Consider the following 72089-nt stretch of genomic DNA (forward strand, 5'->3'; position numbering starts at 1 on the left):
TTTTTAAGAATATACCAAGTTAATACTAAAAATATGCTAAGTTAATACTGGACGATAAGAATCAAGATAAAGATGACTACAAATCAATTTTCCCTATCAAAGTCTTTTTAATGTTTAGGTAATGCGATTTAGATAAAACTCGATTTAAGTTTGATAGATAAACCAAATGATGTGACCTTTTTTAAGGTAACAAGGTCTGTTATGCACCTAAAATCTAGCCTGGATATTTACTTTGTTTTGTTTGTGGACAAAAATTGATCTTTTACTATGCAATTATAAATAAAATATTTTAAATTTAAAAATAAAAAATAATTGGATTCCTCTAGGATTGACTAAAGTGCAAAGTTGTCATTATTGTGCTAAAAAAACACAAATTCTTCGTTATGATGCAAATGGATTTGTGGCATGCTTAAGCCCTTCTGATAAATTACTCAAACCAACTAAATATTCTTTATTTTCATATTTTCTGATTCTTCACTGACCAAAACAATTGACTTTCTCTCTTTCTTCATCTGCTTCTAAGAATTGGTAATTTTCTCTCTATGTTTCTGAATTATGAATCCTTTATGGCATTCTTTGAAAATATTTCATAGCCATTTTCAACAATTGTTGGTTGAGCTAACCACATGATGTGTATATATGACTTCAAAAAGGTATTCATAATTGTTACTTTTCGTTCGCGGAATATGGTGGGATATTTCAGAATTTAGTTTGGAATAAAATTTATATGATGTTTAGTTCTATGTTGCTCGAATTCTTCAAAAATGTCAATAGTTGCGCGTCAGGTTTCCCAAAAGTCGTGTATTTTGGAGAATTTGACTCAGGAGTGACATTAAAGTAAAGAGTTCGCGCAACTTAGGTTTAGTTGACATATAAATTTATACCACAGCCGATCTCAGGCTTAATCTTGGGATAAGCAGCCTAGTCCCATCTAATTTTGGAATCATTTTAATTCCATCTTTATAAATTAGTCTAAAGATTATAATTTGATTAACAAATGAGATGAAATTTATACTGTTTTCCTTTTTGGGGGTTAATTTCTCTGTTTATATCTTGTCTTGATTGGTAAGGTTAATTGAAATTTTGCTATATATTTGACTTTTAACTTCTTGGTTCTGCAATGTTTTTGTTGAAGTGAAAACAATACTTATAATCATGATTTTTCCTGTTTACTAGATATCAAATTTTGTAAAAACATATCTGTGTGCTAAACATGAGTTTCTCTTTTCACTACATCAAAAATGAGATCGTTAGAGGCATTTAATTCTTAATTGCCGCTAAATACAGCGGCAATTAACACTCTTTGTATATGTGCCTAAAGTCTTTAGCAACATTAGTTCTAATCAGACTTAACTAATGCCAGTAAAGACTTTAGCAATCTTTATTAATATCAATATTAATTGCTGCTAAAAGTTGTTTTTGTTGTAGTGTTTGTGTAATAGAGCTTCGACAGTAAGTGGTTAGATGATGGAAGAAAAAGATGGAGAAGTAATTAAAGTGGAAGGCTTAACTGCTCTGCCTTTATTAAACTCTTCAACCATTGCAGTAGCTATCAATGGTAAGAAAAAGAGCAAATATGTAGTCAAGTGGGCTTTGGACAAATTTGTTACTGAAGGAAAGGTTTGCTTCAAGCTGTTACATGTCCGTCCGCGCATAACGTGTGTGCCAACCCCCAGTAAGTTATTTATCTACACTCTGTTGTGTTTGATTATTGACTTATTCGAAAGCTTTTTGAAGTAAAAGATTTGTTTGCAGAGGGCTTCCATAATCGTGATTAATGTAAGATGACTTCACTAAATTGATGAACTACTAGAGTATGATAACAGTTGATCTTGCAACTGATGTGTTATGTAGTCCATTTGTTCGTCTTACTGTTCTTTTTAGTTTGTTTAAAAAAGAACGTCTCTTTCTTAATTTGACAACTCATTAATTTCAACATCCATATTATACATATCTTTAGCTTAAGACCACAAGATTCAAATATCTTTTTTCACTTTCTTGAACTCTGTGCAAGTCAAACTAAGACAAACAAATTGAAACGGAAGGAGTAGTACATGAATATCTGATGCTGTGGTTTAGTGGAGAAGGAACATCATTGCAGTTTTGTAGCTTAACAATCCTTCACACCCCCACCCGAAAAGGAAAAGAACTTTGGTTGGACATCCTTTGCCAGAGCATGACATGTAACCTTTCTTATCTACGTGCACTCTAACTTTGTGACGATATAAGCGATATAATCTTCAACAAGACCTTCTTTAGAAAGAAAAGGCAAGGAGAAGGAAAACTAGAAAAGATGATATCTAACAATTTCTTGGAGATGCAAAACCTTCCTTCTCATATATTATGTCACACGACCCCTTCATTTGCCTTAACGTACCCGTGCCAAATATATGTGAAGTATTTTCTGCAAATAGTCGAAAATACCTAAATATTGTGTCATAAAGCTGTAGATATCACTGCAAAGATGCTTATACACCTCACCTTTTGGATACATCATGTGAATGAGTCCATTTAACATGTTTCATATGCTATATACTTGAGAAATCTGCCAATTTTTCTTTGTACACATCAGTTGTCATTAGTTCAAAAATCTGGAAACAAGAATTAAATTTTAGGACTATCACTGTTTTATTTATAATCCTTCATTTCTACAGTGGGAAGCTTTATACCTATTTCACAAGTGCGGGAGGATGTAGTGGCTGCTTTCCGAAAGGATGTGGAGTGGCAAACAAGTGAAAATCTGCTTCCTTACAAGATGTTATGTACTACTCGAAAGGTAAATATATATCTCAGATAAGTGGAAAGTCTCCTAAAGTTAAACCACTGATCATCCAAAATACATGCAGGTCCAAGTAGAAGTTTTACAACTTGAATCAGATGATATCGTGAACGCAATAGCACAGGAGGTCACCAAGCTTAATATCATCAAGCTTGTGATAGGTGCTTCATCTCGCAGCATATTTTCTAGGTAATAAGATTTATGCTGTTACAAATTTCAATGATAAACTACTGCCAATTGCTGACACTCTAGGTGGCAATCTTTTTTTTTTTTCAATAATTACCAAGGTATATATATTTGCCTCAACTCATATATGTAGTCCTTAATCCTTATTGCCACGCCTCAAAGTGGTGATACTCGAGAAATGCAACAACCTGTGGGTATCTTAGAAGATACAATGCAGAAGAGAGGGATGACACCCAATATTGACGAAAAAGTTTATTTAATTGACATACATGCCAGCTTATAAAGGTCCTTGTGGTCATTGACTTGTAAATTGTAATATCAGGAGAAACATTATTCTAGAATAGGGGGAATTTAAATGGATTCACTTCTGCTGAGCTGTGAAATTCTCTGTCTGAAACAAACCTGACATTTTATCTCCTTAGATCATACGGTTGTTTCGTTTTAATTTGCTAAAACTGATGTAAAATATCCAAGTACCGTTCTTCCTATGTGGACGAACTCTTAGAATTTCAATAATTAATTAGGACAATGTTAAACTAAAAGAAGAATGCAAGAAATTCATATCATCCAACAGTCAAGTATGAAGCAGCTAATATTGAACATCATAAAGCTATTCAAAATTATACGAGATACATTAATATGAAGAGGGTACTTTCTAGCATCATTGTCATTTTCCGCTGTAAGTTTAAACTTTTTATCTGATGTTTAGGGGACAAAGCTTATCCTCAAGAATCTCGGACAGTACTCCAAAATTTTGTACCATCTATGCTGTTTCAAAAGGAAAACTGTTATCTGTACGTCCTTCTGATCCAGAGATAAATGGAAGCAGTTCGGCTGGAGACAGTTTCACAAGTTGCTCAATCACCAGTTCAACAGTTCACACTTCAAGTTCACTAACAGGTAAAAATCAACGGTTTGCATTTATTTCATTGTTATTATATGTTTCACCAAACAAAATACTACAATTGTCGTCCAGTTTTGCGTACCTTGGCTGAACTTGTTGCCTTCGGTTGGAGAAATGTCTTACTTCTCAAGGGGTTTATGTAGTTCTTTGCTCCATTTCTTGCTCCCTGTGATTTATAAATGACATGAATTCACATTACCATCACCCCCTAATCTAAGATGGAGCAAAAGTTGATTAGTACTGTCGTACTTGATGGCGGCTCTAAATGAAAGGCATGGTAGCAACTAGTTAATATACCATGCAGCACCTCTAGTGAAGCATGTCCCAGGCTCGCAATAGCAAGTGCTGGATCTTGATTGAAGAAGTTTCTTTGTGATAAATCTTCCCTCGACCAAGGAAGCAGTTTTGTCCGTTCTTGAAAGTACATTAGCCGTGGTATAAGAAGGTAACATGTTGGGCCTTCTAATGAAAAACCACTTGAGATGTCTTCACAGTTTAGGTAGTCATTCAACTGTCGTTAATTCTTTCTCATCATCATGTGGTTCATTCTAATACGCCTATTCTTGAAAATACACAACATTTTGGTGAAAGATTAGTCCATTCATAATAAAAAATATCTCTCTAGCATATGTCTATGAGTTAAGAACACGTCAATTCGTTAAAGAGTATGTCTATTCATAAAAAGCACATTGGTGAATGGTGATGGTTCACTATATGATTCACTCTCCTGCAATGTCTCTTTCATGATGGTGATTCTTCAGTAGTTCATTGCGTTTTATGTTTAGGACTTTGCTTTGTTATTTCCACCAAGGTAGCATGGAAGTATACTTTGGAAAAAAGCCTCACATAGCAATTAATTTTTCATATTCAAACTCCATCATTCTTTTGTTATGCCTTGTATATTGATTTAGTTTCCATATTTAGTTATTTTCTAACGATAAATTCCATGTTCTTGAGAGACTTTCTATATGTGGGAGTAAGTTCATCATTTCATGGACTGAACAATTTATCTGTATTCTGCTTTTCAGAAAGGTCAGAACCAGACTCAAGTTCTTTATACAGTCACTTCCGTTCTCCTTCACTGCCAATGCAAAGATTTCGAGCTCTTTCACATATCAATCAGAACTTTCCTCATAGAAGAGCAAGTTCAAATGTATCAGTCCACCATAAAAGCTTATCTCTTGATTTTGGTGACGGAGAGGATGATGTCAGGTCTTGTCCCGTAGGAACATATCTTACTGATAGAGATGACCTTGCTTCTAGTTTTAGGAGCTTGGTATCAGAGAACTACACTACGGCAGATGATCAAGCTTCAATTTCAGGGACTCTGACAGATTCATCGTCGAGATATGAGGTATATTCTGTCTCAGGTTGTTATATTCATTATTTATCAAATAGGCATAGCTCAAAGTTCTGATCAACTGATGATGACTTATGATTTCATTTTACCTACATCAGACATGCTTCCTGTCTTTTAATTTCTGTATCTGTCAAAAACAATCTAGCGGATATCCTAGACTTTTAACACCGTTCAATCTCCTAATGCAGACGGACATCAATTTTGAGCTAGAGAAGCTAAGAGCTGAATTAAGGCATACTCGAGGAATGTATGCAGTTGCACAAACTGAAGTACTTGATGCTTCTAGGAAGGTATACTTAGGCAACAATGACTTTCAATTTTTGTCCTTTTATGTCTAATTCCTATTGTATCTTGATCATAAACCTACCTTCCACGAACAGATAAATGATCTGCACAAGCGCCGTTTGGAGGAAGATGTTAAACTTCGGGAAATTTGTTTGAAGGAAGAGGAAGTAAAAGAGTTGGCACGAAAAGAGAATGAGAAGTACGAAGCTGCGAAAAGGGAAGCTGATTATGTGAATGAGTGTGCTGAAAGAGAGGCAGCACAAAGAAAAGAAGCAGAACTTCTAGCCTTACGTGAGGCAAAAGAAAAAGACAAGCTTGAGAATGCCTTGACAGGCCAGGCACATCAGTACCAAGAATTCACTTGGGAAGAAATTATATCTTCCACCTCTTCTTTCGATGAAAATCTTAAAATTGGTATGGGGGGATACGGAACTGTTTATAAGTGCAGCTTGCATCATACTACAGTGGCTGTCAAAGTTCTTCACTCTGAGGGATCTCATCTAACAAAGCAGTATCAGCAAGAGGTATGACAAGTTAATGAACGAAAGAATGATCAAAATGAGTTTGCTTGATATTTAAAAGAAAATGTGATATTTTGTCTGGTCATAAAGACCATTGTACCAAGGTTACCTTTCCTCTATTCTAGAATTCTTAGAATCTGCTCTTGTTGTTTCAGCTGGAAATATTGAGCAAAATTAGTCATCCACATTTGCTGATCCTTCTTGGTGTGTGCCCCGATCGTGGTTGCTTAGTGTATGAGTTCATGGAGAATGGTAGCTTGGAGGAGAGGCTTCTCAGGAAAAATGATACACCTCCAATTCCATGGTTTGATAGATATCGAATTGCATGGGAAGTGGCTTCTGCCCTTGTCTTTCTTCACAACTCCAAGCCAGATCCGGTTATTCATCGTGATCTAAAGCCTGCAAACATATTGCTTGATCGTAATTTTGTCAGTAAAATTGGTGATGTTGGCCTCTCAACCATGATAAATTCGGACGCTGCCTTATCCACTATTTACAAAGATACTGGTCCTGTGGGAACACTTTGCTACATAGACCCTGAGTATCAAAGGACTGGATTGATCTCTCCAACATCTGATATTTATGCATTTGGGATGGTTCTCTTGCAGTTGCTAACAGCAAAAGCAGCAATGGGACTTCCCCACATTGTTGAAACAGCAATCGATAAGGATAATCTAACTAAGGTACTAGATCCAGAGGCTGGTAATTGGCCGTTAGAAGAGACAAAGAAACTAGCTATGCTAGCACTTAAATGCACAGAGCTTTGTCGAAGAGACAGGCCCGATTTGAAAGATGAAATTCTCCCTGCATTGGAGACACTGAAAGAAGTAGCTGATAAGACTCGAGATTCTGCCTTGACTACCAAATCTCCTCCTCCTAACTACTATTTGTGTCCTTTACTCAAGGTATGCCATTCTTTCCTTCCCATAACTCTTACGTCGTGACAATGATTCATGTTTCATGTGGCACATAATAGTACCAAAGAATCAATTGTTATGTACTACGAAATTTCTCATCTTCATTTCTAAGGCACGGTTGGTTCTATTGTCACAGGATATAATGAAGGACCCTTGTGTGGCAGCTGATGGTTTTACTTATGACAGGAATGCAATAGAAACATGGCTAAAAGAGAAGGATATATCACCAATGACAAGTCTACCATTAGCTCATAAGAACCTTCTACCAAATTACGCACTGCTTTCTGCGATTCTGGACTGGAAATCAAGATAGGCTGGAAAACATTTAGATTCTTTGGGTAGATATTTTTTAGACTTACAGTCTAGTTGAACATAGCATACCAAATTTATATACCTTAACACAATGAACCAGCTGATAGATTTGGATGTTTCTCTGTAAGTGTGAGATTGAGTTAACAGTCCTATAACATGTTAATTAGTAGGATTTAAATGTGTGACAGTAAGAGAAAAGTTGCATATGAGACTATGTATCAATCTTGAACTCCTCTTGTTATCACTTGAGTTGCAATGGTCATGTTAAGGCCTCCTTTTAATGATATTAAGCAGTGTGATTTTTGCAATCTGCATGAAGATTTTGGCATACAAAACATGGTTTTGTTCTGACTTCCATTATATGTCGTTTTCTCTATATGTATACTTTATTCAACAAAATCCTCTGTATATAACAATGGACAATATCTTTCATCCTCGTGAATAAGTAAGACTTCGCTTTTTCGAATTCAAAAATATAATATTTCTTCACTTCATATTTAATTTGTGGCCTTAATCATTTTTTTAATAAAACAGATCACCACTATCTTGTTTGGTTTGTAGATCGGCATCCATAATCTATCTAAACTTTTCAGGAAATGGGGAAAATATACATATGTAATTAATAAATAAAGAGATAAGTTCATGAAAAACAGCCTTATGCAATATGGCCAGGTGAATTGTGGGGTTTACATTGAATGTGCTTTATTGGACATCTCCATTTTTGCCATTTAAAAAAATAATAATCCTTCTTCAATAAGTGATTAGTATATACTTTTCCTCTCTTTTAATATAGTTTAAGTAAATTTAAAAGTGGAAAAGTTTCCTTTATTCTTTGGTTTGGGCATTAAGCATGCATTTCCACTTGGCCTGAAAAGTGCTTAAGGAAAAAGTGGGGAAAATAATTGACTTGTTTTAAGATAAATCCAAACAACATTTATGTATAATTGGGACATACAAGCAACTTGAGATATTTATGGAGTTGGTTATAATACACTTAACACCTGTTTAATCAAAATGTTTATCCCTGTCAGAAAACACCAAACTAAGGCCAGCTAACCTTTACATGGGATGTCTTTTTTAGAAAAAATTACTTATTGGTTTATAACGATAGCGTTTGAGTCAATTTTCACACATCGAGACTAATTTGTTGAATGTCTGACGCGACATGTTGACTTGTATAGATATTAAGTAACTCTGTGACGAGTACTTTCAAGATAGCAATCGTGAGCTTGGAATCGACCTTTCATTTCATGATTAGGAATTGTAAGGATATGACCTCTGGTCTAACTCAACCTCAAAAGCTAGCTTATAAGGGAGGATTGTCCAAGTCCATATAAGGATACCACTAGTTCATTCCCCACCCCATGTGGGACTTTTACCCGCTCTAACACCCCCTTCACGCCCAGGCCCGATTGGAGCGTGGATCGGGAGACTAAACGGGGATGAACCTGAGTCTAACTCAACCTCAAAAGTTAGCTTATGTAGGGAGGATTATCAAGTTCATATAAGGAGACCACCAGTTCATTCCCCAACCAATGTGAAACTTTTACCCCTCTACCAGGAATATTGAATGAGTTTTGGGGAAGAATTGTTGTACCTCTTCAATTGAACCTCTTTTGAGTTCTTAATTACTTGATTGTTTTACATCACTCTCCCAACCACAATGTTAGCAAATGGAAAGCCTCAGCTTTTTCTTTTGATTAAATTCAACTCAATATGTCTATTGATGATCATCTTACCTGTCTCTTACGATACACTCTCGATCAATAAAGAATCTAAGCAAATGAGAAGAAATTATCTTACATACTTTTTTGTGTGTGTTAGATAGGTGCACGTGCATTGGGAAACAGAGAGATCATCTTGATATAATGCATACGTAAGAGAAAGGAGAATACAGTAATCAAATATATATAGTAAGTTTATAAATCTAATGGTGTTAGACTTTGTCACACAATGACAAAACAGGCAGATCAATAATTTCAATGATGGAAAATGGCTATTCTTTGTCTTGTTGCTAAAACAGTGCGTCTTTTCTAACAAAACACTTCACAACTGGTTGTTGGCAATCACATCTTATGGATCCTTTGGAACTTCCAACTGTCACCAGATTTTCTGAAATTAAGACAAGTCCACTGCTTGTTATCTGATATCACAGGATAAACTAGTTAAAATGTCACTCTCTAATCTGTTGACTGTATTTTTACAAATATATCTTGGTTATATCGAAATGTGTACTTCCTAATCCATCAACCCCATTTCTTTATGACAACACGAATACTAGTTGTGTGAGGCTTCTTTTTGTCTCACATAAAAGTAGACTCAAATGGGCTTAATTTTTTGTGAGGCAAAAATGAGTCTCACTTGACTAGTGTCAGATGTGTGAGTCACAAAATTGAACTGTTTCGAATCTTGAGGATGACATAGGAAGCTAAATTTCAGGATCCAGAAACTTGCTTCTGATTCTTGAGGTGAAAACTTCTGCTTAGCCGAAAACTGGACACCAACTTCATAGTTCTTGCCAATTGATATAAGCTTCACAACATTCTCTTGCTGTGATTGCACATAGGGAATTAAGACATGTCCTCAAAAACCAGTTTCCTCACAAGAAGTCAGTGTGTTGTATCAGTATGCTTATCATGACCTAAAGTATGTTGATATCGATCGAATTGATCAAGTCAGTCAGAGGAAACAGGTCATGCTTCAAGCAGAAGCATAAAGATTGTTCATTTTACTTTCCAATTTCTTCAAGCTTGCTGAGGACCTGCTTTATAGTAGGCCTAAGAGCAGGTGAGGGAGAACAACAAGCCACAGCCAGCTGAAGGAATTCATAAACATGATCTTCATTAACCGCCCTTTGGCCATCATCAGTTTTGCTAACCAGAATTTGTGGATGATAAAAATCCGCAACTCTATGATCAAGAATCGCACTTTGAATGGCATTAGGCAAATAAATATCCTTATCAAAATTTGGTTTCCTGTAGAATGGTTCTTTCCCTGTTAATAACTCTAACAAGATAACCCCAAGGCTGTAAATATCAGTTTCTTCGCTAACTTCTCTCATCTTGATTAATTCAGGGGCTTTATACCCCTGAGCTGCTGAAGCTTCAAGCATTTCTTGGCCTGCAGTTGGATTCAAGAGAAGATGCAATCCAAAATCGGACACATATGGCATGAAGTGTCGATCCAAAAGTATATTATTCGACTTGAGATTTCCATGGATTATGGGAATTTCTAAGTCTGTGTGCAGATAGTCTAGTCCTTGAGCAATGCCAATGGAGATCCTACATATGATGTGCCATTTATGAGCGTCACCGTTCCCGTCTGCATCATTAGACACAATTTTCTTTAAAAAAAAAAACTTTTGTATACTTGAGACATATTGAAAACTAATACATGTGTATACTTTAGACTTAAGAGTGGTTCCAGCTTAACACGGTTTAGTTATTAATGAAACTATAATTTTGACAAAGTACCTACTATTAGGTTCCAAATTGACAAGAAAACTAACTGAAATTTGAGGCAAGATATGTTAAACTATAAAAATGCACATGTGTAGGTTTTTAAATAAGCAGAAGAAAACAAATTCCATTTAAATCCAGAAAACAAACTTTTTCAACATAAAATATGGAGAAATATAATATCAAAAAAAAATTCGAAAAAAATGGAAGATAGTCTAGTTCATCTGTGCTTTCCAGATTCAGAAACAGTGTTGTTGAGATGTCACCAAAAAAAAAAAAGTGAAAAAGAAAAGGGTACAATCAAAGGACCTAAAAATTCAAACTGCATATAGATACCTAATTATTGAAGTCCCTTCCAGTTGTTAGAAAATGATTGAATGAGACTTTTTTTCAAGGCACCAAAAGGCATAATCAAGATCCCACTTTTTGGCATGAAAATTTTGTATTAGTACTAACCAATAAAAGAAACAGAAAATTATTATGAAAATCAAGCATCCATCTCCTGCCAAATGCTACAAATCATAAAAATGACCAATCTTGTTTTTTCTTATTTTATTTCCAAGACAGTAACTTTTTTGAATGAACACCACACCATAGGCTTAAAGATTTGTTAGCAATAAGTCATTGTGTATCACAATTCTAGTACTTACAAACAACAACATATTCAGTATTGAACAATTTTACTGCTTGTATATTTTTTTTTTTAAAAAAAAAACAGCAAGAACACATACCTCTAATCAATTGAGCTAAAGTACCATAACGATAAAAAGGATGTACCATCAGTTTCTCTCCTCTTTGGCCTGCATAAAATGCACACAGAGGCACCAAATTAGGATGCCTTAAAGACCCCAAAAGTTCCATTACAGGCACAACTTCTTTCATTGTGACAGTACAAGCTGGTCTCAAAAACCTTAACAATGTAACTCTATCAATACTCAGCAAACTAGCCCTGTATAAAGTTCCATAACTTGATTTCCCAATAACTTCACCAGGGGCATCCAAGATTTCATACACAGTAAGATCTTCACCATCTTCAAACTTGATCAACAAATCTTTTTCAACCCCGTCTCTTTCTTTAACCTCAAAACTAGTTTCAACATCCCTAGAAACAATTTCCTCTCTTCTCCTTGTACATAAATAGATCACTAACAACAAAACAATCAAAACAGCTACTGAACATGGTACTATAATAAGTATAAGCATATGCTTGTGTTCCATTTTCTTGAGGAAAAAAAAAACTGACACTTGGGTGTTAAAAAGATTGAAACTTTATGACATTTTAATGGGAAAAAATGAAGATTCAAGATCTGGTTAGAAAAGGGTAAGTCTTGAAAATACAATCATTTTTTATGGGGTTTTTGCGGAGATTGTGGGAAAAACAAAATCTTGAAGAGGACTTTGGCTTTGTGAAGAAAGTTGCCGCAGGGAGAGGGAAAAAGAGAGAGAGAGAGAGAACAAGTCAAGATTAGAGAGAGAGGAGTTGGCAAGAGAAAGAGAGAACAGAAGGTGGCATGTGCCTATTTTATTGAAGGAATTCATTTCTTCATCTCATGTTTATACTCTCTTTTTTTTTTCTTTCTTTGTATTAATTGCCTCTTCATCCCATTCCCTCCATCCTCACCAAAAATAGTGTTAGGTTTACAAGCACAAAACTTAAAAATTATATTATATAAATATATCTTTTTAACTTATTATCGTGAAATTTATAAAAAATTTGTACTCTCATATACTTTATATTCAATTAAACTAAGACAGACAATAAAATATATGAAACATTACATATAGATGCATGTGTAATGAGTCGAGCCGACTCAGGGCTCGACTCAGCTCATTTTAATTTGATCAAGATTTAGCTTGACGTCAACTTGATTAGATAAAGTTTATCTTTTTTTATTATTAACAGAGTGTAGCATATCAAGGAAGATAGAGTGGGAGAAATGGAAGAAAAAGAAAAATGGGCTTGTTTAGGTAATGTAATGATTACTTTAAAATTCATTTATTAATCTTAATTAAGTTAGCAAAACATCAATTCAATAATTATTACAAATTAATTTATAATTGTGTACTTCTTTAATTGATTTAATGTAATTAAACTCTTTATAGACATCCTTACTTAATACTACTATTTTATGGATGGTGCAAAATGCAATTAATTTTCTAAATTGAAGAATTCAAAAATTAAATATATTCAATATTTTACAATTTTATTATTGATTATTTTGTTCAGTACAAAGTCAACATCATTTGATTCAAGCTCTAATTCAGACTCTATATTATGTAATCACCAAACTAAACTACTTATACTTATATTTCTCCTAATCAATTAATTTCTTATAAAATTAATATTTTTAATAATAACATAAAAATAAACATTAAAGAGTTAACTCAAACTCAATCTAGGCCCAATACCTGACTCATATATGTCAATTTTTACATTTAATTGATATATATATTTAAGTTGGATACACTTGACAAAAGCAATATTAAATTTTATCTTATTTGAACAGACACACATTGTCATTCTCCGTTACTTATCCAACCTACTTGTTACTCATTCTATCTATGGAAAGGGTAAAGATACAAAAGAGGAGTAATATTTTAAAGAGATTTTCTTGTTGAAAAATGCCTAAAAGCATTTGTTGGTGGTTGCACGTTGGGAATAAAGACCCCCACAAATTGGAATAACACTTCTAAAACGAAAGAGGACTCCACGAAGTATCCTTTGCCTCTTTGGACCATTTCCTTGACAAGTGACAAATCCCAACCAACAACATATACCTAAACCAAAAGATACAAATTATATACATGTATCTAGCTAGGAGGAACGAGTTATCGTTACAATAGAGATACAATTCTCGATAAAAAGGATTTAACATGTATTATATGCTCATTAAAGATAATTTTAAATTTATATACAAGATAATTTTTTGATGAATATATCGAGATCGCCAAATATACGTTAGGGAAAAAAGTGATGGAAATGATATGAGTATAATGGAAATTAAAGGGAGTAGGATATATATGGTCCATTTTACATAAATTGGATATGTAGTGAGTGACATAATTATTTGTCTGTTGTATCAAAGTTTCTTGAAAAGTGGGGAAAAAGAAGGTTAGTATAAAATGCCATTACAAAGAGACAAAGAAACAAGGTGGCATGCTTTCTTATTGCTTCTTTCACTTTTTTTTTATTTTATTTTGTACTTCCTATTCATTTTTTAAATTTGAACATATGTTTTTAGTGCCACTACAATTTCTATAAACCAAATTGATTTTTGAATTTTGACCATATGTTTTGAGATTGCCTTTTCACAAGTGGAAGTAGAATCATGAAAATTTTGTTTCCTTTTAGATTTAATAATTAAAGTTTTTTTAAAATCAGATACACAAATTTAAATATTTGCTAGAATACTAAATTCAAATTTAGTTAAACTCAATAAATATAAACAACATCCGTCCTTACTTGTTATACCTTGATTATTTTATTTGATACCTATATTGCAATAAAATGTTGATATCATCTAATATTTTTTGATAACCTTGAACTTTTATGATTATGATAACCCATGTTGTCACTTCTTGAATATTGCATTGGACCATGAATATCTAAGCAACTTGTAAGTAGAAAAAACTATATAAAAACAAAAATATATTAAAGATTTATGACATCTTCACCTTCTCATTTCAAGGCCTTAGTTTCCTTATGCAAATCATGTATGTATTTTGGTGTTATTTATGAGAAAGAATGCTACATTTGACTTGTCAATTTTTTTCATTTAAAATTTGGTGGTAGTTCATTGTCTTAATTATTAGGATTCATAATCATATGTTACTGTCCCCACTATTAATCTTTTTTGGTAATTCTCTTTTTTCTAGCATAATCAAGAGGATTTGGCCCCATCCAACCACGTGAGGATGATTGCAAACCCAAAAAGCCTCTACGGAGTGTTTGTCGTTCAAGAATTCTCGATATTATACAAAAATTATACGTAAGGATCATAACATTTCGTGATGATTTAATAGGCAGATATTTTTAGAATTTATTACAGAAATTCCACCTTTTAATTTACTTATTATCATTATTTTCTATAAGTTTTACAAATTTTTAAAATTCCTTTTTTTCGCACATCATATTAATGTATCTCGCACATCAAATTAGTGTATCTTGCGCATCACATTAGTGTATCTCACGCATCAAATTAGTATATCTCGCGCATAACATTAGTGTATCTGGCGCATAACATTAGTGTATCTCGCGCATCAGATTAGTGTATCTTGCGCATCAAATTAATGTATCAGTGCTTGTATTATTGTTTTCAGTTTTGAAGAATTTTTGTAATTATAAACTTTTAAGAGATAGATTGTAATTTTACCTTAAAAGTATGTGATTTCTGTAATTTGGCCTTATTTTTATCTAACATTTTTTAGTGCGCAATCTTTTTTTTTACTTTATCCCTATCTATTTCTCCTATGATTTAATTTTTAATCTTTTATTTGATATTTAATATTCATATTAAGCTCTAATTATTTTAAATATGTTTAAAATTTTCATTTTAGAAGGAATTTTATTTTCAAGATTCGAACCTGATGCTCCTAATCAAACATTTGATAGTACTATTTAAAATAACTCCTACAATTACATATCCTGAATTGCAACAACTACCTAATTGAACCTTGATAATGCACAGCTGTTTTTTGGTCGATAATCAATTTGGTTGGATTGGTCTCTCAAGTTTTTAATACCCGGCCCCGTACGTCTTAGGAAAGGTGCACTTACTCTCTTTTGCGGTATACGGATAATCATGTTTTATCGTGAAAAAAAAATATTTAAGTGAAAAAGCAATTATACCTATCGAAGCTTTTTTAAAAAATAAAAATAAAAAAATTGTGAGTTATTTAGAGTAAAAAACATGTTTTTGCTATTTTTCAAATTTTTGAAAATCTTAAAGTTGGAATTTTAAAATTTTATAACTAAATATATTTATCGGAGTTCAACTTACAAAAAAAAATTTATAATAATTTCATGTCGAAATGCCTATTCCAGATTTTTGTTATTAATTGATGGGATTATCGTGCATGGTGGTTCACGTATAAATGTTTTTATTACAAACGTACATAATTAATTAACGACTTAAAAGTGCATTAAATTTTAAGACATTATTAGTCAAAACACATCCATCTAGCATGAGAAAAAAGGGATATAATTTTGGTCTTACAAAAAAGTTGTAGAGTTGATGATTATTTTATTTCCAGAAGCTTACAACTTTTAATTTTTTGGACAACTTTTTTGGTCCTGCCAAATTTAGAACCATACTATTGAGAGACTTCTACATTAATTAGGTGAAGACAGTAGAGGATTAATTATTAATGTGATCAAAGTAATTAATTAAGTGACATTATTTTAATTTAGGATGAGTTTGTTAGGAAATATAAATCAAACTTGAACAAGAATGGGTTTATATTTTTATTTTTTTAAAGAAACAAGTACTAGCTACTACCCAAAATTAATTTTTTTTTTATCTAAGTTGAAAAATGATTATTAAGAGTTTGTCATTTGTATATAAAAAAAAAAATGAAAACAAGAGTTAAAGCTATGTGAGGGAAAAAAATTGAAAAAGAACTTACTCCTAAATGTATTTTTAAATTTGAATTTTGAAATTGAAATAAATGAGCTGATTTAATAAATAATTACAACTTATTTGAAATATTTTGAAAAATATTTCCATTTTCATTCATGATTAAACGGCTAATAAATATATATATGGTTAGATTTAAAGCAGGAAGAAAATGTTGTTGACCTAGCTAGTTAATTGCTTATGCTACAAAAATAAAGTCCCAAGCCTAATAGGTAAAAAATATTGATAAAAAATTCATTGCTATAAAAATAGAGGCCCAAGCCTAATAGGTAAAAAATATTAACAAAAATTTTAAAAGGGTATATGAATTTTTTTAAAAAAATTAAAACAGTAAAATCGCTAGTAATGTAGCGATTTAGGTGGGTGGCGTTAAGGAAAATCGCTGCAGTAGCAGTAATTTGTAAAAAAAAAAAAATTAAAGGTAGCGATTTGTAAATGATTTTTTTAAAAAAATTATAAATCGCCAATTTTACTTAATTTTTTTAAAAAAATATATTTTTTTTGAAATAAATCGCTGTCTTGAGCAGCGTTTCACCTATTTAACTTTTTATAGTAAATAAATTATAATTAGCCAAAAAAATTCACATTGTCAAACTTTCAAATTCACATTTCACATCCAGACATAAATATTCACATGTATGTGAATTTTTTTTTGTACAGATTTGACGTGTTAATTTACTTCAAAATATAGCGATTTACTTGAAAATTTTTTAAAAAAAATAAAAAATAAAGTAAAATCACCGTCAACGCAGCGATTTACTTCAAAAAATAATAAAAAAATATTTTTTTAAGTAAAATCGTTGTACAGGCAGCTATTTATAATTTTTTTTAAAAAATCATTTACTAAATCGCTGCCTTGGCAGCGACCATTTGTTAAAAAAAATTTAAAATATAAATTTTACAAATCGCTGCTACTACAACGATTTACCTTAACGGCACCACCTAAATCGCTACATCACCAAAAATTTTACCGTTTTAATTTTAAAAAAAATTATTTACCCTTTTAAAATTTTTGTCAATATTTACCCTTTAGACTCGGACTCTAAGAAAACATTAATTGTGAGATATTGTTGAACTCAGGGATCATTTGGTTTTTGAATGAGATGATAAAAAAGAAAATAATATAAATAAAATTAAGTTTATAAATAACGTAACAATTTTTTTTATTATTATGTACGTGATTTATATTGGAATAATTAGTATTAATGAGAATAAAAATAAAGTCAAATGTTGGAGCAAGTAGAAAGACAACGAGTTGCGATCGCTAAAGGTATTTTCTTTTGTTCTTCTTTAAACACTCATACTAAAACAAAATTTAGTTCTTGTGGAAAATTCATATTAATTATTTGAACCATGTTTTAAATATTACATGCTTTTATATTTTTATTTTATTTTTTGCGTGAAAATATGAGAAATAAAAAAAAAGTGTTAATGGAAAAATTAAAAAAGAGGAAAAAGAATTTAAGATTATTTTTTTACTGTTATATCGCAATTTATTTTTTGTATTCTTTAAATTGGAATATCTATGATAATATAAAACCCAAATAATTCATTGAACTAAAGAAAGCAAGGAAAAATAATCTCATTCGTGAGAAGGATCAAATGTATCCCGTGAGCCCTTAACTTTGCAAAAGATCAAATATACTTAGATGGATTTTGTTTTTTAAATAAAAAATCAGAAAAATAAATTTAAAATCAAATCTTTTTTACTTTAATTAGATGGAAAAAGATATTTTTGCAAAAAATTGTAATAGTAAAGATAAATATAAACTATTTTTATAACGAATAATATCAAAATTTAAAATGGTGCGGTGAAAAAATTGTTTGGCAATAAGCCAATAATGATGAAGTGCATTAGCATAGAAAAATAGTAGAGAAAATGATGGGTTAGGTAGCGTTGAAATTAAAATGTAAACAGAGCTGACCTTTGAGCTTTAAGAATTTTTGGGTGCTGACTTTTTATTGTCCTCGTCACTGAAATTCACATTAGAGCCTCGATGAAATTTGTGTTAGGATCGAATTCACACACTTAATAAATTAAGAACACAAAAACTTTTAAGAGAAAGAGATGAGAGATCTAGAGAGAAACTAATATTTCGTGGTAACACCCCATGAGTAAACTTTCACGGCGATGGGGTATATATATTAATAAATCAGAGTATTTTTGGTTACAAAAAATAAATAGTAAAGCCTAAACCGCGTAAACAGTAATATATGACAGTACATCAAATATTAATCAGACTTCACAACCTAACAATTTGACGTATGGATTTATTTTGGAATGAAATTTTCAATAGAAAAATTTTTATATTCAAAGTTAAACTCGAAATTTCTAATTAAGGATAAAGCAGTTTCACAATTACAACACAAAAGTGTTACCTCCTTTGTCCATGATTATTTGTCAAGATAAGGTCATGCACGTTCGTCAAGGAAAATTTAATATAAGATATAATTTAACTAATATAATTTTACTATAGCAAAAATATCAAAAGAGTAAATAATTTTTCAATTGAATAAAGTGAAAGCGCAGAATTGAAAAACAAATCTATTTTGTTTTTCGATTATTTAAATTGATAATTAATCTTAAACATTTATTTTTCCCTGTCAAATAATTTTGAACGGATAGAATAATATATATACATTTTTTGGGTGCTGACTTAATCCTTACTCAATGACACCGACATTCAATTAATGTAATGTAATTGAGTGTCAACTGTTTGACGCTTCTTTGATGTTTACTACATAGGGTTTATATTAATTAATTATATAAGCCTTATAATAATTAATAAGACTTTTTCAATTAGAATTTTAAGAGCTTTATTTTTTTTTCTCAAGAGGCATGATATTGATACCCTCAACTTGAAAAAGAAACTTGGAGATTCTTTCATTGGGCAGAACAAAAGAATTAATTTAGAAATAGGAGAGAAAATAATCGTTTGATAGAGTGTATAAGAATAATATTGAATAAATTTTTTATTAATAATATTGATTAGTTGCTCAAATTTCTATTTGTTGTAATAAAACAATTGTATCTTTAACCACACTTATCTATGGATTGTTTCCATTATATATATTACTAATATCATAATTTATAGTGTATTAAACAAGATGTACAACTAATTCATACATTATATACATTCTATCAAAGAAAAAATCAAATAATATTATAATTAATACATAAATTAATTCTCTAATACATCCTATCCAATGAACCCTAAATAATTTGAAGATGGTAGTGAATATGAAAGCATAAACAAAGGACATATTTTGTTCACTACGTACAACACGAATAACCCTATTACCACACTAATAATTTCAATAAATACTATCTAACCAACTCTTGCGATGTGTTTTGTGAAACAGAAAATAGTTTTATTCATGTTTGATTGAAATTTTTAATTTTTTCTCGAGGTAAATAAGTTTTTTATAAATGAGTGAAAATGACGAGCATACGTAAACAAATTCAATAGCATTTCACATTAATTGTCTCTTTTGTGTGTCCAACACACTCCACCTTAACCCACCCTCATATTCGTACTCACATATAGTGCTTGTCTAGGTTATACAAAAACATTTTTGGACAATAATTTCTGCTTACTTGCCAAACACCATACAAACAAATTGAAACGAAAGGAGTAAATAGGGTAGCAACAAATTTTATGGCACAATTTAGTTCAAGTTCCCATTAGAGGTTAAGGTAGTCACAAGTTTGGCTCTCTCACTTCTTTTTAAAAAAGGATCAACTTTCACAATAGAGTAAAAGTATATTTTGTTCTTGTTAATCTATATATGTTTTAAAAGAAGTACAAAGTAATTCAGAGAGAGATGAGGATTGTGCACAACTACACCCATTATGACTATGGTTACATTAGTTAATTCATAGATTTTCTTGTTCAATGAAGTATGTTTCCATTGTTTGCAGCAGAAAAAATATTGGGGATGTCAAGGAATGTAGTACATTGGGTTAGGAAGCTTGAAAGAACGAATCGATGCAGAGGAGCCTAACAGATCACTCCACTGATCTCCAGAGTTGCCTGCTATTCTCAACCCGTCTTCTACCATCTCATTTCTTTTCTCTGATTTATAAATTGTGGCTGATTTGCCATGATCCTCTGATCCCCTGCATAACAAACATTAATCTCAGAATTTTAACATGTTGTCACTCTAAAACCAGCAGAATTATAGAGGTGACATGGTAAAGTGAAGCCCAAGAAAGTGGTAGAAAAAATTTCTTGTATACGGCACAAAACTGAGGAACAGCAATAAACTACTAGGAGTAATAAATTTGATTACGAAAATTACAAATGGACTAGATGACATGCCACCTGCACTGCCCCATTTAAAATTTTCAGAAATGGATTTGAAGGAGTGAAAGTCACTTGACTCTAAGGAGAGGGGGTGAGTTTCGCCTATACAGTTGGAGTTGACAGTCCTAGTTCTGTTAGAGTAAGTTGAGTTTTTCTCTGCCTTGCTTCGTACCCGCCCTGCCTCATTGCAATCTGCAGATTGTCAATGAAGTAGTATGCAGTATGTAGTATGGTAAACTTTGTCAATTAAAATACAAAACTAAATATATTTGCTATAGGTTCACCTAGATGAATAATATGCATTTTGATTGAGAAATTCAGAGTCTCTTTATAAGAGTTTTTCTTTTTTATAACTTTTCTACTTTTTTCTGGTTTTATTTCTATCATATTCCTTCCGATAACTTTTCTGATGGATTTGCCTATCTAGTTGATAAAGTGTCATTACATTATGTGGAAAATACTCCACATCTGAATCCCTTAAAGGAAGCCTCATGCAGATTCCTTTCAAGTCCTTTAAATACTTGCCCTTATACTTTTATACTCAAATACATCTACCTGGAAAAGAATTTCCATATGCAGAGAGAGATGGAAAGACAGACACACTAACATCAATGGTTTAGGTGTATCAAGAAGCAAAGCTCTTCTGCACATGCTACTCAAGCTCTAAAACTATCTGATTTTATTTGTTTCAAACCGTACCTACCCTCTGTGAATTATTATCTATAGATTGTTCCTATTTCTTCTTTGAGTTCTGGAGTAATCCCTTTCTGTTTTCATTTTGGTCAAGCAAACAACATATTTACCTATCCTTGAGAAAGGACATATATCAAATATTAATATCACCAACTAGCAAATAAATGGCATTCTTTAGCCTAGTAAGTATGGAGAATACCGACATTTAAGATGGAAATGAAATATCGGTGCAATTTGAACGAGCCAAACTAGAAATTATTATAGTTACTTCAGGAGTTTTGGTTCCTCAACATGCCTTTAAAGTTACCTTCTATAAACCAAGTAGAGTTAATCGAGTTCCAGGAAAATTGTAGCCATATCGAATTCTTGAATGGAACTTATCTATCTATTGGCTGACAAATAAATTTTAGTTCTAATCCCTGGATTAAGATCAGAGAGTACATACATGCAGCAACAACTTTAAGACCAACTAAGCTGAGCGTAACAATAATGCAAAAGCAACTACTGATTTGAGTTAATGATGAAGTACTCATCAAACTTCCCTCTAACTAAATTCATTCTTAACGAGAAACTGTTTGATTCTTCCTAAAGTTAGCAAGATCACCACTTAAATTAAGGGTTCTAATTTTAAAGTATCTCTGATAGACATACAAACAAGAATGAAATGGAACCGAATAGATACATATCATTCATCCAATTGATCTTAACTATTTAGGGATTGAGACATTGATTGGCTGTGACCTAGATCAGATAAGGGGAAGCATTACTAAAACAGACCATATACCGCGCCACCAGGGAAGAACACTTGCCAGCATTCATCAAATTCTCATAGCTAATTCATTTTTCAAAATTTGAAGTTATAATAACTCATTTTCCATTGATATAAAATCTGAAGCAGTTATAACTCATAACTCACCTCAATATGAGCTTGTCCCAATCCTGAAACCCAGCATTCATCAAATTCTCCACTGTAACAATTCTGTGTCTTTCGCTGCGCCCAGTCAACAAGAAAACTTTGAATCCTAGCCTCATAACATCTTGATAAAGCTTCAAACTTGATCCAATTGCTGGTGCCTCACCCTTCTCAACCCATTTATTGAATTCCACACTATCAAAAACCTCCAACCTACAAATAACCCCCAAAATACCTTATCAGAAAATCAACAAAAAATTATCATACACATCGAACAATGCTCAAAAAAACTCCAAATATAATAAACAAAGTTCCATTTCTGATAGTAAAAAAGACAACCCAATTCGACATTTGTGTTTAATTAGTGGAGGTGAGGCATACATTAATGAGAGTCATACCCATAACCATGCTGGGAATAATAAGGAAGATTGGAAAGCAAAGTCTCATCAACATCAAAAATCCATACATCTTTTCCATCTTCCCCCAATTTCATGCTTTCAGCAAAGGCTCCAGCTTCCGTTGAAACTCTATCAATCTCCATCTTATAAGCCCCACCAGTAATATACTGTCTCACATAATCAGCACATTCCTGTGGAATTATCTTCCATGGGCTTAAATTATTCGCCTCCACAGCAAACCTCCAACTTGTACACTCTAAATGAAGCGTTCTCTTCAAATGGGGTTCACTATTTTCAAAAAATTCAACAATCAATGGCCTATCAACCACATGGGTATTAAAATCTTCATTTGCAAAAGCAAAAGTAAACAGAATCAAGAAAATGGAAATTCCCAAAAATCTCATTTGCAAAACAAAATCCTCCGTGTAGGATTAAGGGGTTGTTGTTAAAGAGAGAAAAAGAAGGAATATCTTTAGAGATTCTTTGCTTTTCTTGTTCCCTTTGAAGAATGAAACTGAAATGTGTTGATAAGATGAAGAAAAGGGAAGAAGATAGTAATGGAGAATCAGCAGAGAATATGTCACAAGGCACAAGAGACGTGAGCCAATCACATTGCTCATTTTTATGTTGTACTCTTTTTTTTCTTTTCCAAAACAAAGGGAGAAAGTCGAATCATTCAATTCCATCTTTTAGAATTTACTTGTCACATTATTTTTTAATTTGATTTATATATTTATTTGTTTTTTCTTAAAAAAATAATAATAAAATAAAATTATTGTATTATTCTTTATTTCGCTAATTACTTGTCTACTTCTCTTTTTTACTTGTCCATTTTAACAAATTAGAAAAAGACAAAAAAAAATTATGACTATTATCCCTTAATTTATTATGTTTGAAAAATATGGCACTTTTTGGAAATTTTAATTCTTCTACTTCGTTGTTAATTGGGATAAAATGATTAATTATTGAATTCTTAATAAGTTTGTCAATTTAAAAGTGGAAACATATTAGGGACAAGATGAATAATGTAATTAATATGGGTAAAATAGTAAACTCACTATATTAATTACTCACTCCATCTCAATTTTATGACTTAGGTTTGACTTGACATGGAGTTTAAGAAAAAAATAGAAACTTTCACATATAACCACTAAAAATAGCCTAACTACTTTTCATAACTATAGTTTGATAATTACAATTCGTAGCTACATGTTATAGGGAGAAGAGAGGCGAGCGAGACTGGGAAAGAGAGGAGAGAGGCGAGAGAGAGTGGGTAAGAAGTGGGAGAGAGGTGAATTATATATGTATATTGGTTAGATAATTGTATATTATACATATGTATGTGTGTAAAAAGCAAGCGAGGTAGGGAGAGAGAGGAGAGAGGCGAGCAAGACTGGGAGAGGGAGGAGAGAGGCGAGCGAGATTGGGATACGGAGGAGAGAGTCGAGCGAGAGAGGACAGAGAGTGGGAGAGAGGTGAATTGTATATGTATATTGGTTAGATAATTGTATTATTATACATATGCATTTGTATAAATGACAAGTGAGATTGGGAGAGAAAGGAGAGAGGCGAGCGAGATTGGGAGAGGTAGGAGAGAAGCGAGAGAGAGAGGGCAGAGAGTGGGAGAGAGGTGAATTGTATATGTATATTGGTTAGATAATTGTATATTATACATATGTATGTGTATATTCTGACGAATTATACATATACAAATATGACTAATTATACAAACTCGAAGTCAACCCACATAATTAATGTATAATATTAGTCGTTAGTGATAATTATAGCAAACTATAGCTATGATAAATAATTAAGTAGTATAAATTTGTCTAACCGCATAATTTTCTAAGAAAGAAAAACTTTTGAAACTTGTGTCATAGAAAGAAAAACTTTTGAAACTTGTGTCATAAAATACTAAGTTATAGTTATTTATGTGACTATAAATAATTTATTAAGGATAAAATAAATATTTTACAGTTAAAAACTTATTAAATTTTACAAATAAATCTTAAGATTTTTTTTCTCCAAGTACATCATAGACTAAATGAGTAATTTTAAATTTTTGGGTTTATTATATTAAAATAAAAATAACACTACACACACATTTAAGATGTTAAATATCAAGTTATAAACAAACTTTTTAATAATAAACTACTTATAACATATTATTATCAAGTTATAGCATATCAAGAAATAATATATTATTCTCATTAATTTTTTAAAATAATAATTAACTTATTTAACTAATTCAATTACCTTATTTAAACCAATGTAGTTAATTAAATTTATTATTTTAAGTTACCTTTTTTAAACAAACTCTTAATTAATATAATTTAAATTAAATGTTATATAGTTACCTTTTTTAAGATAACTACAAAATAATAGGGATTTTATCTCTAAAACGGTTACATTTTTATTTTTAAAACTGTAAAACGTTATCTAAAAAAAAATTTATATTCCCCAAATTTTTGTTCTTCCCCAACTCTTTTTCAAAATCATTACCTCTGTACGCCTATCAAAACTTTTCACCATAATTCGCACGCCTAATTTATTTTCACCAAATTTTTTCTCAAAATCACTTCTCTCTTAACAGTCTTCTTCAAGAATTCTCAAATATTTGCATTCAAATCTTCATTTTTGATACTCAAATCTTCAACTCTTGCGATAAACAAACCGTACAATGTCGAAAAGAGGCAACGGAACCTCGAGAAAAAGTAGAAGATTGAATGAAGAAGCAAGCTCAGATGATTTTCATGCTCCATCTTTCAAAATTTTATCACAAACACAATCTCAACCTTCATCTGTTAAAGTTAAATCTAGATCAGGGAAATCAACAATAGAAAAAAAAACATCCAAAGGAAAACGAGAAGAAGAGAAAAGGGAAAGAAAAGAAAAATGTAGATGAATCTGAGAAAAGGACGAAAGAAAGAGAAAATAAGAGGAAAGGAAAAGAAATCGAGGAATCATCAGATTCTGAATCTGATTTTGTGGAAGAGTTGATAAAATCAAAATCCAAAAACCAAGAGCATCTGAAATCGATACTTCACATTTACAAGAAGAAGAAGAAACAGTTAAACCCAAAAAAAGTTCAAAGGTTAGTAAAAGTTAATTTTTTTAAAAAAAATTATGTTCTGTTATTTTTATTTTCAGTTATTTGGGTATAAAATAGTTAAAATATAAATTTTGTGTAAATAAATAATGTATGAATTGTGTATGATTCATTGTATGAAATTACAGATCTCTTCATATTACAATATCAATTGCTGAAACATGTATTTTTTATGTATGATTCACTGTATGAATTGCGTATGATTAACTGTATTAATTGTGTATGATTCACTGTATGAATTTTGTATGATTCACGGTATATATAAAATGTGTATGAATTGTGTATAAATTTTTTTGTATCGAGTTTTTTGATACTGTTGAATAGTAATATCCATAATTAGTTATACTTTATGTTTTGATTTGTATATTTTGGTGTTGAATATATTGTGTATGAAAGAATGTCGTAAGTTTGTTTAAAATGTGTATGATTATATTGTATTATGTTTTGTATACTATGTGTATGAATTATGTATTTTTCAATATTATGTTGTAAGTTTGTTTGAATTGTGTATGATTTACTGCATTATGTTTTGTATACTATGTGTATGAATTATGTATTTTTCAATATTATGTTGTAAGTTTGTTTGAATTGTGTATGATTCACTGTATTAGTTTTGTATTACATGTGTATGAATATGTATATGATTAATGTATTTAATTTTTACAATTTTTTAGGAGAAGAAGGCACAAACACATTTGTCTTCATGTATTAACATGAATGTGTTTGCGGATTTGTTGACCTTTTTAGGTCAAGATAAGTTTCAACATGTCACGACCCAAAACCGGGCCGCGACTGGCACCCACACTTACCCTCCTATGTGAGCGAACCAACCAATCTAAACCTTAACATTTCAATGTAATATCAACATATAGTAATGCGGAAGACTTAAACTTATTAATTAAAACCAATTCAATAACTATTATTTCCCAAAACCTGGAAGTCATCATCACAAGAACATCTATCCTCAAATTACTAAAGCTAAGAGTATCTAAGAAGCTAAAAATACATAAAAGCTAGTCCATGCCGGAACTTCAAGGCATCAAGACATGAAGAAGAAGATCCAGTCCAAGCTAGAAGCGTTAGCTCACCCTGAAGATCCGGTGTGACGAAGACTGGCTAGAATTACTGTTGAGTTGAAGACGACGGCACGTTTGCTGCATTCCACAAATAACAAAGAAGAAAACATAAAAGTAGGGGGTCAGTACAAACACGGGTACTGAGTAGATATCATCGGCCAACTCAAAATAGAAAACAGTATATATTAGCAATATCATAAAATCAACTAATATCTTTAGCATGCAGCATTTACAGTTACCATAACCCTTGGTTACAACACCAAGCACATCAATGAGGACTCACGCCTCCTCATCATACTCATTTGGGAATTCGGTTCATTAGATTGAATATATTAACATCTATCAAGATTCATTATCTTTATTCCCCTCGTGTCGGTACGTGACACTCCGCTCCTCAATATACTATCTTGGTGTCGGAATGTGACACTCCGATCCTCATTCTATCCTGGTGTCGGAACGTGACACCCGATTCATATTCTATCCTGGTACCAGAACGTGGCACCCGATCCATATACTATCCTGGTGTCGAAACGTGACACTCCGATCCTCATATACTATCCTGGTACCGGAACGTGGACCCCGATCCATATTCTATCCTGGTGTCGGAACGTGATACTCCGATCCTCATATACTATCCTGGTACCGGAACGTGGCACCCGATCCATATACTATCCTAGTGTCGGAACGTGACACTCCGATCCTCATTCTATCCTGGTACCGGAACGTCGCACCCGATCCTCTATCTCTATCCTGGTACCGGAACGTGACACCCGATCCCCTAATCTCACCACTTTCGTTCATCAAGCCTTCTTTTATACCAAGGCATCATCATTAACAAAGTAGATTAGGATTTCTTTTCAAGATTTGGGATTCAATAGCTTCATCATGCTTATTTATTCATAATTACATAATCACATCATTCATGCAAGCATACAATTAAGCAAATAGAAGGTTTACAATACTACTAACACATATCATTCGCTATTAAGAGTTTACTACGAATAGCATGAAAACCATAACCTACCTCCACCGAAGATTTCGTGATCAAGCAAGCAATTCCTCAAGATCTTTGCTATCCTCTTCGTTTCCCTTTTCTCTCATTCGATCCCCTCTCTTTTCTTTTTGTTCTTTCTATTTTTCTTATTCAAACCCTCTTTCTTTTACCCTAATTAACATGTAATTAAGTGTAAAAGATGACAATAATAACCCACAATTTAACTCAAGGTTACCTCTTTTATCCCCCAAGAAATTGAGTTATTAATATAAACCCACGAAATATATAATTATAGCAGGAATAGTCCAAAACGCCCCTTTAAAACTTAACCAGAAATTCGACTCCGACTGGGATTACGCAACCTGTGACGGCCCGTCGCGCCTGCGACGGTCCGTCCTGCTGCTCCGTCACAGACTTCAGAGACTCAATTTCTCTGAAAAGTCTGTGACGGTCCGTCCTGCCATTCCGTTACGAAGTTCAAAGAGTCGATTTCAGTACCCAATTTTTAGATTTTCTAAGTGTTTTGAAACGAGACCCTGCAATGGTCCGTCGTGCCCATGACGGTCCGTCGTGGAGTCCGTCGTTTCTGCCAGTTTTTCCAGAATTGAAGTCTGCTGCTCAAAACGACTAAACAAGTCGTTACAATAGATACCAATTTACCCATCGTTCGTCCCCGAACGATCACAAGAAGGAAAACAAGGGCGAAAAGAAGTACCTGAATCTGTAAACAGATGTGGGTATCTTTCTTGCATATCTGCCTCCTTCTCCCAAGTGGCTTCTTCAACGGGTCGATTCTTCCATTGAACTTTGATGGATGCAATCTCCCTTGATCTCAACTTGCGAATTTCTCTATCTAGAATGGCAACAGGTTCCTTCTCATAAGACAGATTCTCATCAAGCAAAACTGAATCCCAACGGATAATGTAGTTTCCATCCCCATGGTATCTTTTCAACATCGACACATGGAATACCGGATGCACTCCGGACAGCCCTGGAGGCAAGGCTAACTCATAAGCCACCTCCCCTACTCGCTTAAGTACTTCAAATGGACCAATATACCTTGGGCTAAGTTTACCTCGCTTACCAAATTGCATCACCTCTTTCATTGGCGAAACCTTCAACAAGACTTGTTCACCCTCCATGAACTCCAAGTCTCTAACCTTTCGATCTGCATACTCTTTCTGTCTACTTTAAGCCGCTAACAACTTTTCTTGAATAGATTTCACTTTCTCTAATGAATCCCTCAAAAGGTCAGTACCCCAAGGTCTAACCTCAAATGCATCAAACCAACCAATGGGGGACCTACACTTCCTACCATACAATGCTTCAAATGGAGCCATATCAATGCTTGAGTGATAGCTATTGTTGTAGGAGAACTCTGCTAAGGGTAAGAAGCTATCCCACTGACCACCAAATTCTATCACACATGCACGAAGCATATCCTCCAACACTTGAATCGTTCGCTCAGACTGACCATCGGTCTGAGGATGGAACGCAGTACTAAGGTCCAACCTAGTACCCAATTCCGCATGCAATGTTTTCCAAAACTTAGAAGTAAACTGCGTACCTCTATCTTATATGATGGAGAGTGGAACCCCATGCAACCGAACAATTTCTGAGACATAGATTTTGGCTAACTTCTCTGCATTGTAAGTCACCTTGACCGGAATGAAATGAGCAGACTTAGTTAACCTATCAACAATCACCCAAATGGAATCAAACTTTCCCAATGTCTTTGGAAGACCAACCACGAAATCCATTGCAATCCTTTCCCACTTCCATTCAGGAATGGACATTCTCTGAAGTGTTCCTCCGGGCCTTTGGTTTTCATACTTTACTTGTTGACAGTTTGGACATTTGGCAATAAAATCCACAATATCACGCTTCATTCTACTCCACCAAAAGTGTTGCTGTCACGGTACATCTTGGTTGCACCCGGATGTATCGAATACCTTGAACTATGAGCCTCCGTCAGAATGGTGTTGATCAAATCATCGACGCGGGGTACACATACCCTTCCCTTAATCCTCAAAACACCTTCCTCATCGATTTGTGCTTCCTTAGCCTCTCCTCGCAACACTTTATCTCGGATCCGGATCAATTTCTCATCATTAAACGGCTTTCCCTTAATCTTGTCAAGAAAAGAAGATCTTGCTTCCACGCAAGCCAACAATCCTCCCTTCTCGTTTACTTCTAACCTCATAAGGTCATTAGCCAGAATCTGAACCTCTCTAGCCAATGGGTGTCTAGAAATTTGCAAGTGAGCTAGACTTCCCATGCTTCCCACTTTTCTACTTAAAGCATCCACTACAACATTTGCCTTCCCCGGATGATACAAAATAGTGATGTCGTAGTCCTTCAGTAGCTCCATCCATCTCCTCTGTCTCAAGTTCAAATATTTCTGAGTAAAGACATACTGAAGGCTACGATGATCCGTGTAGACCTCACACTTAACCCCATATAAATAGTGTCTCCATTGCTTTAATGCAAACACTACCGCGGCCAATTCCAAATCATGAGTTGGATAGTTACGTTCATGCACTTTTAATTGTCTTGAAGCATAAGCAATCACATTCTTCTCTTGCATTAGCACTGCACCCAAACCCGAATAGGATGCATCACAATAGACAATGAAATTCTTACCTTCCACTGGCAAGGTGAGAATTGGTGCAGTAGTCAATAGAGTCTTGAGTTTCTGAAAGCTTTCCTCACACTCATCCGACCATACAAATGGAACATTTTGCTTAGTCAAGTTCGTCAGTTGGGAGGCAATAGAAGAGAATCCCTTGACAAATCGGCGGTAGTAGCTAGCTAACCCAACAAAGCTCCTTATTTCTAACACATTAGTAGGTCTTACCCAATTCTTCACTGTCTCAATCTTAGAAGGATCCACCATCACTCCATCCTTAGAAACCACGTGCCCCAAGAAGGACACTGCATCTAGCCAAAACTCACACTTAGAGAACTTGGCATAAAGCTTTTTCTCCCTCAACATTTCCAATACCATTCTCAAATGCTCCTCATGTTCCTCCTTACTTCTAGAGTATATCAGTATATCATCAATAAATAAGATCACAAAGAGATCCAAATATGGCTTAAAAATCCCGTTCATCAAACTCATGAATGCAGCAGGGGCATTCGTAAGACCAAAAGACATCACTACAAATTCGTAATGCCCATACCTGATTCTAAAAGCAGTCTTTGGCACATCCGTTGCCCGTATTTTCAATTGATGATAACCGGATCTCAAGTCAATCTTAGAGAAGACACAAGCACCTTGTAACTGATCGAACAAGTCATCAATGCGAGGAAGAGGATACTTGTTCTTTATGGTTACCTTGTTCAACTGCCGGTAGTCTATGCACATCCGAAAACTCCCATCCTTCTTCTTTACAAACAAAACCGGAGCACCCCAAGGAGATGCACTTGGTCTAATGAAGCCTTTGTTCAACAACTCTTGAAGTTGGGCTTTTAACTCTCTTAACTCCGCGGGAGCCATTCTATAAGGGGGTATAGAAATGGGGCGAGTACCCGGTTCAAGATCAATACAGAAGTCAATATCCCTATCTGGTGGCATACCAGGAAGATCTGCAGGGAACACATCCAGAAACTCACGGACTACCGAAACTGACTCAATCGAAGGTACTTGGGTAGTGTCATCCTTGAGATGTGCCAAGAAAGCTAAACACCCTTTACTAACCATTTTCTTAGCACGAAGAAAGGAGATGATACGCACCGGATTGGAAGTGTAGTCACCCTCCCACACTAACGGATCTGTCCCAGGCTTGGCTAATGTCACCGTTTTAGCATTACAATCCAAGATCGCAAATTGTGGAGAAAGCCAAGTCATACCCAGAATTACATCAAAATCAACCATTTCTAAGATAACCAAATCTACATAAGTGTTGCTCCCCACAAAGTTCACCAAACAAGACCTATATACCTTTTCAACTACCACAGACTCACCCACCGGAGTGGAAACACGAATAGGCATGTCAAGTAATTCACAACGTAAATTTAGACCATTAGCAAATGAGGAAGATACATAAGAAAATGTGGATCCAGGATCAAACAATACAGAAGCCATGCAATCACAAATCAAAAGATTACCTGTGATGACAACATCTGATCTCTCCGCTTCAGATCTCCCAGGAAAAGCGTAGCAATGGGCCCCATTAATCGTCTGTCCGTTGCCCATACCATGTTGTGATGTAGTGGCTCCAGTCTTCCCATCACCCCGGGCGTTTTGGTGACCACCATTACCTCGACCACCGCGTCCTCCAGAATGACGGCCTCTTCCATAACCACCTCTACCTCTAGCTATTGGGGGTCGGTAACTCTGTTTTGGACAATATCTCTTAATATGTCCAATCTCCCCACATCCATAGCACTCTCTGGGTTCATGCATAGGTCTCTCAGAAAAGTGTTGACCGGTCTGAGGTGGACCCCCAACTACAGTCTGTAGTGAAGACTGAATCGGTCGGACTGAGTAACCTCCGGAACCCTGTCATCTAGGGTAAGAACCATTAAACTCACCTCCCTTTCGAAACCTTTTTGATGTCGATGTCGAGGTGAAGTCATCGGGCTTCACTCCTTCCACCTCTATCACGAAGTCTATCACTTCTTGGAAGGATTTTGCCGTAGCCGCTACCTGTAAGGCCGAAATCCGCAACTCTGACCTCAACCCCTTCACAAACCGGCGAATCCGCTCTTGTGGACTGAAACAAAGTTGAGTGGCATACCTGGATAGTGCGCGAAACCTAGCCTCATATGCATTAACCGACATCCTACCTTGCTCTAGGCTCAAGAACTCATCCCTTTTCCTATCCCTCAAAGTTCGGGGTATATACTTCTCCATAAACAAGCTAGAGAATGAGGCCCAAGTCATAGGTGGTGCCTCTGTTGGTTGACACTCAACATGTGACCGCCACCACATTTTGGCGTTCCCTTGAAACTGATAACTCACGAACTCAACACCAAACCGTTCTACTATACCCATCTTGTGTAGTAGCTCATGACAGTCAACTAGAAAATCGTAAGCATCCTCAGATTCAGCACCCTTGAAGACTGGAGGTTTCAATTTCAAGAACTTACTAAAAAGTTCATGCTGATCATTTGTCATTATAGGCCCAGTAGTCAGACGTGGAAACGTGCCTATGTCCAATGAGGCATCCATACGTGGAGCCATAGTAGCCGCATGTTGCACCTCCGGAACCTGAGGTGCTGGTGCAGAAAACACTAGAGGTGTCTGGCCCTGATCAGATAACCCACTAAGATAAGCGAGAACCTGATTGATATTCTTTAGGTAGGTTGGGGTGGCAATTCATCATTTTGCACTTGTTCATTCTCCCCTTCCTCACCCTCTCTTACTACTTCCTCAGTCGGTGGAGGAGTCACCGCCCTAGCATCAGATGGGCTAGGTACTCGTTCTCTCCCTCTAGAGGACGTCCTCCCACGACCTCTACCACGGCCTCTTGCCGTTAATCTTCCTCGAGCCACAGCCCCAGTGGCTGGCTCAGACGTTTCTTGTCTTGCCGGTGTTGGTGTTGGCGCAGTCGTTGCTCTAGTTCTAACCATCTGTGAAATAGAGTGAAGATGGTCAGATACCAATTTGTATCACCTAGATACCAATTGGATTCAAGTAGTAGCACAAAAGAAAGAAAGAAAGAATAGAATTTTCCAAAAGTCTTATAGCCCCTCAAAGAAAAGTAAAGGCGTCCCCCTACCGTTCCTTAAGACTCTACTAGACTCGTTCTTGTGTGATGAGACCAACGAACCTAATGCTCTGATACCAAGTTTGTCACGACCCAAAACCGGGCCGCGACTGGCACCCACACTTACCCTCCTATGTGAGCGAACCAACCAATCTAAACCTTAATATTTCAATGTAATATCAACATAAAGTAATGCGGAAGACTTAAACTTATTAATTAAAACCAATTCAATAACTGTTATTTCCCAAAACCTGGAAGTCATCATCACAAGAACATCTATCCTCAAATTACTAAAGCTAAGAGTATCTAAGAAGCTAAAAATACATAAAAGCTAGTTCATGCCGGAACTTCAAGGCATCAAGACATGAAGAAGAAGATCCAGTCCAAGCTAGAAGCGTTAGCTCACCCTGAAGATCCGGTGTGACGAAGACTGGCTAGAACTACTGTTGAGTTGAAGACGACGGCACGTTTGCTGCACTCCACAAATAACAAAGAAGAAAACATAAAAGTAGGGGGTCAGTACAAACACGGGTACTGAGTAGATATCATCGGCCAACTCAAAATAGAAAACAGTATATATTAGCAATATCATAAAATCAACTAATATCCTTAGCATGCAACATTTACAGTTACCATAACCCTTGGTTACAACACCAAGCACATCAATGAGGACTCACGCCTCCTCATCATACTCATTTGGGAATTCGGTTCATTAGATTGAATATATTAACATCTTTCAAGATTCATTATCTTTATTCCCCTCGTGTCGGTACGTGACACTCCGCTCCTCAATATACTATCTTGGTGTCGGAACGTGACACTCCGATCCTCATTCTATCCTGGTGTCGGAACGTGACACCCGATCCATATTCTATCCTGGTACCGGAACGTGGCACCCGATCCATATACTATCCTGGTGTCGGAACGTGACACTCCGATCCTCATATACTATCCTGGTACCGGAAAGTGGCACCCGATCCATATTCTATCCTGGTGTCAGAACGTGACACTCCGATCCTCATATATTATCCTGGTATCAGAACGTGGCACCCGATCCATATACTATCCTGGTGTCGGAACGTGACACTCCGATCCTCATTCTATCCTGGTACCGGAACGTCGCACCCGATCCTCTATCTCTATCCTGGTACCGGAACGTGACACCCGATCCCCTAATCTCACCACTTTCGTTCATCAAGCCTTCTTTTATACCAAGGCATCATCATTAACAAAGTAGATTAGGATTTCTTTTCAAGATTTGAGATTCAATAGCTTCATCATGCTTATTTATTCATAATTACATAATCACATCATTCATGCAAGCATATAATTAAGCATATAGAAGGTTTACAATACTACTAACACATATCATTCGCTATTAAGAGTGTACTACGAATAGCATGAAAACCATAACCTACCTCCACCGAAGATTTCGTGATCAAGCAAGCAATTCCTCAAGATCTTTGCTATCCTCTTCGTTTCCCTTTTCTCTCGTTCGATCCCCTCTCTTTTCTTTTTGTTCTTTCTATTTCTCTTATTCAAATCCTCTTTCTTTTACCCTAATTAACATGTAATTAAGTGTAAAAGATGACAATAATAACCCACAATTTAACTCAAGGTTACCTCTTTTATCCCCCAAGAAATTGAGTTATTAATATAAACCCACAAAATATATAATTATAGCAGGAATAGTCCAAAACGCCCCTTTAAAACTTAACCAGAAATTCGACTCCGACTGAGATTACGCAACCTGTGACGGCCCGTCGCGCCTGCGACAGTCCGTCCTGCTGCTCCGTCACAGACTTCAGAGACTCAATTTCTCTGAAAAGTCTGTGACGGTCCGTCCTGCCATTCCGTTACGAAGTTCAGAGAGTCGATTTCAGTACCCAATTTTTAGATTTTCTAAGTGTTTTGAAATGAGACCCTGCGACGGTCCGTCGTGCCCATGACGGTCCGTCGTGGGGTCTGTCGTTTCTGCCAGTTTTTCCAGAATTGAAGTCTGCTGCTCAAAACGACTAAACAGGTCGTTACACAAGAATTCCTAGATGAAACACCTTTTGGATTTTTTCATAATTTGCATCACATTAAAATTCAATGTCAATTGTTGAGACACTTATTTATAATGGGGAATGAAGATGTTAGGGATGACTTTGGCATTATGGAAAATCAAAGAATGATGAAGGCGCAATCAGTGAAAGTGAAGTTACAGGAACAGTTGCTAGCAAGAAGGGTGGACCTCGAACTCATAAAGAACAAGTTATGGACACCACCAATTATCCTACTCCAAAATTTCGTATCAGGAAGTAGAAATCTTCATGGCACAATGTACATTTATTTGAATGACTTGTTTTTTTTTTAACTTATGAACAATTTATGTATTTTTCCAGTTTTTTTATTATGACTAATCTGATGGTTTTATATAAATTACTACTGATTATTACTAAATGTGTCTCACTTTAACATATATGAACGCTGTATGAATCATGTTTGAAAATCATATGAATTATGAATGTCATATTAATATTTGATATATAGTACATAGTAATGTTAAATTATTCCATAAATTTGTTTTGCATGAATACTATACACTTTCAACTACAAATAGAAAGGGATATTAATTATATTACTGGTATGAATACTGTATGAATTATATCATACAATTATACATTAATAAATGTGTATCACCATCTTGCATACATTATTCATACCAGTAATATACATACAATTTGTTTCTGTTTGTATTTTTATTATGACAACTGATGGTTTTATATAAATTATTACTGATTATTACTAAATGTGTCTCACTTTAACATATATGAACATTGTATGAATCATGTATGAAAATCATATGAATTATGAATGTCATATTAAAATTTGATATATAGTACATAGTAATGTTAAATTATTCCATAAATTTGTTTTGCATGAATACTATACACTTTCAAATACAAACAGAAACAAATATTAATTATATTACTGGTATGAATACTGTATGAAAAATGTATGAATTATGACAAATTATAAAATATATTTTTCACAATACAAACAGAAACAAATTGTATGTATATTACTGGTATGAATAATGTATGAAAACTGTATGAAGTATAACATATTATAATTTAATATGTATAACATAAACATACATTATTTTTTTATATGCAAGTATTGAATTTATAGAAATGTATAAATTTTGTATGTAGTCCCCATTATGAATGCAATAACTGAATAAATGTTATATGATTATATGAATTATTATTGTTAACATATATCAATATATGAACAGTTGTATATACAATGTATGACATTTGTATGAAAAGTAATATTATTCAATAAAAAAACATTTTATAACAATGTAATGCCTCAAAAACACAGATTTAACATTACGACATCATTGTTTTTGTACAGGATAATTTGAACAAGTCTTCCTATAGTGTCCAACCTGATGACATCTACTGCATGTGTTTTTTGTCTTCTTGAATTTCACAACTGCGAACCCCTTCCGCCGTTCAAGTTTGGGTCTTTCTGCTGCTCTTTTTGGACCAGGCGGCATTAATTTAGGATATGAAATATAACTTGGTATATCCCATGTACGCTCGACAGAAATGACATGAGCATCTTTGAAATTCTTGAGGCTATAAAAAGCAGAACATATGCAATATAACATGGGAATTTAACATATGCAATATAACATGCAATTTAACATATGCAATATAACATGGGGGGAAAAATACGACACATTAATAAAATATTAAAAAAACTAACCTGATGAATTCCATTTGCCACCATGTTTAATTAAAATTGACACAATTTTCTCCATCAAATCAAATCTAAACTTTTTCAACCTTCAATTTTAATTGTTTTTCCAAAAAAAAAAACGATAAAATATGACAGAATTCGAATATATGAATATAGTTCAATTTCTGGAAAAAAATGATACACGTTTATGGAAAGAAAGATAACAAAATACAATTTTTTAAGGATAAAATCAAAAATAATTACCATTAAAAATGGATTGAGATAATTAAGGTGCATTTCTATAATTAATATATTTTAAAATCCCTTAAAAGGTGCACATATTGTTATCAGTTAATAACAGTAACTACATTCAAGGAAATTATCCAATTTTAATTATTGATTTTTTAATTTTATTTTTCATCCTATTTAGAATAAATATTTACAATATTTTAATTTTAAAAAATGTTGTAAGTTGTTATATTAAATGTTATAGAATGAAAATCAAACTCTTATGCCATAACTTGAGAATATGACTACATAATATGCTATATACCTAATTTACACTATATTAAACTAATGATATAACAGAATTGTCATCTGTTATTGCTCCTCAAGTCAAATATTAGAGAAGTTAAAACGAATGGAAAACTTGATTAAAAAAATGTTACACGTTCCATTCGAATGTGGTTGTCAATTTACAAATCTCGATATAACTAGGTAAATTGTTCGTATTTTGTGCGGTGGTAAATTAAGTCAATAATCTAATTTTAAACATTTGATAACATAAGTATTTTCGAGAGGATATAATCCTATGATAAATTTTCAAGAATATTTTATTCAAAGAAGATATGAAATGTTTTTTAATCTGAAAACGAAAAAGATTTGATTTTAAGTTTTTTATGGATTTTTTTAATTAATTCCTCATTTTATTGTAGTTGTTCATCACCAAAGTCTTTTGAAAAGATGTTACTATTTCATATTCTATATTTGTATTTTTAAAAAGTGGTACAATTTTTTTATTTATCTATTGCGAGAGTTTTTCTCCTATTCAAGGTCTCTATATACAAAATCTTAATATTATACATCTTATATGATAAGTTGTGTATTTGATAAGTTTATTAAAATATAAAAACACATCTCTTGGATTTAATGATATAACATATGTCTCTCAAATAATTTTGGCTAAATAATGTCTTGACAAGTCCCTTATTCAAAATCATACGTAGTAGATGACACTACTTTGATAGACAAAAGACATATTTTGTTGTTTATGTTTCGATCAATATGATCAAAACTTTATTTTTTGGGACTTTTAATCTAATGTTTATGAGAAGATAATTATTTCTGTAATATTTGATTAATAAAGATTCATCTTACTTTGAGGAGTAATTCATTGACTACAACCCAACATTTGAACCCCAAACGTTTGATTAAGGTTGATTATAATACATACTATCCTATTACATTCCTTAATTTTTTGGATATCACTAATCAATTGAATGTCTCGATAAGATACTAAGTTGAATAAATAAAACTCCAAGGTAGTGTGGAGCCACCATAACTTTTGAACACTCAAAGTCCCTTCTTTGACATCTCATGGATCTTTTAACCACTGAAAACTTATAAAGATCAAAGTAATTTATTTTACAAGTTTAAGAATTTTAATCTACATGACACCAATAGTTTATGATTACATTAAACTCTTGATTAACATATCTTTACTTCAACATAATGATCAAAAGCATAAACATAAACAACAAAGTTTAAAACATATACTCAAAAATAAAAACTAATAAAATAAGCATAAATTAATGACGGTTAATAACATACCAAAATATTTAATAATATTTCATTGAATGCATATTGTCAAGCAAATTATTTCATTCTAATACCATAGGTTTAAAGTAATAGATCCTATCACGGCAGAACGATTCTATTCACCTTTGTGTTGATACATAAACAATGGTGTCAGTGAGCCACTCAATAGGAACAAAGTGCACAATATTTAATTGTGCAGAAGAGGAAGAAGTTTAGAATTTTCCTTGTGTTAAAATGAGAGAAAATCCCCCAATTTATAGACAATAAAAGGATAGCGTGAATAAATGCGTATTGTCCTTATCGGAAAGGTCACAACTCTTTGGACAAGTCACAATATTTCATAAAAGTCACAATTTTTTTAATAAAAGTCACAACTCTTCATAAAAGTCTCAACTCTTCATTAAAGTTGGAACTCTTCATAAAAGTTGCACTCTTAGTAAAAGTGGCAATTCTTTGTAAAAGTCGCAACTTTTCATGAAAGGAAAGATTAATTTTGGAAATAAATAAGTTAAAAGGGAATCCTGGTTTGTAGTGAAACCACATAGGCGGGCCTATTCTTTTATATAAATACTAGTTTGTCGCATGTGTATTCCACGCTAAGTAATTTTTTTTTAAAAAATGATATTAGATTAAATGTGCAATGAGTTATGTGAATTTGAAAGCGAAGATTATACATACATATACATATACATATATATATATATATATATATATATATATATATATAATATCGAATGTAGCATGACAAAATCAATGTGTTTCATGCATTGCAATACCGCATTAGACTAATAACTTCATATTTTTTAATCAAACCTCTAAAGTATATAATCTCATAAATAACTTTTTTTTTCTATAATAATACATGCAATTACATATTAAAGTGTAATATAAATTAAAGATTAACAACATAAACGACATAACAATTTTAACGAATTAATCAAAATCACCTGAGAGGTATTATTTGACATTGCTGCCTCAATTCTGCAATTAGCTATAAGAAACTGTAGCTTTCAATTATATGATATAATTTGAATAGTAATATACTTATCTAAATTAATGTGTAAATCTATTGGAACTGCATCTCATACTTTTTTAAAATGTTAGTTGTATTATATAAAACTTACAGAGTACAGAAAAGTTTTCTAACGGATGAAAATTAAAAGAATTAACAAATTAAAATTAATGGGATAAGTATTTATAATTATATAGTAAAAGATAAATTACACTAAGGGCTTGACAGATTCATAAACTTATAGTAATATTTCACAATTTTAGGAAGTTAAATAAAATCAAAATATTGAATAGAGGACAATTTTAAAAAGATGAAAAAGCTAGCAATTCCAAGACATTGAATATAGGCTGTTATAATTGTGTGATAATTAAAATATTACTCCTATTTAATTAGTGTAGATATTTTATTTATTACATCACCATGCAGTATTTGTGTAACAATTTAAATATTACTACTAATTAGATTAGATATATTTATTTATTTAAATATTTTATTAAGTAAATGGGTAAAAAAGTAATTCAACTTTAAAAATTGAGCCTCCCACGTAAAATAATATATATGATATGATTAATTTTAAAAGAATTATTTTACCCTTGAATCAATTCTTTTTGAAGTATATATTCCTGCATTATTAATTTTTGTTACTGATAGATAAACATACCCAGAGTGTTTAAAAAGGTAATTTTAGTAACAACACCCTTCTTATTTATGATTACTTAATTTGGTAGAACATAGAGATAGTGAGAACATACTAGACATAGAAACATCAAAAACAGTAAATTTATAATGAGAATCTGTATTCATTCATTTAACTTTTAACATCAAAATATGGTTCAAATATATAAGGTCACGGCTTCGGGCTAGTAAAACAACTTGTCTAACTGTGAGCTTAGAAAAATACTTTTTTAACTGTGGACAACAGCAGTATGCATCCTATTGAACAAAATTGCCTCTCCCAACTACAGGAGAAAAAGAGGTAAGGCCACACCATGTATATACATCTCAACAATAGGCTATTCTTTCTATGCTACAAAGGTCCTAAATAATCAGCAACAAAACTATCGCCAATACTCTCAGATTCCCGAGCTCAGTGCACAACTCTTAAGTAGGGAAAACATGGTATCGTCCCACGATGAGTGTCCAGTTTGTCCAGTCCTGCCAAGTGTTGTATATGTGCCCTGATATCATATAGGGTTAGGAACGGCAGAATGCTGCAAGGTGCTCATTACCTTTCAAAACAAGGGTCAGAAGGCAAAATTCCTGCGCTACACACCCTTGAGGAAGAGGCTTCTAGAGATTTTCACAATTAACTTCAGAGATATTGCCGTAAGCTTTCACCACTCATCGATTCCATCTCCTTGAGAATTTCTTGTGCAAGAGACTTGACAGGAAGCTCAACATCTTCAAGCAGCTCCCCAAGGAAGGGAATGGTTTCGGCCAACAAGACCAGATATTCTTCTTTCAGATTCTCCACCATATACTTAACAATTCTCAAACCCAGAATTCGAGAGCGCAACTTCTCACTACGAGTTTGCATCAGCACCTGTGTAGATAGTGTAAGCAGTCAAAATCTCTTCTTTGAAAAACTAAATGTTTTTTTTTAAGGTAACGATACTAAATGGTTTTTGAAGCACATCAAAAGAGCAAATGAATGATCTAACTAGGAAGAGACACGGTAGGGTAGAAGGAATGTAAATTGATAAACGCCAAAAAATAAACTACCACTTCATGCATTTATCCAATTTGGCAAGGTCACAACTAGTAATGAATCAGGTGCAATGAAGAGGAGAATTAGATGATTAAACAGAACTGAGGAAATACACAGAAAATCTTGCCAGGATGAGCAGGCAGACTCAAGTTCATTTGGTAACTCCCACAACATAGAAGCATGGGTTTACCTTCCCTTCATATTGTATTTAGTACTATTCTCAAATGCGATAAATGAACTAACCAAATGAAGAACAAGATTTTGGATGCCATTAGTTCAAACTAATTGCATAGAAGAAATTTTTTTGTATCTTATAGCGGCCCAACTGACATGATACAACCCACTTATCTCAGCAGAGTTCATTAAAAGAAATACCAAAATGATCTTAGGTATCGGCTGGAGAGGACAAGAAATCATCCACAGAATCTATCGTCAGTCTTATTCTCCTCAACAGAGAGATTCCAGGGGAGTCATGATGGTAGGAGCTTATACAAATAAAACACATGAAACATATTTAATTGCAGTAATTAATCCACTGATAATTGTAAGCAATAAACATTGTAAAAGTAAATTTAGTAGTCACCTCATGGTTTAGCGGCTTCCAGAGGAGGTCAGAACCAGCAGTTACAGCCATCCGACCAACACATGCAACTAATAAATCATCAACTTCTTCCACAGATGGCACATTGGGGTATTGCATCAGCGCAACTGGTGGGTCTGTTACAAGCTGCGACACTATCGGTTTTAAAAGAGCCTAATGAAACACAGAATGTCAGTCAAATGAGGGAACTACAAAACAGCTGGAAATTCTTATGGCACTTTCATATGTACAGCTACAAAAGCCTTACTTCTGCTCATACAACTTCTATTGAGTACAACACTTTTTACACCTTATATGACCAATAACATTTTCAATTTTTGCTGGTATGCAGGCAACTTGCATCCCAGCAAAATCATAAATCAAAACTAAGACAAACAATGTTGGAAGAAACAAATAAGCACCGACACCACCCAACTAAAGTACCTACTCCGACATTTACGATAAACAGAGTACTTCTCGTCTTATCTTACTTAGCAAAGCAAACCTTTCGCGCTAGGCACTCACCTTGGTGACAGAGGTCAGATTATAGATTTTAGTCCTACAATGTAGATATATTGGACATCAATTTCAAAAAAATGTATATATGTTGGACATTTTGAGGCAATAATAGATCCTGGATGGCAATTCTGATTGGTCAATAACAATCGTGTCAATGCTGTTTCTTTTTTTGTTTTTATGAGTATGCTCGAGTAGTGCAAGAAGCACATTCTTCTATTGTGCAGTTGGTTACTTAATCTATTTCGACATACTATTTTTAATCCGACCTCTGTCACCAATTGAATTTGAGGACACATGTAGAATATTAGAGAAGAAAGAGGAAAGAGCTAATATCTCAACACAAGACAAATTTAAGGGTCATTACAGCAAAAGCCAACAGCCTTGCATCTAGTGCCATAAATATTTCCAACTGTTAAACTACAACGCGAATAATTCAAGAATTCAAACTAAAAAGAATAAGGACAAAAAAAAAGTATCATGAGAATTGACAAATGAAAAGAGTTGCACGTAATATGTTTGATTACATATTACATAAAAAATTGCAAATTATAGAAAAGTTTAGGACAACTGAAATTGGTATATGAAGTTTTTTTGAAGATAGGATTTGAAGTTCTGATTATATAATCCAACGATAGAACGGATTAATTGTTAATGTTTGCAGGTTCCAGTTTGATTGTTAACAGTCACAGATCATCAGATCTATTGCAGAAATCTAATCCAAATGGATCTTTGCTTAGTTCGAAGAGTTTCTTCTTATTGCAGGAATCTAATCTAATCCAAATGGATTTTTGGGTAACAGATCATCAGATCTATTGCAGAAATCTAATCCAAATGGATCTTTGCTTAGTTGGAAGAGTTTCTTCTTATTGCAGGAATCTAATCTAATCCAAATGGATCTTTGCTTAGTTGGAAGAGTTTCTTCTTTTTGAAGGAGAAGTCCAGGGATCAAGTCTTGTTGCCATCTGTAGTTTGATGACACTAAAAGTTTAAAAACTAAGATATGCTCAGAGGGTTGGTGTCATTACTGTCTATTTATCTTATTACTTATATTATATTCTGCATATTATTTACCTTCATACAAGTGAATTTTTTTTCAGAGACCAAAGCAGCGTTGGATGACACCGCTTGTATTTACGTGCGTCAACCCCCGGACGCCCCCGCCCTACGCACCTGACTAAATCCTCATAAACAAAGTAATCATGCGACAAGCCAGATTGAAGGCACTGTTTTTCACTCTGTCATAGAAAGTCGATCTGGGTGAATTAAGAAAGCAGCTGACAATTAAGACTGAGCAATCCATACTCCCCATAATAAGTGAAGTTAGCTTACAAACACCAAACCAAGGGATGATTATCAACATTAGTGGCATTCATGTGTTCAATAAGGACGTACTTTACAAAGAAAACAAACTTATTCATTGAGGTCGCCCTACATAAACGTATAGGCAGAAAATGAAACAGATTGAAAATGGTAACAGAAGAATATCACATTATTTTTTTTATGATAGAATATCTATCACATATTAAGAAGAATGAAAAACAACTTATTTTACCGATCGAACAGTAAATGAATAATGATAGTAAGCTTTTCAAATATGCAAATTAATAGAGAAAAGGTGTGGGGAGTACAACTTGCCTGAAAATTTGCTGAGTCTAAAAACTTCAGTGTCCCAGTGTCATACAGGAAAGATTTATGCAGGGAAGACAAAATCAAAGCTCTCAGATGCCACAAACCAATGGACAAACCACAATTAGTATCCTTCTTCTTGCTGTTGCTTTCCTGAAGCTTCACTTTTTTCTTCTTGTGCTTTAGAGTTGATTCTGCACCTTCAGCATCCATGAGATGTCTCACACAGCCATCAAGCAAGTGCTTGAAATTTGGTACAAACAACGACCTGAGGTGAAACATAAACATTAATTTTCTAGTTCTCTCTGAAATATTCCAACAAATAAGCATCACTTTAAGAGTATGGTTGCACTAATCTCAAACTTGTCCTAGAAAATAAGCATCAGTTTTATAAGAGTGCAATTGCAATAATCTTTTTTTTTTCGAGATAGTTGCTCAGCCAGAAAAAATTCACATAGAAGCCAGGATGATATAATAAACAAGGAGTTCCACACTTACTGGTGCCTCAGAGAGGGAAAGACTAGTGCAATGAAAGAAAGGTAACACATAAGAGTGTAGAGTCATAAAAAAAACTTTAGCATGGATGAATGCCTAACAATGGCAGAGTTTTCCTGGCATCATACGCTTGTGGTGGGCGGTCAAAACAAACTGAACCTTGTAGCCCGTCAGCTAAAACTACTATTTCAGGTATCAGTCTCAGTTGTAGAACACCTCTTATAATGAGTTGCTGAAATTTCTGAGCCTACTACCGAAATCTAAGCAAAAGCACCATTCACATATCCAAACGTGCTTTGTGTGTGTGTGTGTGTGTTCTTTGGGGGGGGGGGGGGGGGGGGGGTGGATAGGATTAGGTGGTAAAAAAGATGCTGATGACTCACCTTTGGCTGTCAGCTAGACTGTTAACCAAGCCATAGAAGGCAATAGATCGATCTATACTTTTGGTCCCTACATTCTCATTTTCTTCAACAATCGACTCTGACCATTCAATACTCCTCATGAAAAGAGGTTTGAACATTTTCTCTGTAAGTTTCATGGTAAGCGCCACCACCGTATTGATGACATTCTTCTCGACAGCATCAACATTTTTAACAGCAGCAGGGTGCTGACGACGCAGGTCAAGACCTTGTAAGCATACGTCAAAAATTCTTACATGATAGGCACCAACCGATGATCTATCCATAGCAGCCACAAGGTTTTGTATCATTTCAAAAGCAACCGATACACTAGAATCCCCACACGTAATTGCATCAGAATATACCCTCAGCAGTGGAGAAAGTAGAAGACGAACCTGTTCAATCAAGGAGTAGGAGTTCAGTAACATTCAAAGTACTGCAGATATGAATCATACCATAGGAAGATATGCACTAGACAAAACTTACAGGGACTCTTTCAGAGATTAGCTTTCGTACAGAATCAGCTTTCAGCTTCAGTTTTAGTTCTGACGTGGAAGTGTACTGAGGCTTCAATAACATAAGTTCCAAAATATCACCAAGATATGGATTTAAAAAGCCACCAAGCTTGTTTACAACTGCCTCTAGGGCGAGCAAAATAGACATAAAGACAGAATCATTCTGAATTGATGAAACTGTGGAAGCATCACCATCAGATGGTTTGGTTTCTGCTGTTACAGTTGACAAATCATTGTGAGATTGCCTAATCAAGCCTTCCATGACAAAAGGTAGCTGAGGGAGCGCCTTTGGTCCTAGCACATTAATCAAGGCACCAGCTGTACGAAGGCAACTAGAAGAAAGGGCAGAATTGTCCGTGCAGATGCTTTTACTAACAGAATCTAAGCATGCGCTAAATACTGAATTATCTGAAGGAAACCTATTTGCTAAAACTTCCAGTGTTGACACTGCTGCCAGTTTCAAAGAACTACTTGATTCACTCTGTGAATTAACTAATTTTAATATCTCAAGACACAAAGTGTCCAGTGATTGCAAAGAATTCTCGTCCAGATGAAACCACGAAATCCTAGAACTCACAGCTGGACCCCTCTTTTCATGCTTTAAGCCAACAAACCCAGTATCCTTCACTGTCTCAGACAAAGTTCCAAGAGCCTGTTTAATAGAAGACAGTTTGATTACATAAAAGACGAACAGTATCACCAAAAAAAAAAACTGAAGTAACACCAAAACAGCTTAACAGGAAAAATTCCAACAGGATCTCTTTCATATGCTAAATGCTCACACGCATTTTCTTCAAAGACTCAGTGCATCAACTAGACAATTTCCAACAGGAAACAGGCCCAAATGCTGAAATTGTTTTAAATTTAGTCACATAGAGAAGGATAAAAACTGAGAAGTGTAAAACTAACAGCTTTATCAATGCACCATGAAAGACGAGCGAGGTGCTTAATCTCCCAAAGATAGCAGGTGTCACAGTGTACATAACTTTCTGAATAATAATGGCAAGGATAAGTGTCTACATTACCTTTCTTCTCACACATTTATCTACATGACCCAGCAACTGAACAATTGCTTTGAAGTATACAGAGGGTGTAAGTCGTTTCGTAACAGCACTTAAAACAGTATTCATATATTCCTTTAGCTCCTTCCGGAAAACAGAAAGAACACCTATCTGCTTTCTTTTGGAGTCAACAAGTTGGAGATGACAAACAATTTCCTTCATGATAACCCCAACTGTCAGCTGCACCAGCAATAGAATTAAATGGGTTAAAGAAAAGAATTATGCAAATGCACAAGAAAAAACAGCAGCAAAAGTCGTGATGCCATTTAAATGATCAATTCTCAGTATTAAAGGCATTTTATCTCTGTATGAGTTGAGTCACTGCAACCATAAATCTAGAAAACTAGAATTTAGTCATCATTTCAGAAGCTTGGTTCAAAAGACAAATCTGAAGGACCCAATTAGGGAAAAGAAACTCAAGAGTATTATTAGGTTAGAACATAAGGCATGGTGTCATGTAAAGAAAATCTCCAACTACGGAAAGCATCACAATAGCAAACAGAAAAAGACAAGTAACTGCAAGTATTTATATTACTATACAGCCAAGCACAAGTAAGAGATATTGTGATTTTGTAGAAAAGCTTTAAAGGCACTCCTAATGTTTCAGGATGTACTCCATGTTTTGCTGGATATTAGATCAAGATCGCAAATGAAATTCGAAGAACTTATCATAGGATGGTAGGCAAGATCATGAAACAACTATCTGCATATGAACCCAAAATATATAATTACAAGGATACTAAAGAAAAGAGAAGCCCGTTGGACAGAAAAAAATATCCATTTGCATACAAACCCGAAAAAGTTTGATGTATGAACACAAGAATAGGATCATTCCTCACTTCTTCATAAAAAATAAAAAGAAAAGAAAAGAAAAGAAGAGGATCATTCCTCACATTATGAAGCACTCATCACTAGTCATCTTTCAAGTGATCAGGATAACTATGATCAGGATAACTATCATACATTTACTAAACAGTAGTGCAAAAGAAATGACAACGCATACAAACCTGAATGTTGTCTGAATCTTCCCCTGAATCAAGCTTAAAAGCAATTTCCGGATCTTGGAGTTTGGTTGAGATGAAATGCATTGCAACTAGCTGCTCCATGAAGAGTGTTGCATCACTGTCGCCAACTACTATTTGCTGAAGAAGAAGCAAAATTGAGGGAAGCCATACTGTACACGAATATTTTTCCAACAAATCTACAGCGAATAAATATTCCCACTGTGTAGTTAAGAGGGAAACTGAGTAACTGAAAGATGGATCACTTCTGTCACACAAGGAGGAGCAGTTTCTCGCAACTAGCGAACGAAATAAGAGGTAGAGCAATGATCCTAAACTAACACTTTCACCCAGATGCCTGCAAGAGAAGCGTATTAAAGAAAAATGATGCAGCCAGAAAACATATTACAGCTCGAAATTTGAATACTATACCTCAAAACGTGCACAATCATTGAAATCCTCTGGTGTTCAGATACCTGAGGCAGAATACTCACAAAGATCTGGAGAAGTAAAGATTTAGAGCATCAGTGCAAAGTTCCATGAGTTATGGCATCTATTACTGGATGATATCCGCATTTTTTGTTTTATTATTGTAAGGGGGATGTTGCCCATATTACCTGAAGCAACGCGTCTGCACTGTCAGTTTTAGACAACCAACATGGTACAACCGCAGATATGAGGTCCTCATATATATGTTGAAAATTGCTGTCCCACTGTAGAAAGAGAACTTAAAGATGTAAAATCTCTCGGTAGAGATGACATAAATATACACACTCAATACCATAAATGCAATGTTCAATTATAAAATTGTTGGAACTTCTAGTTTCAACATGCAGACTGATATGTGACTTGTGTGACATGGTGTTCAATTACCATTAGTCAAATTTAACGCATAAAGTCAAAACAGTTACCGTGACAGGAGTACTGAAAAACAAAGAGCGGCAAAAGGAAAAGGAAAAAATTCATATGCTCAAAGAAAGACCTGAGTGACAGCAGATTCTCCAATGACAACAAGAATTTCCAAGATATGGTCTAAAACTTCATCTGGCTTAGCTCTGGATATAGCAGATAACAATGAGAAAATTTGATTACGTGTGACCATATTGCTTGCAGAACGGGCACACTTAATAAGGAGCTCCACATCAAAGTTCACAGAATTTTTATCCTGATAAAATGCACAAGTAAATGTGGATAAGGAAACCCAAAATAACTCAGTATGTTTAAACAAAAAGGGCCCCTAATAAAACCTCAGATGTGACACTAGCAGTAATGTCTTCCAAGATAAGGAGCAACTCTTGTTGGATGTGAACAGCGGCATCAGCAATGATTTGAGAGTTTCCAGATGAAGAATGATAATGTAAATCACTCTGGTTGGCAGCCGCATGAATCCACTCATTATCAATAAAGGCATTTTGAAGAAGCTTGAACAAGGGACAAATGAGAGAACCTCTACAAAATGATTAATTGATATCATCAATAGTCAAAAAACAAGGGTATCTATAGGCATAGTTTAGTCTATTGCTGCACTAATCGTGGACAAGTCAATAAGATCGTAGCATGACAAGTCCAACTGACCTGTTTTCCATGTCTTTTTTCAACAGCAACACATCAAGCAGAGAACCAACAAAAGCAACAACGTTTCCACCTCCCGGAATAATATCAAGGCAAACATCACGATTATTGCAGGCACTTCTTTTCTTTCTTTTCTTTTCATGCTTTGACCCATTTGACCAAACTTTCTGCTCACAAATGAAATCAAGTATCCGACTAACAATCGAGCAAGTGATCTGGATGAAAAATTAAGTCAGTCACCACTAGCTTTATTTGGAGGAATGACTCCCTTGTCCAAAAACAGAATAGTGTGCTATTCGTCCCCACTAAAAGAGCAATGATCTTATGTATGTATAAAATATTTTCAAATTTAAGCAAGAATACTTGATCCCCATAATGGGACACTGAATCAAGAAAATCAACTTGAGAAAGAAAAGCAGAACCAAACACCAACAATCAAATAAACTGGACTGAGTACAAAAAATCGAGCCGATTGAGTAATCACAATCCAATACATTCACAATCTAGAAAGAGATGTGACTTTGTTTCACCACCTCCTAGCACATAATAAACAGCTTAGGGCATATGGACTTGTATGGTTTTCTCAACTACAATACGTAATGAGTGTTGAACATAAGATAGAGCGTAAAGACACTATAAGCCTTAAATTTTTGCAGGTTCCAGATCAAAGTGAAATGCACTCTAGCATTATTGGAATGATCTGCACGTGAACGCACGGACAGATTCCAAAGTCTATTGTTTATTACTGAAAGGTGTCTCACCTATATGTTCTGAATACAACCAACTAACTTGTCACGTAAGTGCTTCGGATTAGATATAGACACAGAGCACAAAGAGTGAGTATGTGCGTAGGCAAAAGAATGATTTATAACTCAGAGAGCACTCTATATACAACTTTGCTCATTTCAATGAGCTATATTAGTTTCACATAGACTTCTTATAACAAATACATGTAAATTGGTGCTAGATGTTCTGGAACTTGGAACATGCTTAGACAATTGATAATCACTGCATATCAGATGAGAAGAAAGTTAGGAACATACATTAATGCGAAGCAAGGCTTCTCTTGTGGCTTTTTGTATATCCCCATTGGCACTGCGAAACAAGAGCACAAGATGCCGAAAGACAAGATCCTGAAAGTTCAAACCATGATCAATGACATTCACAAATACAAGTTTTCAGGAAAAATACTTAGATAAAAAAGAAATTCAAATTCATGCACTCTACTCACAGAAAGAAGAATGAGAATAGCAGCAAAGTAATTAAAGAAGTCTAGATAAAACTCATATTTAGGGGGGGGGGGGGGGGGAGTCCAGATAGTATGAAGAGTGAAGCTTCCAAATATTAAGAAATTGACCCTTCGTGGTGGCCCAGTGCTTTGAGCTTGGGACTTCCATGTTGGAGGTCTCAAAAGTTCAAAACCCCTTGCCTGCAAAAGCAAGGGGTTAGCCTTCTGGATCACCTGGTGCAGGTTACCTCTCCTATGTGGTTTGCGAGCTATTGCATAAGAGCAGGGGTTTTACCCTATCCCCACCCAAAGGGTAGCGGCTGCAGGTTTCCTTTGTCATCAAAAAAAAAAAAATATATATATATATATATATATATATATATATATTAAGAAACTGATAATAGAGATACTTTGTACTTTCAGGCATCCACGCACCACCTACTTATTAATGAATTTAGTAACAGCAGAAGCAGAAAAAAGAAGCCAGGATAGCATAAAATAGGAAAACCTACGACAAGAATTATTTTATCATTAAGCAATTGAGAATAGAACCTACGGAATTGAGGATAGAATTTATGGGTGACAGAGAAAACTTTCTCCAGCTTAAACGTTTATTCTCTCTTTTCCACAAGAACAAGAGAATGCCAGATATCAACTTTTTCTACAGTCCCCTTCTTATCCTGATCTAAAGGAAGCTGAATTGAAGAGGCCAACAACATGCTCTACACACTAAGAAAATTGCGCTATATTATAAAGCTTATGTTGGCTGCTCAGTGGACCTACAGAAACAGAAAGAGTTTACCCTAAGCAGGCTTACATTGCAGTTACCACATATAAGCCTTTTAAAATACTCTCTAGACTCTCTGAAAGTTTCCAGATTGTATACATGGCATAAATTTTCCCTGAATCCAAACTCAGGAAGCACAAGTACTTTATCAGGTATACATCAGGTACACGAACAAACAGAAACAGAAATCCGAAACAGCAGACTTCATATATGCAAAATAGCCAAATGAATATATATATATATATATATATATAGTAGCCAATTATTAGAAAATGTATACTTAAGGAAGTATTGGAGTATTATTATCATGTCAATCAGCTCTTGTTTATTCTTCTTAACATCAAAGTCCTTTAGCTCAGCTATGTCAAAAATCCATTATAAAATAACTGAGGAGAAAAACTGTTTCAGATTAGTCTTTGCAATTTGAGCAAGGTAATAAATGCCCAGTCATTAACCTGAGTCTCAGTCTTCAGACTTGCATAGAAGGAATTGCTAAGATCCCCAAGGACAGTCATACAAGGCTTCAGAATAGCAGGGTCTCCGGACAACACATCACTGACCTAGGACCAGAAAGTATGGCATATTATCAGTATATTTCTCAGAAGGTTATGATTCATCAAAGTATTGAAATTTATATCGGTACGTGTTCAAAAGGTGGGAGTGTACAGAATGAAGGCCAACTAACCTGCAAGGCTTTTAATACAGGGTCCAAGACCTCAAGGTCGCCAACAGTTGTAGTAGAAGGCTTTATACAAAACTATGAACAATGACAACCCAAGTCACATTATTGAGAAGCTTAGATAAACATAATAAGAACTAATAGAAGGAATTTACATATTTTATCATTTCACCTCCAGTAGAATACAAAGAATGGTGACTTCAACTTGTGACAACTTATGGCATGATTTGTCAAACCCAATATGACACTTCTGACGTCTATCAAGAAGATCAAGCATTAATGATTCAATACCATTAACACGTATAACCGTATGCCCCACGCCTTTGAGCAGCGACAAAATCTTTAGCTGTATACAAATTTTGACAGTTCAACAAAGGCCAAACAAAAACAAACATTGCATGTATAAACACATCAAGAAGGCCAACCTTTGCATATGCAGAATATCTAAGGGCAGAATCTATCAAGGAAGTCAAAATTTCTTCTTTAGTTGTCTGATCAAATCTGTGAAAGCAAATTTAAGTAACCTCTATTATGCCAACATATTTCAAAAACAATAGACTGTACATAAGATGATGTTGACATCTGATAAGGCTGCAAGAATAACAATCCTTTCAACAAGCCTCGCGTCAAATAACATTACTTATCCTAGATTACCTAGCAGAAAAGATTGAAAAATAATAAGAAAACTCGCCTAGCACCGAAAGAGAGACTAGAAACGACATTTTCCATGTCAACAATACCAAAGGGATATTAAATGAACAGAATTGGAATATGGAGGGAATATAATGAAATAAAGCTAGCAAGGTGGAAATTACCCAGAAGTGGGAGACAGACTTTGATAAATTTTGTCCTTGATGCCCTACCAACTTATATGATGTCGGTGTAACCAATTCCTCAGAGGTTCATCAACATATCAGACAAAAGCAGAAGAAAGTTTTTTGTCGAATGCAGTCTAATAAGAGCAGAGAGAGATGGAGAATTGTCACTGCTAGCATTTGGTGGGCAATATGGAAGGAGAGGTATTCCAGATGTTTTGATAGTATAGAAAACAGTATGCAAAAAGTCAAACTCAATTGCCTATTGCTACTGTGTTTTTGGTGTAATCAGTTATACTCCAATGACACTATATCCCTAACTGATGTACTAGACTCAATTTAGGACGAGATAGCTAGATTGATGAACTTATTGTAAAGATGGCTAAGTACTGCCTGTGTACTGTTGTAGTAATATACAAAGTTAACTATTTCAAAAAGAAAAGTAGAGACATTTTGATGTCTCTCTAAAATGCGTGCAGGGGAGCCACTGCGAAGAAGTTCTGGGAGTTGCAAAGGAATGTGCGAGCTCATATTTTCAAGGGTTGAGAACGGGAAACGAACTCTATGAGATTGAATCTCAAGGAAGAAGCGGGAAGGAAAGGTAACGCCTCTTTTCTCTCTCCACCAAGGAGTCAGTCTGTCAGGTATCTATCTACCAACAATAGAGATCTTGCTTCAGTTGCTGCACAGTGTGATCTTCTTCAATCTCCAACTTCGTAAGGTAGAACAATTGCCTGCTATTGTTCAAGAATTGTGTTCTTTATGTGTACAAGTTTACCATCTCAGGCTCTGGTATCAGCATGTGGGGCTTTCCTTTGAAGAGGATTCACTCTATTTTCTTTCTTGTCCTGGAATTTGACTACTGGATATCAACAAAAGCACTTGACTGAGTTCTCTTTGCTTAGATACTGCTCATAGGCTTGTATTTAATAATAAAGAAACATCAAATAGAAGAGCTTTGATCATCCGATCGAAGTTTTTGGCATACTCATCTAAGTTACGCTAAGCCGCTCCCCAACCGCAGGTCGCAACTGACCAAAAATAAATATGGAGCAAAGAATGCAACATTTACTAAAAAAAGATGGGTGCTATTGGAGCACAGAGCAAACCTCTTTCCAACATTGTGTTGCACTAAGAGAGAATCGTTGGAGTTGCCTAGCAATGACGAAAACAATGATGAGAGGACATTTTTATCTGATATTAGCAATCTCTTCTGCTGAACCATTAAGCCCAATATTTCTCCAAGAAAATGAACCCAGACAGCAGGAGGACCTGTCATTTGCAGAATGTTAAAGCCATATGGAAGAGAAAGACCTTACTGGAGAACCTTCTTTTTCATGGGGGATTTTATTTTGTTGATGTGGGAAAAAATCCCTGTACAGGGGTAAGTATACAAGAAGGAAGGAAGTAAACAAGAGTTAACTGACTTCTGCCAGAGGATATACCATTTTTAGATCTGGATAAATCAACGCGTGACCACAAGGATAGAAGTCCTTCAACGGTATTCATTGCTGCTGTGCGCACATCCTACATACAGAAAAAAAAAGTATTCTGCTTTTAAAAGTGAAACAGATCACCATCTAAAGAAAAAGGCATGTTTCCTTTTCTTTTTATCGAAACAAAAGAGAGAAACACGAAAATTTTCTAAGAGAACAGTCTCGCTAAAACCTTCTAAATGTAAGAAGTAAATGCAAAACCTGGTTATCACTTGATAGGGGAACAAGGATCGAGGGAAATTCAGCAAGGAGTTGAAATGAAAGACTCTCGTCCGGACGAGCACAAAGAGATGTGAAAATTTGAAGGCTTCCAATAAGGAGAGCAGCAGAAACACCTGTGGAATCAAAATATCCAAAAATATAGTAAACAGTAACCCAAATCCTCAAGAAATATCATAAAGGAGCAGTGAATAAAAAATTCCAGATAGTTGACTACACCAGAATGGATATCTTGACTAAATCCATTCTTTTGTTTAATACAGAGTTTAATATGGAAGGGATTTGGGTTCTTGGGCCATCCATGCAAGGAAAATTCAGACCGAGAAAGTTAACGCAGATATTATATTTAGCTGAGAAAAGGAGATACAATGGATCGATACCCCGCAGAGACAAATTGATTATTCTCCTCCAGAGAACTTTACGAACTTCAGATCTTTTATCAACACATCACTACTTCACACCTAACCTTAATTTAACACATTGTAGAACAGGTTGAATGTAATTTCAACATAGTTGTATTCCACAGATGCTTTTGGATACTAATGTTTTTTAGGAGCTTGCACAGAGACCATTTCATTTGAGCAGAAAAGCTTGCAATTCAAATGCCTTAATGTCAAATGAAACTACCAATCAGAAATGAAAGTAATGTGCAAACTTGATCAAAGAAGTGTCATACTGAACACTCTAGTTTTAGCAGTAACGGTCAGCTCAGTTGTCTATCCAGAAATTGACAAGCTAAACATCAAAATATGAGTCTTCTAAGATATAATGAACAACTACTGTAGGAAAGGAACTTTACTATTCGTCAACTAAGGGGAGGAATGTTAAGGTAAAATTTGTAATAGCAAGATGGTTAAGAAAATGAACAACAATTTAAAGGAAACAGTTTCTAAACATCCCTCAGTAAAGAACTTCAAAGAAAGTAAATTCCCAAAACAATGACACTATGCAGGAAAACTGCAATTATTAACAGCACATTTAAGATAGATGCTTTTCCAGTAGTTAATATTCTCGAGGCTTAAGATATTACTGCTTAAGAAAAGACAGATGCACAAAAAGATGAGTTGGTAATAGCAAAAATAATACAGAAAGATGAAGAAGTTAAAAGGCACTGTCTCGAAACCTTCATCAGTAAAGAACTCTGAGAGGAAGTGTGATGTCTGGAGCTTGCATTTTGCAATAATATTAGACAGATGTTTCTTGAAGACATGGTTTGTACGGGATACAAGAAAGACGAACAGATCCCGAAAGCAGCATAACCAGTTCTCATTCTTATCCTGCAAAAAGACAGGGAACAAATCAGGTGACGAAAAAGCAAGAAAAAAGTATAGATGTCAAAATAAGAAAATGGATCACCAACCAAAGGTTCTGTTTCAGCTGCTATTTTACTAAACGACCCAAGCAGCCTCCAAAACAAGCAAGTCAGAATTTCACCATTGACTTCTTTCGGGCTGGTAGCAAGCATATGCTTAATGATTATACTAATATCTCCCTCCCATAATCCTGGGTTGAACTGTAATTGTTGAAGGAAGATATTAGCAAAAAGTGGTGCCAAAAAACAACAATAACCTACAGCTGTCAATGGCAGAAAACTACATATAGCCACCTCTTCTGAAATATTCCCAGCAGACTCGAGCAACTCCCACTCCATTCGGAGAATCGGAAAGCAAATGCCAAAGAACGTTGAAAATCGGTCATCTCCTAACAAAGAGGAGGAGCCAAAAGTAAACATAACATTTTCCAAAATAAAATTGCAGTAATCTAATCTTTAGAGTTGTAAAATCGAAGAGCAAAAGTACCTTTTCAACTTAACTGAGTTCTAAATTCGAATCAGTAGCTGATCCAGAAATTATAATAAGGGGATAAAAAGATGCAATAATACAACACTAGGAATATGAATCTGTGACTTGAAGTAATTATTGAACACCCTTCACCACTACATGATTATATTAAGGAGATTTGACAATGTATATACATACAAGCAAAATTTTGTTTATATCCTACTTGCACAGTATTGCTTCCCAAAAGGGGGACTCAATTGAACTCCCTAATTAACTATAGCTCCATCACAAATTGGAATAATCAAAAATTTGATAAAGAATTGGCTTTAAAAAAGCAGCCAATTGGAACGTGAATCCTCGGGTACCAATACTCGGTTCAAAATGTTAAACTCAAGAACGGAGATTCGAGCATTGCTATTTGAAATCTTACAATGAAAAGGGTAGTATCAAAAACAAGATTCTAAAGAGAGAGAAAAAAAGAGACTGTTGAGAACAGAAGTTGGCCTCTTTTCTTAGGTTTTTGGATATGCAAAATTGTTGAATCAGTGATGCGATGCATGAGGAGGCGTGGAAATGAGGCAAATACACAGACCATCTCCAAGAGAGAGAATTCAAGTATCTTGGATATGTAATGCAGAGAAGTGGGACACCAATGCTGATGACACATCGCATTGGTGCGGCATAGATGAAATGGAGGTAGATCCAAAGTCTTGTGTGATAAAAAGGTACCACCTAAACTTAAAGATAAGTTCTACAGTGTGGATGCGCAGACATTCTGTGAGGAGGTAAGAGAGATTGGATATAGGGGGCGGTACGAGGATAGGTAGGCTGAAAAAGTATTTAGGAAAAAGTGATTAGACAGGAGATGCCGCAGCTTCTTATTACCGAGAACGTGACTTTAGATAGGAAGGTGTGGAGGTTGTGTATTAAGGTCAAAAGTTAGAAGGTAGTGGAGTGCTATCTTGTTTTTGGAAGGTTTAGGCTTGTTGATGTTTGTAGCAGTACTAGACTACTACTCCTATTCTTATAATTTCTTGCTTTTGATATTTATCACCATATATTGTTTAGTGTGTTTTGATTATCACATTATTTTACTATTGTTGGATTTCACTGGGTATGTTGTTGATTTTGATAAGGTGTTGTTAGCTTGTTTTAAAGAAAGGCCTTACCATTATTTTGAGGATCTTCAAACTTCAACCCGGATTGCCACAACTTGATTCAGTTGCAACTGTAATTAAATAACCCAGTATACTAAAAATCTATTTTTCATTTTGCCACATTTGGTGATTCTTTTTTTTATGATAAAGATAACATTTGCATGTCAATTATCAGTTAAAAGCTGGTAGCTAAAAATTTACATCATATCCTCCCTCCACACTTGTGTCTGGGTGATTCTAGAAAAGCAAAAAACAATAATCACTCGCATCTTTTTCTAAATTCAAGAAATCCCCGAGGGCCCATTATCCACCATGTTTCTAACCATGTGACACTGACACTCAAGGATTTCTCAGTTATCAAAAAAAAGAATAATCAAGTCTGAACATTTTACTAAAACCAAAGCAAGTCATTCTAGGTCAAATATTAGTACATATAAAGCATCAAGGAAGGCCTGACCTAGAACAAGAATAGAAAAAACGGGAATAGAGTGGAAGCACCAGAGCATCAAACCAGCCATTAGATTACCTGTTTCCAGCAGTGTGAAAGATTGCAACAACACCAACAAGAACAAAGTTTTCGACAGTTTCAAGGATTTGCAGCATTCTACCAGCCAAGGCAAATGTTCCTCGGGATGTATTAACAATGCTTTTGCTAGCACATTAATGTTCTCCACGTTGATTGAGGATATTTTCCCAGAATCTAGTTTCTAAATATAAATTAAAAATGCAAGATTAGTTCAATGATCATTCATTTTTTGACAAAAATAAATAAGAACAAATGACGCACCCCCACCCACCCAAAGGAGGGCATCCGTCAACCTCCTCTGCCTTCAGAGTAAACGAATAAAAGAGAACTGTTTAAAAGTGTAAATGGAATAGGCTTCTGCAAACATTTATTTCTCAACTCTTTACAAGCAAGTCCCAAAGTTGATTTCTGGTAACATTATGTGACACTAAGACATGCACACATATTTTTACATTTGAACACAAGGAAAAGATATAACTGAAAGACCTATTACAAAATTATATAGCAGATGGAATTTGTGATGACTGATGACTAGACTACAATCTCAGATTTTACAGAACAATAACAGTGGCAGTTAAATCACTATATGCGAGAAATGTAGCAAATCGGGAACTCAGATTTAAAAGACCTATTTAAAGTTTCAAAATTAAAAATGAAGACAGGCAATTGTATCCTTTATCTAATTCTGATGAACTGTTATACGACAATAATGAAGAGATGCTCAGCAGTAGGATACAAACCATTACCTTATCCAGTAGAGAAACACTGACCAGATTCTCATAGAAAGGCCACTTAATTTGCTTGGCCATTTCAAGAGCTTTCAGATTTAATTTTTGGGTCTGTATTAAACATCAGAAAAAAATAAATAATGAGCAAGCTAAACTTGAGAGCTCGGTGACTAAAAGGAAACAACTGAAACTCTTCGACGTAACCTTCAGAGTGATCATAATAAAGGGAAAAATTAAAGCCGCCACCATCTTCACATGTTCACCCTCATCTGGCAAACCCGCTGCAGCATGCTGGAGGCAAGACAGAGCGATGTCAACAGCTAGAGAGGCACCATGAGATGCACCTGTAATTTGAACAGTTAATGCAAACATGTCCAATTCAGGACAAAATTCACCAATTGCAGAAGTTAAGATACCTGATGATAATAACTTAATGCATCTTTGGAGCACATTCCTGAATGCATCAATACGAAGTGGAGTACTTATAATTTCGGGCAATGCCTCTAGGTTTAAAGCAGCCTGAACAACAGTTATATCTTCATCACAAAGCCGGCGTAGTATAGTATCTTGAATGGTGCCAAATCTCTGAATGGAAGAGCAGATATTCGAAATGAAGTCTAAAGAGATTTTATCAATAGAATAATTCAATGCACCTCATAAAAATAGATTCACGCAGAATAGACGAGCACCAAATTATAGAGAAGCTAGCATATAAATTCAATTAAACCTCCAAACTACAATTATTTGAAAAGAGACAGCTGCATACAACAATCAAATAATATTGCAAAGTCACATTCCAGTAAAACTATTAGAGCATCCTTCCCTCAACCATTCCAGGTGGGGCCAAGTAACACATACAACTAAAAAGTCAGATCAGAGCTTCCCAAACACAGTACAACAGCATTTTCCTCCCCATTCAGATGCAAAGACAAATTTTTGGAATGCGCTAAACATCCCAACAGAGGAAATTGACATTCAGCCATCAGAATTTTAGGAGCGTGCTTGAAGATTTTCCAGTCTCGAAAAAATATTAGGAGCATGCTTGATGTTCAACAAGATATATAAACAGATGAATGTCAGAAAGAAATCATCAACAATCACATCAATACTAGCTAAAATCAAACAGTGATGGCACTGTCCTTAACATACTAGCTCATTTCACTTATGGTAAAAACAGCCGAAGGATAAACTTCTCACAGTCTTGGATGTCAATTACTCATGTTGATGGTCGGATAGGTCATAGGAGTATACATAAAAACCGAAGGACTATACTCAGTGTCTAGGTAATTCAAAATACAGCTCGATCGCCATAAATCTAAAGCTCTGCAGACAACATAAACAAAGAAGTATTGAGTTCTCACATCGGCTATTAGGGATGGGAAGATCTCTTTATAGGATCAAGATCTTGGCTATCCTTACCTTTTTGAGCTAGCTTTGAAGGTTCTAAAGGTCCATTACTTATCATTGTATTACAGAATCAGACTCATCTTCACTCTTGGTTTACACTTTCACTTGATGTTGGGCCCTCATACTAAGTTTTTCACACTCCACATGTCCATTCTTGGGCGGGCGTGTGTGGTTGTCAAAGACTCACGTAGGTTGTGAGCAAGGTTATTTGATCTCCTTATATGGTCTTTGGCAATACTCACATCATGAGCTAATTTTTGGTTGAGTTAAGCAGAAATTTCTCATCATAGTATCAAAGCCAGGCACATTCCAATCCTTGGTTTTACTCAATGTTGAGCCCTCATAGTGTGTCATCTATGCTCTAGTAGGCCCGAGTAAGGGGTGTGTTGAGTTCCCCACATCAACTATTTAGGATCAGAATAGGTCTCTTTAAATGGTTGTAAGCAATCCTCACTTAATGAGCAGCTTTTAGGGTTGAATCAAGGTTCAAGGTCTATCTTTTATTCGAGAGTCATAATACTAATTTTGCTTATGATCTAACAAAGTATAGCATATCTAGATTAAATTCTCTCCGGATGAGGTCAAAAACCAGATAAAAACAACTAGTCAGGTAAGGGAAAACAGCACATCTAGATTAAAGGAACGAAACAATACCTGAGAATCAGCTGCTTCAACATTCAACATACCACGCACATCCAGGCCCAAAAGAGCAGATCGACGAACCTCTGCCTGCAAGAGGAACACATATAATGTGTAAATACAAGTTTGTGCCATACGTAACTGGATTTGATCTCAGAAGTTCTTTAAAACGAAAAGTACAAAGAAAAGATTCACGATTTACTCTTTAAAATATAATTTAAAAAGTACAAACACATGATCATCTTTTCTTTCTTTTTTTGAGAATAGTAACAGATGATCATCTCTTCTTTTAAACAATATATTATTTTATTTTTGATGACTATGGTGTCCGGACCAACTTTGGCGCACCTTGACTACTTCATCGAGATATCTGTCACCTACAAGATAGGTACCTCCGTCCACCAAGGCTAGTACTTTTTATCTCTACAGGAATTTGAACCTGAGACCTTGTGGTTCTCAACCCACTTCATTGACTACCAGGTCACACCCTTGGTGATATTCTTTAAAACAACATTTTTTCCCAATAACAAAATTGATCTATATTTTATCACAATATATCTGATCTTTATTACAAAAATCACTGCACTTCTTTCAAATGTCAACATCACTTCTTAGTTGAAGAATTAATTTGTACTGGTGAAATTTCTAGTCAGAAGATGGACAACTTCATTTTCTGGCTAACTCGTTAACTCAAAATGCCAACAGCAATGCAGCTTAGCTGCTATCCCTCAGTCTGTTTTGTCTTTTTGTAACTTGGGCTGTTCTCCTAGCCGCTATAAAACTTAACAACGGGGTCAAATCTGATCCATTTAGTGGAGAAGATCATATTACTACCAACCATATGCTACTGCTTTGAAGATTGCTCCAAATCGTCATTATCATGGTTAAAACAAAGTTGCTCCCAATGATACTCATGCCTTTCGCCCATTTGAAGAAGTGAAGTGTAAAATATCTTTTATTTCTTTTTTAATTGCAAACTATACCCTCTTTTTTACTTCTAAGAGACGCAGCATTTATAAGAAAAATATAAGAGAGAGATAGCCAGCCCAAAGGACGAAGCCATCAAGATAGAAATATATAATATGGGAAGGTAAACAAAGATACCTTTGGATGTTCCATGGCAAACCAAACTTTTGAATTAGATATTTCTTGTGAAAGATCTAAATTACAGTTCAACATCCTGATAACTATTTCATAGTCATTTTTGGACCGCAGTTTAATATCCTGCACGCAAAGAAGAAAAAGATATTTTACATCAATGATTAAACTAAACAATCACAATTACCCCATTATAAGAATAGATCAAAAACCACACAGAATATGGAGAGACAAGCAAGAAAACAAACCTCAATATATCTGTTGACAGCTTCACGTGACTCGAACAGATATTTCTTAAGGAGAGAAACCAATATCTGATCGCACCGGCTCCCTAATAATTTATAAGCATAGAATGACATAAAAAAAATACAGGTTGGCAAAAGCAGAACAAGAAATATTATTCAAGAATCTATAGGATCTGAGATGCTTATTCAGATATGCAGTTAAAGAACACCAGGAGTCTTCAAGGGTGAGCAGAGTAGTGTTACTTGCATGTTTCTTCCCGTAATACCCCGTTAACCACTACAAATAAAAAGTTAAACATTCATCCCCTAAAAGAATGGGAGCAAATTTAATTTCATATCCAGTCTGCCACATACCCCCACACCGCAAACTCTTTTCCTTCTTTTCTTTGAACCCAAATACGCTTTTCCCTTTTATAAACATTTGATTGAATTGAAATTAAGCAGATGCTTGGACAGTGTGAGCCTACTCAACTAGTTTTAGCATACATGACATTTATGCACATCAGGTTGGTGAAATCAATGAAAATATTTCAAAATGCAATAGGATGGAATAGATGATGTGTATGCTAATCTTAAAACAAAGCAAACCTGCTGCTGCTGAATCATTGTCCTTCATTATCCGCAAAGATGTGTTAAGCAGCTTTGAGACTATATGAGCAACAAAGCCCTTTAAAGGAACCATCTCTACTATAGACAACAGAGTTCCATGGCAAAGATCATCAGAACAACTACAGAACATAAAAATTAAAGTCAGAAGGTATAGCAAATAGTAAAACGTTAGAGCAAGTAACGCAGCCATTCCCACCTGTATTCAACAAGAGCGTCCAAAAACAATGCCAGAAATTTCTCTGTGTTGAACTCCTTTACCAACTCACTTAGAAGTCCCGAAATATCCCTTTAGACAAACAGCCAGAAACAGGATTCAGAAAAATATTAAAAATTTCAACTTAGGCAACATACGGTTTACTATGTGGCGGTACATGAGCAGGGCACAACATAGTACCTGATGTCCTTGAGAATTTCAACTATCTTCTTGGGGATAATTTCAACAGATTGCAACTGCATAAAGTGTTATCAAACCGGAGTACGAAGTTAGAGACATAGATAACAATTGCTAGAACACTTGCAAAATTCAACCAGCAAGCTAATAGTAAACATTGTAAAAGAGAAGGATACGTTCCTGTGTCATTCCTCATGCAATCAGATAAAAAACTTGCCTTTTATATAAAGGTAACAGCGATCAATATTCAATCAATTGAACAACTACTAGCAGTCTATCTGGAAATTGAGCAGACAGACACCACGACACATACAGATGAGGAGACATAATAGGTTTAACATCATGTTGACAGTTAAAAAAAATTAAGCATTCGGTAATCTAGATAAATATCCGTTCTCTAACTATAGCCACCAGAAAGGCCCTAGTAATTCACTGGATTGCATCCAAGCAAAGAACGAAATTTGAGAGCATAAAGACCATCATTTTGGGAATCCTATACCTAATTGATCCTCAAGACTTTACTTCTAAAGTATGGACTCCCTTGCATACAATGTGTCCATAGTTTTATCATAATGAAGGTCCAAGACAAATGTATGCACAACAAACTATTAGTAACTTATACCATAAACAAAGTCGATACAGCTAAGTTCCTCTTTTGCTTTCATCTTAAATCTCAATTGGTTCTATCCAAAGCTCTAATTATTAATCATGCATCTTACATAAAATTCTGAATATCTTTATACTAGTAGACAAAGAAACTCTCCAACAAGCTACGTTAAAAACTAATCCTGTTAAAGATTGTTGTTCCAGATTCCATGATTTCCTAGTTTTTTATATAGACAGGATAATCAGTTTTTTAATATAGAAAGGGATAATCATTAATCAGACGACCGTCACACAAAGTTTCTCTTTTTAGTTAAATGTAATCATCTATCAACAACAAAAAGGTGTCTAAGAGAATACAGCAATAGACTAATAAAAAAATCACTGTTACACCTAGACCAAACAATTAAACATATAAATATGCTTTCAACAGTTCCCACTTTAAAATAAAACAATAATAAGTTCTCTGCTAACCACCATTTTGCTACTTGAATTTTGAGGCTAAGCTTTTACAGACTGTTGATAGTAATTTAAAAGAAAAACATAATTCACAGACACTCTTGAAGCTCACCTAATATTATCCATATCCATTTAGATATCTAGCTGTCGTAAAATATATAGAAGCAGTTATTCGTGGGTTGATTCTTTAGCATCAGCTACCTTAAGAACAATAACACTTATAAGGTAGCTAAGTGATAACGAGGAAAATATACAACACTATCAGAGTAATAGTGTAAGAAATCGGTCTTCTAAGTCCACAAAGCTTTCCACTAGAAGTCTAGAACACAACATCATTTGAATATTTAGTACGTGTTTGGCCATAGGATTGGGAGCATGATTTAGTGATTTTATTTCAAATCAACGTAAAAAAATCTGCATAACATTCCAACTCCAATTCTAAATCATAATTTCAAATTTAAAAAATTCTCCAAACAGTAGGATTCAGAATTCCAAATTGTGATTTCAAATTTTAAAAAAATGCAAGACTGGAACATAAAGTTTATATTTACAAAAAAGAACCATAATTTAAATTTTGCAAGGAGAAAAAAGACTCATGTTCGATGGGAAGAGGTCAGCAATACCATGTGGGAGGATTTTAAATAAGAATAAGAATAGTTCGTTTCTACTCCCTCCGTTCTGTCCCAATTTATATGAGTTAGTTTGACTTGACATTAAGTTTAAGAAAGGAAGAAAGACTCTTGAAACGTGTGCTCTAAAATAAATTATAGATATTTATGTGGCTAGAAATCATTTCATACAGGGTAAAATAGGTATTTAAAAGTTAAATTATTACTAAATATAAAAATGTGTCATTCTTTTTGGAACTAACTAAAAAGGAACGCAAGTAATATAAATAGGGACAGAGGAAGTATAATTGTTGATTTATTGAATCAATGAATCTTTGAAAAATTATGTGTATTTGAAAGTTTGTAATAACATGTAATAGCATGTAATAGCAAATATTTATCTATAGAAAGAACATGGAAATATGTGATTTATTAATTCAACGTTTTAGGATATTCTAATACCTTGTTTATGAACAATTATTTGCTCATTTGGTAAAATTTTATATAAGTTGGGGAAGTTTTGATAGTTTTCACAAATTATGGGATTTTCATGTTATAAGAAAAAATGCAACTTAAGAAATCGAAATGCATGCCAAACAAAACTTCACCTTCAAATCAACTTGTATCCTTCCAAAGGACCCTTAGTATAGACCCCAGGATAAAATATATCAAAAAGAACCAGATATTACATTATTCTAACCCAAACCAGAGGGAAGAAATGCTGAAAATACTCTCTACCAACGTGAATGGAACACAACAATACCTGGACAAGAGTGACTAGGGTCATCAAAGACATACGGCACCACTGCAAGTCAGTAGAATCTCTTGCATCTGCTCGAGCAACTTCAGCAAGGGAACGGATCAAGCTTTTGACAACCTTAGGGGACAGACTTACCTTATCAGCTAGCATGCTAACAATCATCAGAGCACCAGCCTACAAAAAGCCAAAATCCCATTCACACGATCAATGAATGATAACGCTTGAAGACTCTAGAATGTCTGAATGTAAGGAATTCCACCGATACAAAATGTGCCACACATTTAATCAAGTAGGCAAAAAAGAACACTACAGGGGAAGACTTAGAAATGTAAGCTAACATGATTGGAATGAGCAAAAACACATAAAATGTGACTGTATTTCCACGTCTCAGTCACAACATGCATAGATCTCTGTTTTGGTAGCACTAAAAATCAAACAGGACAAAGGTTCATGACAACCTATAGATTTGCACAGTACAAGTCAAGCCAACCTCTTACTCTGGAGTATCAAACAGCGATCGACATCTTTAGACTGAGGAGGACTTGGTGACAAGAGGCAAAATAAAAAGAATGTCAAGCAGCATTATAACATAAAACAGTTATCGCATATGAAGCCACAAGCTAACCTTTTGATCGGTTCCTCCTCTGGAGCCTGGTTGAAGTCCAAATTCCACAAAAGGCAGAACTCTCCTCACTGCATCACTGTCTATCGTAGCGAGTGATCCTAAGACCTCAAATATTACAGCTGTACAAAAGCCAGATACTGGCCTTGATGGCTCAACCTTCTTTGAAGCTGTCACCTATAATTTTCCATTCAATATTTGTAATACATCAAAAAAAAAAATCAAAAAGACAATCATGTATACACACAAGGGTAGGTGCATACATAGTTGCACAAACACTCTAAGATCCCAAAGTCACGTATACTTTGTTGCACGATAACCTTCCTGGGGAGCGGTGCACCAGAAACCTTAACCCCTTCAAGAAATTTCCATTTGCTATTCCTGAAACAGGCAGAAGATGTTAATTCCTGTATCTGATATCTAGGCCACCACATGAGATATGCAAATATTAACATTCTTACCCAGTGTCTATTAGTTGCACTACTCGAACGAATACATGAGTGTCATGGTAAGGCAAGGCACATAAGATTAATTCCTCAATATTATATATATGGATTCTGTTGAAAGAAAAATCAGATAGAGTTAGATGCAGAAACAAATGCAAAAATCATGAAACAAACAGTGTGTGTAAATCAAGTGGTATAGAAAAATTTAAGAAGCACCAATAAATAGTGTGTTGCATTAAATTCAATAACTGAAATTGAGCAGCTTACTTGTATCTACGAATCAAGTACTCTAATGTCTTTAGGGATGCTGATAACTCAAAATATCCTGATAACAACTGTAAGTAGGAATAAATTGATGCATTGATTCGTTTGTTTTCCTCAATCCCCATCAACTCTCTATCCAATTCTCTACTCCCATAACTAAACAAGTCACTTTTGTACTTCTTGAACCTTTCTTCGATATTTATTAACACCTCCAAACCTGAATGGCATATAATAAAACACCAGCAAAATTTTTATTTAGGTATTGTCCAATACAAATAAATAACAATAACAACAATCGAAGTCCAGAAAAATATGAAGAGTAAATGCTTGAAGAAAAAGTGAATATAAAACTATTTTGCTTTGCCCTGTATATCTACAAGTGTAAGATAGCTTTGTCCAATACATAGCTTCTTGGTAATACAGAATATCCCAATTAGGAACTGTCAATAGTCTTCCTGGTTTCACTTCAGCCCAAAAAGAACTGAAGTGCGCAGCTTAACAATCAGGCATAAGTTTCATGGCACTTGAAAGGTAGGATTTTGTAGCAATTAAAGAAGACTATACATGAGGACCAAGCAAAAAAGGTACACACCATAACAATTCCCCTTACCCTACTGAAAATTACAAGTAACAAACAGCTATTTGTAAAAGCTTGAAAAGGGTTGGCACCTGATTGAGCAATGTTTAGAATGGTGTCGAGCTCGATATCGGCGGCTTCTTTTGGGTCAAACAAGATCGAAGGACGAGTAAATGGTCGTTTACGCTGCTCAGTATCCGGGACTGCTAACCTCTGCAGTTGAGCAACAAGTGAAGTAGCCATCGTTAAACCTTAACTGTTAAGCTGGTTTATTGTAACCCTGAGCGAACGAGAGAGAGATGAAAGAAAGTTTAGGCGCTTTTTGTAAGCCTGGGAGGAGTGAGGAAGAAGGGAGACGACGAATTCGGGGTTTAGGGTTTTAGAATCTGAAAAAGGTCTCTTATTTATTTTTTTCTCTTTTCTCTTTTCTTTTGGCTGAAAAATAAAATATTTACAATTAAATTGTGTAGCTCAAATATCACAAAATAAGAATAGCATAAACTATCTATTATTTTATTCTCATAAAATTGTGTCTTACAATAAATTGTGTAGCTAAAAATATGACAGAATAAGGAGGTATATACTATTGTTTGTTTTATATTTTCATATATAATTATTTTTTATTTACATATTTGTTAAAAAATAATAGAGAAAATTACACCAAATGGCCTTTCATGACATTTGTTTACCACTTTTTTGTTTTGCAACATTGTCCGAAAATGACCAAATATGGATAAAATGGTCATATTAGCTTGTCTTCTTCACTTTCGATGGAGGTTCTCCACCTTTGTTGACTATTGTCGTTTTTTTGGTTATTTTAAATCTTTATAGGTGATTTTTAGGTTTTACTACGATTTTAAGGATCATTTGTTAGAGTATGTTGACAAAAGTAAAGTTTGATTAACTTTTTGTATTAGTAATACATTGTTTAATACTTCCTTTGTTTCAAAAAGAATGATCTTGTTGGGAAGAAATTGAAGAAGAAAGGGGACGGGGGTAGGGTTGGGCTTCTTATTTATTTTTATTTTATAAAAAAAATAGAAGAAAAATTTATTTGAAATAGTTTTCATTCTTTTTGACATAAATTTATTTTTCTATAATTGTTGGGCTTAACGCCACATGTTATCTTTTAATTAGTCACTTTGCCACATCACATCAAGTGCATTATACACTTTATTTTTTTTACTTATTGCTGAAAAATGTCTAATAGGAATAAGTTTTGAATTAATAAAAATGTTCAATAGATACTAATTCTAGATAAGGTGTCTAACTGAATTATGAAGATAATTTTAAAGGGCCGCATATGATATAAGTCTTGTGTATATTGATATTGAATGGTATTGTCCTTGTCTATGGATATGTGGATTTGTTAGTATAAACATTGTTTTTTTTTTTGTTTTTTTTTTGTTTTGTTTTTTGTATTTCACATATTTGGACACATCATATCTATGTATACTTTTCTAGTGGTGGACACTGTAAGAGTGTTGTTTGTATTCGGTCAATTAAAGATACACATATACTTTATATAGTAGTATTCATTTCTTAATAAATAGGATGTTATTCAGATTGTAGTCATGCATTATTACTTGATGATTTTGTATTCATTGTGTTGTATTTGTTGTATTTATGTTATCTCCTTATTAAGTTACGTTAATTCATGTGTTCGTATTCATTATATTGTGATGTATCCTCTTTTAGTTATGAATATTGTAAAAGTGTTGTTTGTATCCATTCAATTAGAAATACTCATTTGCTTTATATAATTATACTCACATAGTAAATATTATTTCAAGTTGTATTTAATAGTGAATTGTGCATGCATTTACAATTATAATTTTATCGATTCAAGACAAGTATGCATATTTAGACAGTCATGCTTATTGCGTTGATGAAGAACATATTATAGGTGAATACACCAACATATAAAAATTGCATTTTTCATCCCTTGGTGGTGGATTGCATATTTGTTTTTGTACATGCCAAGGAGAAGTTCCATATATAGGTCAGGTATTGACAATAGTATCTCTTAATGATAAATGTATAAACGTTTATGGCTCTTACACGGCAGAAGAAAATATTTCAGCAATCAATATTGAGATAAAAAAGTTGACTCAACTCATTCCTATAAGTTTGACATTGACTGATTATTTCAAGAAGAGGAGATTAGATGTATGTATGAGCCAAGATGAGAACGACTTATTTGAGATAGTTTTCATGAAAAAACATATCTTAACAGCCACATGGGAGTTTTTAAATTGATGTATTATTTTGAATTTATATTTTCATTTATTTATTTGAATTTATGTTCTCTTTCTTATTTTACGTAGAGATTGCAATATTTATATGATTTCTTATGCCGAGTGGTTGTCTTATGGACGAGGAAATTTAACTGGTAACTTCGATGCAATGATACGATCAAGATTTGTTGCACTTCTTTGAAACTATGGCCAACAGAAGAGTGATGTCAGAGCCATTAGTGATAGTGAGACACCTGGCATAAAATCCCTCACATAATTCACGAGGATAACGAAACAATTGAAATACAATAATGTTTTATGTCTAGTCTGGCTAATCTTGCTTGATTCTAAACTATTTTGTCTAATATACATTAAACTTTTTATAACTGTTTATTCTATAAAATCATTGCTTTTAACCTTATAAAATTTAAATTTATCATTGAAAAGATTTGACATATATTAGTATATTTCATTAATTGCATTCTATTTGGTATTTCTTCATTGAATACTAATTACAAATGGTTATGATTTGAAATTAACTAAAAACAAGTAAGATTTGTTACTATTATTTCAAATACGAATGCAATTTGAGTTGACACCATTATTCCTACACAATTTAGTTAAAGTTTGAATTTATAATGTAAGATCTAAATTATCAAATTATAACATATTTCCGGATTCATTTTATCTATATTCATCATAATTGTTTATCAATAACTTTTTTTTTTCATTCGCTCATATTTTATTTAGTTTTTTTCAATTTACATACCAAAAAAAGGTTTTCAATTCTTTTGAAGTCTGTGTGCCCAATGGTATACCAACAAAATTTATATTTATTGTATTTCAGTTTACAACTTTGTATTTCTTATAAATTAACCTTTGTATTTTATATTCTACACATCATTCAAGACTTAAGAAATCAATATAATTGTATCCATTGTTATTTTCATAAATGCAAGTCAAATAATCGGGAGAATTCAAAGTTTATATTAAAATAAATGCATAACTAATGATAAACACAAACTTTGATAGGAAGATGTTCAAAATATTGATAAAAATAATAATAAGGACAACCAAAATTATCAACACCAAATCTATTTAGCAATATTATCCATTAATTCTCTGAATGTTTCGTTCCATCTTTCAAAATACATTATTAGAATTTAGAAAACTAACTCTCCCATATTTGCTTTGTATTCCAAACAAAAATTAACTACCCAAGTCACTAATAAATACAAAACTGGAGATTTTAATAGATTTGTATTCAAGTTAAAAGTGTATACATTGACAATGGTACTTAGTATCATGTTTCAAACAAAATTATATCCCTTCAATTACAATCAATCATATTATATGTCTGTCAATGTATCTGTATCCTTAACAAACATGAAAATTATATTCCGATCAAACACTTATAAAATACAATACAGTTATCATAGCTTTTTCAATAGAAATACAATTTTGTTTTTTTTTAAAAAAAAAAGAAAAAAATATTGTACATTTATCATGGCTTTTTCAATAGGAATATAATTTTATTCAAAAAACTAAAAAAAACCATCAAAGGAAAAAAGTAATACAATTATCATCACTTTTCTCGCAAGGATACAGTTTTATTCAAAGAATTAAAAAAAATGAGTAAAAAAAGCGATTCATCAAATAATCCGTTATTATATTCATATTGATCAACCATTCTAAAATTAAACGAATCCAGAAAAATAAATATGCTTTACAATTATGAAGATTTTTCATATCCAATTAATAACAATTGGAAACAGATTAAGCACCAAGCAATTAGCTAATACTTAATTCAATTTGTATTTCACTACTTAATTATTCAACTTCCAGTTGAAACTTCTTCAAAGTGCTTGTCAACGTTTTTTGACTTGTTAGGCTCCAAACCTTCTTCCCAAAAAGAAAAAAAAATAGAGTTTAATCAAAATCAACAATTCAGAGATTTAGGTATTATATATGGAAACTTGAAAATTGATAATGAGAAATTTCATTATCAACATACGGTATGTCGTTCATTTTTGGAAAAATTACGCAACAAAGCAAACTTATACTATTTAATTACTCATCGTAGTTAAAATCTGCTATAATTATCAC

The 72089-nt window shown here is 34.1% G+C and overlaps 4 protein-coding genes across 6 annotated transcripts; 1 reads left to right on the forward strand and 3 right to left on the reverse strand.

Moving 5' to 3' along the window:
• The first annotated feature begins 310 nt into the window (after positions 1-310).
• LOC101265211 (U-box domain-containing protein 35-like) lies at positions 311-7599 on the forward strand. Of its 2 annotated transcripts, none has more exons than XM_010319871.4 (10): positions 311-528; positions 1429-1675; positions 2655-2776; positions 2847-2968; positions 3675-3865; positions 4898-5223; positions 5418-5519; positions 5610-6038; positions 6191-6940; positions 7089-7599. In XM_010319871.4, the coding sequence occupies exons 2-10, from the start codon at positions 1465-1467 to the stop codon at positions 7263-7265; spliced, it is 2430 nt and encodes an 809-aa protein (XP_010318173.2). In that variant the 5' UTR covers positions 311-528; positions 1429-1464; the 3' UTR covers positions 7266-7599. The 2 variants fall into 2 exon arrangements, with proteins under 2 accessions (XP_010318173.2, XP_010318174.2); XM_010319872.4 differs by having other exon boundaries at positions 391-653.
• A 1504-nt stretch (positions 7600-9103) lies between these two features.
• Positions 9104-12688, reverse strand: LOC101265519 (putative kinase-like protein TMKL1). Its single transcript, XM_004235131.5, has 2 exons — positions 11454-12688; positions 9104-10585 (listed from the first exon to the last, which is right to left on the reverse strand). Exons 1-2 carry the CDS (start codon positions 11938-11940, stop codon positions 9993-9995), a joined length of 1080 nt encoding a protein of 359 aa, XP_004235179.1. The 5' UTR covers positions 11941-12688; the 3' UTR covers positions 9104-9992.
• A 7414-nt stretch (positions 12689-20102) lies between these two features.
• Positions 20103-23265, reverse strand: APS-AA2 (acid phosphatase 1-like). The gene is given in 3 exon segments (NM_001328671.1): positions 20103-20478; positions 22275-22484; positions 22670-23265. Coding segments are annotated over 3 exon segments (792 nt in total). The 5' UTR covers positions 23074-23265; the 3' UTR covers positions 20103-20300.
• Positions 23266-40907: 17642 nt separating this feature from the next.
• Positions 40908-68222, reverse strand: LOC101267297 (uncharacterized protein At3g06530). Of its 2 annotated transcripts, none has more exons than XM_010319873.4 (39): positions 67839-68222; positions 67173-67386; positions 66921-67016; positions 66723-66840; positions 66463-66636; positions 65841-66011; positions 63411-63466; positions 63213-63302; positions 62996-63135; positions 62411-62493; positions 62169-62288; positions 61080-61154; positions 59435-59603; positions 59223-59362; positions 59037-59129; positions 58291-58471; positions 56433-56527; positions 56187-56339; positions 55950-56103; positions 54809-54942; positions 54557-54638; positions 54221-54383; positions 52722-52797; positions 52469-52642; positions 52303-52374; positions 52073-52177; positions 50646-50735; positions 49606-49817; positions 49278-49479; positions 49013-49195; positions 48648-48743; positions 48463-48530; positions 48037-48388; positions 46994-47209; positions 45940-46620; positions 45439-45848; positions 44570-44828; positions 42419-42589; positions 40908-41670 (listed from the first exon to the last, which is right to left on the reverse strand). In XM_010319873.4, exons 1-39 carry the CDS (start codon positions 67987-67989, stop codon positions 41440-41442), a joined length of 6450 nt encoding a protein of 2149 aa, XP_010318175.2. In that variant the 5' UTR covers positions 67990-68222; the 3' UTR covers positions 40908-41439. The 2 variants fall into 2 exon arrangements, with proteins under 2 accessions (XP_010318175.2, XP_010318176.2); XM_010319874.4 differs by having other exon boundaries at positions 59435-59537; positions 67839-68179.
• Between the last annotated feature and the right edge of the window lie 3867 nt (positions 68223-72089).

This window comes from Solanum lycopersicum, chromosome 3, assembly GCF_036512215.1.
Source record: "Solanum lycopersicum chromosome 3, SLM_r2.1".
Classification (NCBI taxonomy): Eukaryota; Viridiplantae; Streptophyta; class Magnoliopsida; order Solanales; family Solanaceae; genus Solanum; species Solanum lycopersicum.

Excerpts from the sequence above, each read along its gene's own strand:
- LOC101265211 (XM_010319871.4), top strand. The coding sequence starts at position 1,465 with ATGATGGAAGAAAAAGATGGAGAAGTAATTAAAGTGGAAGGCTTAACT. Across the intron at positions 5,224-5,417 it reads ATTCATCGTCGAGATATGAG|ACGGACATCAATTTTGAGCT; the intron begins GTATATTCTGTC and ends CTCCTAATGCAG. Across the intron at positions 6,039-6,190 it reads CAAAGCAGTATCAGCAAGAG|CTGGAAATATTGAGCAAAAT; the intron begins GTATGACAAGTT and ends TTGTTGTTTCAG.
- LOC101265519 (XM_004235131.5), bottom strand. The coding sequence starts at position 11,940 with ATGGAACACAAGCATATGCTTATACTTATTATAGTACCATGTTCAGTA. Across the intron at positions 10,586-11,453 it reads TTTAGCTCAATTGATTAGAG|ACGGGAACGGTGACGCTCAT; the intron begins GTATGTGTTCTT and ends CTAATGATGCAG.
- LOC101267297 (XM_010319873.4), bottom strand. The coding sequence starts at position 67,989 with ATGGCTACTTCACTTGTTGCTCAACTGCAGAGGTTAGCAGTCCCGGAT. Across the intron at positions 63,467-65,840 it reads CCCTAGTCACTCTTGTCCAG|TTGCAATCTGTTGAAATTAT; the intron begins GTATTGTTGTGT and ends CACTTTATGCAG. Across the intron at positions 54,639-54,808 it reads CCCTATCAAGTGATAACCAG|GATGTGCGCACAGCAGCAAT; the intron begins GTTTTGCATTTA and ends TTCTGTATGTAG.